Source organism: Triticum aestivum, chromosome 7B, assembly GCF_018294505.1.
Source record: "Triticum aestivum cultivar Chinese Spring chromosome 7B, IWGSC CS RefSeq v2.1, whole genome shotgun sequence".
Classification (NCBI taxonomy): Eukaryota; Viridiplantae; Streptophyta; class Magnoliopsida; order Poales; family Poaceae; genus Triticum; species Triticum aestivum.
This window is the reverse complement of record NC_057813.1, coordinates 756,053,451-756,105,316: the sequence shown is the minus strand read 5'-3', so window position 1 is coordinate 756,105,316 and position 51,866 is coordinate 756,053,451. Positions and strand designations below refer to the sequence as shown.

Genomic DNA, 51,866 nt, shown 5'->3' with positions numbered 1-51,866 from the left:
GACACAAAATAATGCATGTCTTTGCTTTTTCAACAACATTGGATACATAGGACATAACCAAATCTTTGCTAGAATAACAAGACCAAAGAAAACAAGAACTACAATTATGCATTTTAGAAGATTTCCAACTTCCATAACTTCTCTCACTAGTTGAAGCAATATCTTCTCCATGCACTCATTGTTGATCTGCGGATTCTTAATCTTGCATTCTTCATTCTTCTTGTTTGGTTCTAAACAAGTAGACGTTGCTTCCCCTGTAGTTGCACATGCATGCACTTCATTGCCTTCGATTGTACTAAGGTGTGCATGAACGTTTATTAAGTTTCTTTCTATCAATAAATCAATGTATTCGCCTTCCCAAAACAAAAATGAGCATCCATCTTCCTACACGAATGATGATGTTCGAAATGAGCTAACGTAATTGAACCAAAAAATGAGCTATCAAAATGAGCCGAATGAAAACAACACGTACCCCATCGTTTTCGCATTTGAAGAACACCCATCCGTGCTGCTTCGGCGTGCCTGAAGTCAGCCGTAGCACTGTCTGCGCGTAGTCGTCGCACTGTATGAGCGGCATCGGACACAGAGCCTCTGCGCGAGGGCTGAGCCCGCGGCCGGCCAGCCGAATCCATGCCCGCAAACCGTCGGCACGGGGAGAGGAAGAACCCGCACCTGCATGCGGTGATGCGCCTTTGCCGGGGTTGCGCGAGATGCTTCCCGACCATTCCATCGCTTGGTGCAGCCACCGGCGGCCGGGAAAGCCAAATCCATCCGCCCGCGATGAAGGGCCACCGATCCGCAACTTCCCGACCTGCCGACGCAGGAGGAGGGGGGCGGAGGGCAACCTCGTGCGTATGGTGGCCTTTCGGCATGCTCTCGCCGGCTACTTCCGCCGGAATCTTGGGCGGTGGCGGGGCGAGGGGGAGAGGGGACGTGGTTGGTGGGGAAAAGCGCGGGCTGAAATGTCCTCCCCACCAACCCGCTCCCTCTATATGCAGGGCATCGACGGGCAGGGGGGACCGCGTATTCGCGGGTTGGGGTAAAGTTTTTGCCGCGCCCCTCAAAATTTTTTGCAGGCCGGCCGCGTTTGCGGAGTCTGTTCGGGCGGGATTTTCTGCGCTGACCGGCATTTTGGCAGTTATTTTGCAGGTCGGGGCCTTTTGCAAGGTCTGCTAGAGTTGCTCTAAGGTGGATAAAGAACGGTTAAAATATTGCTCGACTAGATGCTCGAAGAGATGAGAGAAGCAATGACTTGAAGGTCAGTCGCGTCAGCCGGCTCATTTTCTAATTTTATCCGTCGCCCAAACGGCCGTTGGATGCACGACTGGGTAGCCGCCGGATCTACTGCCCGTGTCCCGCATGTACTAGTTATTTTCCGCAACAACCGTTCTGTTGCAGAAACAATAGCACTCTTGCCCCCCGGCCCCTGACAGATCTGCACCCCGCGCGGTTTCGCAACAAGAACAATTCCTGTAACAATGCTCTTGTTGCAAGATCTGGCCTTCTCTGATTCCCTGCAACAAGACCTTTGTTGTGAAACCTCATCTTCTATAATTTTCTGCAACTCTCCTTCTTTAGTTTTCTGCAACAAGACCCTTAGAAAAATTGCAACAACATCTCCCGTCGCGTCTAATTTTCTGCAACAACATTTTTCACGCGTCTAATTTTCTGCAGCATCTTCCACGTGTCTAATTTCTGCAGCAAGATCCTTCAAAAATTACAACAACATCTTCCGTTGCGTCCAATTTTCTGCAACAAGACCCTTGTTGCAAAAATTAAAATAACATCTCCGCCACATCTAATTTTCCGCAACAGGACCCATGTTGACCACCTCTCGTCCCGTCCGATAGACACAGAATTAGCCATCAGATCTCCCCAATCATGCGCGCCCCGAATTGCAACGTCGGTTGTTGCGCTTCTTCCTCCGATAGTGTGAAGCGAGCGGTCCGTTTCGTTTCTCTAATTTTCTGTAACAATACTCTTGTTGCCAAACCTTCTCTTCTCTAAATTCCTGCAACAAGGCCTTTGTTGCGAAACCTCCTCTTCTCTAATTTCCTGCAACAAGTCTGTTGTTGCAAAACTTCTTCTTCTCTAATTTTCTGCAACAAGACCCTCTTGTTGCGAAACCTATTCTTCTCTAATTTCCTGTAAGAAGAGCTTTGTTATGAAACCTCCTCTTCCCTAATTTCTTGCAACAAGTCAGCTGTTGCAAAACCTCTTTTCTAATTTTCTGCAACCAGACCCTTGTTGCAAAAATTGCAAACAGACCTCCCGCCGTATCTAAATTACTGTAACAAGATCCTTGTTGCAAAAATTGTAACAACAAAAATTGCAATAATATCTCCCTGCGCGTCGCGCATTGGTACGGTCGTCGTTCACTGCCGTCGTTTCGCAACAACACCGTTGTTGCAGAAACTTGTTCCAAAGGTAGTACATGGCATGGCAGTGAACACAACACCGTATCTATTATTTTTTACGTACAAAAGAGGTACTAGTAGCCAGTACTAGACTACTAGTACATGGCATGGCAGTGTGTCTCCATTCTAAAAAATTATAAACAAGTCAGTAGCATACGACAGTGGGCGTATGTGTAGCCCGAGGAAGAAAGAGCAGACAAAACGAGCTGCGTGTTGGCTGGTTTCGCGACGGCGGGTGCGCTCAGGAAAAAAGGGACGTTGCAGTGGGTTCCTGCCTGGACACGTGGTTGCCTGCGCGTTATCAGCCGGCGGAAAGCGAGCGTTTTCCTTAGCTCTTACGCGGGCGGATGATTTAGTTTTAGTACTTGGAAACACCGAGGCCAAGACTTTGCTACCGCGGTCCCGCCTCTTACTGATCTGGCCAGCCAATAGGTACTTGTGTTTTACTACAATTATTTTTCTCTTCTTTGTTTCTTTCCTCCCGTCAATGGCAGGTGGGACCCATGTGAGGGAAGAGAGAGAAAGATGTCACACAGCGTATTTGACCAGTCAACACAGATAAAATAGGAAGCTATACAACGGTAGTGACTGGAGGGACCCGTGTGTCTGACCATTGCCCACTTGTCAAATATTACCATGTTTTAGAGAATTCACGCCAGCCATAATGCTTTCCCGGGTAAAGGAGGAACCCTTCAATTTAATATTCAACAAACCGCCATCGGGGTAGTATTTAGCCCTTAGAATAGTACTCCCTCCGTCTCAAAATAAGCGTCTCAACTTTAGTACAAAGTTGAGACTATTAGTTTGAGACAGAAAGAGTAGCACATAAAGAATCGTGGTTGTCAAGAAGGCGTCAAGCTTGTATGTCCAGCGTTGCCAAACTGAAACAATGAATATCACGAAAATCCATCCCTTCTTGATCCTTAGGGATACATATTTTCCATCAAGCCATGGGGTGCATCCTTCTCTGGTTCTCCTCGTCCCTCCACCAAAAAAGTGTCATCGCGTTAATAATTTTTTTTACAAATGTTTCTAAAAATTTTAAAGACCGTCATTGCATAGGAAGGTATGGCATGGATAACAAACTTGAGTAGGGTCTCCTTCCCTCCGGCCGATAGTAATTTTTCCTTCCAACCACTGATTTTTATAATAATACCATCAATCAAGTATGGGAAGCACTGACCAATTGCCCAGAAGTTACACAATATGAATCTAGAGCTGATTTTAGGACTTCTGCACTATGCAAAATAGCTTCATAAGAATCAGTGAATCATCCGCAAAGAGAAGATTTGTGATAGGTGTGTCATTCCTTCAAAATTTCACTCCTGAGATATTTTCGTTTTCCTCTGCATGTCTCATAATAGCAGTGAGGCCCTCAATGCACCACAAGAATAGGTAAGGTGATAACGGCCCCCTCTACCTTTACCCCCTTTTAGGATTAAAACTCTCACTTTCCTGCATGGGCCAAAATCTATTTATATAATATGGCATGGAGCTCTTCTTGTCCTGGTGCTTTAAGTCCCCGATATCGAACCAACACCTTACAAACATCTTCCGTAGTGTAAGGGGTATGAGGGTTCATTCATTTTGGTAGACACCCTCCTCCTAACAAGGCATAAAACTTCCTGGTTCGGATACGGAACGCCAATGTGAATAGCTTAGGAAATACTCTGCGATATGATCCTTCAGTTCCTTATGTTGCCTCTGAATCCCTGAGTCATCAAGAAGTTTCTTACTATTATTTATTTTTTCCCTAGCTATGGCCGCGTGATGAAAAAATAAAGTATTCTAATCGCCGTGCATCAACCAATTTGCTCACCCTCTTTCTAGCCAAAAAGATTCCGAATAAGTAGAATAATTTTCTTTCGCCGGGAAGGGCACTCGGGATTTAGCGGCCCACACCTAAGTCTCTATAAATATTTTATAAAATTTATTAATTCTTCGCGGCAGTCCCTTCAAGGTTTCACGATGCCAAGAATGCAGATCAAAATGCATCACTTGTGTTTGATCAGCAAGCGGTGGACCAATACCTGCCATCTTCGCTTTTTCATAGGACGCCTTGCCAATTTCAACAACGGTTTCCTCCTTGAGCCACCTGGCTTCAAATTGTTTCACACGACTTTCTGGACGACTGAAAATATTTGCATCAAAATAGTCCAAATCCAGAACCAATAGACGGTGGTCACAATGAATGTGTTATTCGTTAATAACAGCTGCCAGAGGAAATTTGTGTGCCCATCTTAGTAAACACTAGTGCACATCTTAAAGTTTTTGAAATGACTTCAGAAACCTTGCTAACCAACACATGTGAACACACATAGTAATGCATACAGATATACAAGAAGCATTCAGATGCTTAACTTAATTTCTAAGAAAATATTGGTAAAATACATGGTATTCCTCATGCTTGTAGGTCTTGAAATAAAGAGAACAGAGAAAAAATAAGGAAGGAAAGATAAAAAAAGGAAGTAGTAAAAGGGGCATCATGTAGTTGATTATAAGCTACCTCGTAACCATTTTATGTGAGATAATCTTTTGTAGACTAATACTACATTTCATTACATTGATGTGTTTATTGCTTATACGTGAGATATGACTCCCTGCCTTGCATGCTACTGCATTTCAGCAATATCAGCTAGAGCATTCATGCATACCGCTTTGGAGCATGGTTAATAATACAACCATCAACCGGCTATAATGAGTTGCCATGTCATCTAAAACCAACATAATAGTCGGCTTGTACTATAGTAAGTTTTAAATATGTGCTACTTTATTAATGGTTGGTCCACCTTACAATCTCACAATGTGTTTTTGGGCTCGTGCTATAGCCGGCTCTTATTCTCCAACTCGCTTTCTTTCTCTCTCCTTGGACTAAGCAAAGATACAATATTAAACTTCTTATAGCTGCTTATGTCACCTTATTGTACTTGCTTTATTGGGATGTGCATCACTTTTGCTCCTTGTGCTTCACGGAAAGCTTTGAGAGCTTTGATATTTCGTAACTTGAGATGCTTCATTTATTTATACCATTTGAAAGCAAATGTATTGCTTACAACAAAAATTTATATACTTGCATCGACGTGCTCATTGGGGAAAAAAGTCATCGCTGACATTGGGAGTTGGATCACCATCACAGCGGGCCTGCAGGCTTGACAAAGAGTTGATAAATATTGGTCCACGGGATAAACTACAAGATGCTTTGGAGATAAGAGAAACAATGATCTGAAGGTTCGTCGTGGAAAATACTACTGGTGCCCTTCAAATCATGCATTAGCTGTCACGCGCTTGGATGATTTGATTATATATTTAAACGTCCTGCCACGTGTTACGGATCAGACTGGCCAATAGGTAGGTGTTGCTTAAAAATGTGTAGTTAGCTGTTTCGACGGATTTGCCATTTCAAATTGCATCCCTCTCCTGGAAATGAGTTAAAACTCAACTGCACTAGCACTAGCTCGTTCGCTAGCTACCATACTACTACAAGTTTTTTTTTTTTTGCGAGAACCATACTACAAGTTTATATAGTTAATTTAAAATAATGATTGGCAGAGACTTGCTCGTCTTGCAGATGTGGCTTAAGGCATCTTCAACGCTATCCACTGAAATGGACACACTATCAGTCCATGGACTGTGTCCGGAGACACGTCCGTGAACATGCCCTATACAGGAGTTTGTTTCCAGTTTGCCAGAATTCGAACGTTCGGACTTGTCCGTGGGTATTTGAGGGATAACCTTGGATGGCAAAAGGTGTCCGGACTCCCAGAAAAAAAACGTATATGGGTGATTTGAAGGTCCGTGTTGAAGATATCCTAAGTCTTTTGCTTAAGGATATCCAACTTGCAGTATCATATATATCATCAATTGACCTCTAGCAGTTTCCTTTAAGAGTGCCATATCCCGGTGCTTCCTGGACGCACAACTACTCACAACTACACAAGAAGAGATTAATCAACACTCAAGCTAGCGAGAAGGAGTGTGAGAGAGGGAATGGCGGACCTTGCGGTTGGTCTGGCCAAGACGGTGGTGGAGGCAGCACTGACCAAAGCCAAGGCGGCAATCGAGGAGGCGGCGAAGCTCCGGGGGAGCGCGCGGCGGAACATGGTGTTCATCACACTGGAGTTCGAGATGATCCACTCTTTCCTTGACGATGCCACTGAAGAGCGCGTTAAGAGCAATTTGGTGAAGACCTGGGTGAGGCAGGTCCGCGAGCTGGCCTACGACCTGGAGGACTGCATGGAGTTTGTGGTTCACCTCGACAACAAATCCACCTGGTACATCCGGTTGCTCCCATCCTGGATTGCGCCGCTTCCACCTCTTGATGAGGCGGCTGCGGAGATAGAGGAGCTGAGGACCAGGACCGAGGAGTTGAGCAAGTGTTACTTGCGCTACAGCCACATCACGGACTCTGACCCCAAGCTGTTCAAGCTGCAACAACATGCAACCTCCGGTGATGCTGCCGGCACAGTAGCAGTCAGTATGCTCATGAAGGCAAGGGAGGCATCGGAAAGGCAGCCGTCTCTACGGGATCTTTCCCGTTTGATCACCAAGAACTTCAAGTTATTTCAGTGTGGGAGACGGTGGACGGCGACCTTGGTACCACATCCATCATCCGGAAGGTATACAATGACCCGTCGTTCGTCACATACTTCGCCTGCCGCGCATGGGTGAAGATCGTTCATCCTTTCAATCCCCGCCACTTCATCCGGAGCTTGATGGCTCAGTTCTACGCAAACTCCTGCAAAGAATCAACCATTGTAGGGACGCATGTCCTAACAAAGATGGAGGTCAACCATAAACACCTCGTCAAGGAGTTCGAACGCCTAATCACGGAGAACAGGTACCTCATCGTCTTAGAAGGCTTTTCAAACATGCTAGAGTGGGACGATATCAGGACGTTTCTTCCTGACATGAAGAATGGAAGCTGGATCGTCGTCTCCACGCAGCGCTTCGAGATAGCAAGCCTGTGCGTCGGAAATTCTTACCAGCTAACGGAACTGAAGAAGTTCACCGCTGAGCACTCTGTTTGTGCCCTCTTCAAGGAGGTAACATATATCGTCGATCACTGTACTAAAAATATCTCTATCTCTTAAATTCGTTTTACTCTGCAACTTTATCTATCTATCTATCTATTATATATGGTACTCCATCTTTCCCTCAAAAAAATTTATAGCACTCCATCCCTTTTGAATTATAAGATGTTGTAACTTTTTCTAAATCCGATGTATATAAACATGTTTTACTGTGTTTGTTTATTTATTTCAGTTTGTATGTACTACTCCATCCCCAAATAGATGGCATATAAATTTAGTCAAAAACTCAATGATTTCTATGTTTGACCAAGTATATATACAAAAGTATCAAGATAAATAATATCAAATCAATATCAATATATCTACCAGTAGATATATTTTTATAATCTATTTATGCAATATTGCAGTTGGTGATACTTCCTTCTAAATATTTGGTCAAACTCGGAAAGAATTGACTTTTTGACTGGATTTATACGCCATAGGAGTAGTACATATTGAAGTATCCAAGTATCTACTCTCAAAAAAAAAATCCAAATATCTTATAGTGAACAGAGGAATACTAAATAAAATTACAATACAGAGAAAGAAAAGAACAAAATGGTAGTAATTCTCACAAAAAGGCAAAATATCCTGCTTCTGATCTGGTAGACTACCGTACCATTAACTAAACATATGATACCATCTATAATATACTATCATGTCATATTATATATACGGAGTATACTACTTTATCATTTTGAGTATCTTTTTTTATATTATATCCAAGATACTTTAAAGCAAGCTACATAAAAAACTGCAAGCGGGTCCATAGTTTTTAATATGTTTCTGAAATATGTTCATATTTGTATGTAAAAAGCAGTATGCTAAAAATACGTTACATACTACCTATAAAGTACTCTTCTTTTCACATGAAAGGTAAGAGTATAAGATAGATCTGAATTGTTGATTGCATGAGTAGTGGGTTTGATTAACTCTTACCTTTTTACCTCCCATGTGAAAAGACGAGGTAAGAGGGAGCATGTTAAAATTATCCGCCTATAAAGTACACCCTTCATTCCCAAATATAATACTCCCTCTATTCCAAAATGCAGTGCTTCCTCTATTATCATGCTTCAACTTTGACCATAAATTTAACCAACGAGATCGACTGCGGCGGGAGCAAAAATTATATCAGTGAATTCGTATTCAAAAGAAGTTTTCAATTATATATTTTTTTCTCCCGCTGCAGTCGGTCTCGTTGGTTAAATTTATGATCAAAGTTATACCTCGGGAAGCGCGGGCGCACTATATTTTAGAATGGAGGGAGTATGTTCTATTTTTCCTGAACCGGGTGTATATATACATGTTTTAGTCTGCTAGTTCACTCATTTCAGCCCGTATATATTTCGTATTGAAACGTCCAAAACATCTTATATTTATGTACGAAGGGAGTAATATATATCAAAATATTATTGCATACTTTACATTACATGTACATGACGTATGGTGGATGGTGAAATAGGCTTTTGCCCCGCTTAAGATATAAAGAAACAAACACAGTACACGCTCAAGCTGTACAAGGTAGTGAGGAGACCATCAACCAAAAGAAAAACCGGACAAGCAAAATCGAACAACAAAAAAGAGCCATTTAAAAAATAAAAAACATTTTTTCTAGTACTAACTCTTTTTTCTTGAAAAGGAGGTTAAACCCCCGGCCTCTGCATCAATCGATGCATGCAGCCATCTTTATTAATTATTCCACAAAGGTCTGACAAGAACATACATCAATCCACCCGAAGCCATCACCCACACCTACAAATTCGATAATGTGGAGTGCTCTCACTCCTCATATCTAAAACCGGTGTCATCGCCAATCCATCCACATAACGTATCGGGACCTACAGCTGGTGCAGCAGATCTAAAGGGCACACCACATGCACACGTTTTAAAAGTCGTCGTCCTCATCGGACCACTGACCCATCTTAAAGAGATCTTCATCATACTTGCCAGTCCGGACATCCGTTGACGCCACCACGGCACCCAACGGCGCCACCACCCTGCGCTCATCCGTCGAAACGCGAAGACTCTAGAAGATCTGTCGTGCATAGCACTTGCCAACCAGGCATGACTCAGCGTAGCACCGATCAACCAGACATGACTTGACAGCTCCACCGAAGCTCCGTGCAAGAAGAAGCCGCTCCACCTCCTGCCTCTGACTTCCAGCGCTGCTCCAGAAACGATGTTCCCAAGAAAGAAACGGCACCGCGGTACCGCCATGATCCAATCTGGAAGACCTGATCCTAGAGTTTCCCGCGAAGCAGTGCCCATCACCAGCAACCGTCAAGGGCCCACACAGTGTCCACCACCACTCAGCCCTCAAAGTGACGCCTTCTGGGCGTCAAGGACGCCTCCGCCGCCCACTGAAGTTAGGGTTTTGACCCGAGAGGTAGGTAGGAGGGAAGTGGAGGAGCAGGCGTAGACCGACATCTACAAGAAGAAAAGCGACGCCCTTGAGCATCGTCGTCAGTGCTGTCGGCCGGGGCCGACCAAGGGGTTTCCCCCAATCTGAATCTCCTCCGCCAGCTTCACCCACGGGCAGGGTCTCAGCAACCACGTCGGCACCGCCAGGAACCCGCAGGAGAGAAGCCTACCGATCAGGGTCGGAGGACAGCGGCCAGATCTGGCGCCGCCTGCCGCCAGAGCAGTCACGCTAGGCCCTGGTCCATCGAAGATCCGCCGGCTATCCGACCAGAACACCGGCACCACGCCAGGCCCCCGCTGCTCGCCGCAGCACGGAGCGGCCTCGTCGGAAGGGCCCCCGCACCAAATCCAATCGCTCTCCAGCGCTAGGCGGAGCAGCAAGAGCCCCGCCGCCGCAGTCCCCGACTGCTCCACGGGCTTGCCTAGCGCCAGCCTCATGCGGCGGTGAGGGAGGGACGGAGAGGAGGTGGGTACGCCGGCGGTGGGAGGGGGTCGCCTGAGGTGAGCTTAGCTAGTATCCGGACAATGGAATAATTAAAAACCGGACAAAAGAACAATCTTCTAGTATTAGCTAGATAGTACTTGTGCTTACGTGTTTTGACTGTCTCTCTCTCTCTATTTATAAACAGTTTTCTCAAGACGATGGAGATAGAATCGACAACCCAGTGGTGTCTGAAGTGGGCCAATTATGGTGGCTGGGGCTACAATGAAGCAATGTATGGCTACACCCTTGGAACCTCCAACTATGGAGCCTACTTAAAAGGAACAATCTATGAGCCAACACCACCGAAGCAACCACTTGTTGGAAGGAAGTCGGAAATTAATGGTCTCCGTGAAATGGCAGATGAAGTATTTCGTGACGGGCAAAGAGTTTGTGTCCGTGTGGGGCATTGTTGGTGTTGGAAAATCGGCTCTAGTTCGAAACTTGTACGACGACTACAAGGCGTCAAAAACATTTACCAAATATAGTTGGGTGGACGTATCACATCCCTTTGATTTAAGTGACTTCTGTAGGAGCATACTTTTGGATTGTCACCCAGAGATGGACCCCATTGAAGAGTGCCGCAAGCTTCTTGACAATAATGAGTGCCTACTTGTCATCGATGATATCCAGTGTATGCAAGAATGGGACATGATAGAGACAACCTTGTTATCCATTGATTCTCCGGTTCACAGTGTCATCGTCGTTATTACAACAGAAGCAAGCATCGCATATCATGCATCTAGCATGTTGTATGAGTTTCATGTGAGAGCTCTGGAAGCTGATGCCGCCATTGATCTCTTCCAAACAGAGGTGTGTACTCGAAAACCTGTAGTACTTAATTTTCCAGGCTGCATGCGTCCATTAATATATCTTTGCCATTTAAATTATTAATGACGGTGTAAATCTGTTGCATGCGTAGACATGTGTTGTCATTTCAGTTGTTTTTTTCTTTTTTGAAAACATTGTCATTTCAGTTGTTATTTGTTATGTACTCCTGCCATCCGGATATAGTTATATGTTATTCGGTTAAGAGAGTCTGGCCAACAATTAGGTTATTAAGAGCATCTCCAACAGGCGCCTAAAAAGAGCTCCGCGCACTAAAAATTCGTTTTTTTTGGCGCCGAACAGCTCCAGTAGAAGCTGTAGCGGTAAAAACTTTTGGACGCGCGCTGAAAAACGGTATCGCGCGCAGCATATTTTGGGCTCCGAATTGCGCGTGCTTCACAATTTGCATTGTGTGCTTTTTGGGCGCGCGTTTTTGGGTGTTTGCTAAAGCAATGTTGGTCCCGGCGCATTAAAAGTGCTACAGTGGAGCACTATAACTTTTATTGAGCGTGAAATTTTTGTGCGGCCGTTGGAGATGCTCTAACATGCTATTTCTCTATTTGAAAATAAATTTGGTGTATTATTAGTTTGGTTGTCTTTTAGTAACAATTATTCCATCCATTGTAATTTATATAAGACACAAAATTATAATTGTATGCAAGTAATTTTCAGTAGTAACCTGAACGCCTGCAGGAATCCAAAACATAAGAATTCCATAACTGCCATTTGGATACCACATCGAAAAAACACACAAGAATTTTAGACACAAGAAGAAGTAAACATGATGTAGGACCTCATGTTTGCTTTCCTCCAAACTTCCTATGGATAACCCTGTCTCATAGGAATTTCATAGGAACCTTGATGAGTCCTTTTGTTGCAAACGACACTGTAGGAATTTTCTCTAATGGAATTCAGTCCTGCAATATTCCTACAATATTCCTCGTCATTTCCAGACCTTGGAGACTAATAAATTACACTAAACTTCACGGCGGCAAGCTAAGGAAACAAAATGCACTTATCTGTGCAAAAATCATTTTGGGTCCTAGGGGTGCATGCTCCCAAGATCCAGACCATTGATGTGATTTCTGTCGTGATATCTGCCAAAAGAAAAAGATAGAAAGATCCACATACATGTAAACCCCTTTTTTGCCGGAATAAAACTTTTATTACTCAATCAATGTATATTTAGAAGCATCAGCTGCAATTTCCAGGACCTCCAGTGGCCCTGCTTGAAGCCAGGTCATGGTTCCGTCACCAAACCTAGCATAGTTCGCCAAAGAAGCACTGGCTCTATTCTGAGAGAGAAGGCCATCTGTAATACAAGAATTACATCTGCGAGCAGCAGCTTAACTTTACGCACTAAGTAGGCGTATATAGGTCCATCCTCTTCCTTGCTCTGAATCATCTTCGCTGCACTAGTCGAACTAAGCTCGATCAGTATAGAAAGATTATTTCTTTGAATAGCACTAGAGAGGCCCTCCTTACATATGCATAATTCTGCTTGTAGAGCATCTCTGGAAGATTAAAGCTTCCTGCATGAAGAAAAAATAATGGCACCTGCTTCATTCCTGAGGATCATGCCTGCACCCGCTCCCCCGCCCACGCCATACACGATCCAGCACAGTTTAACTTAACCCGTCCCATCGCTTGCAGCAACCACCTAGGAGCAGCATCCACTGATGGACTGTTGTTGTTTCTGGCCGCTGGGGAAAACGTGATTACCGCCTTCCCTTTGCTTGAATCAGTCTCCGCGTTCAGATTTATGCCAATTATCGAGCCTAAGTAGCTCTATAGGAACCGGCCCAAGACTCCAAGTGGCGGAGCAGGTTTTTTATGCACCGCTTCGTTCTGAACAAACCATATCCTCAACAAAGTCATCAGAAGCATGCATCTTGCAATACAATCTAGTGGCTCCAGTGCCTGGAGTAGCGATTTCTTTCCCTGTCTTCTTAACCAACTGCATATATCAGGCAAGTTCCATACAGTGGTCATCTTTGCACAGAGCTGCCTGCCGCCGGGACATACCCAGAAAGGATGATAGTTGTCCTCGACTTCCCTTGCACAAATAGGGCGCTCACCAAAATTCTCCAGTCCTATTCTATTCTTCTCCTGCCATGTACGCAGAGAGTTTGTTGCCAATACCCAAGCAAAGTTTCTCACTGTCGGGGGAATATCACATGTCCAAATATAATTCCAACATGAATGACCTCCCGATGGATGTGTGCTTGATGAAGGTGCGACATCCCTGTGGGCTTCCTCAAATGCCAATTCATGCGCACTTTTTACTGAAAATTGCCCCAGTTCTCCTGGACCCCATGCCAACACATCCTCTTATCCTCGTGTCGCACGGATCTTCATGATTTTAGACACATCGGCCATTGCAAAGTGCTTCCTCAATAGTGCATAGTTCCACGAACCATCTTCGCTCAGCAGACTTGATACAAATCTAATACGACGCGTTCCCTGCATGGAGAAGGGTTTATACGAGTGAGGTCTCTATATCCAGTTATCCCTCCATATATGTGTGCTCTTCCCAGTACCAACTCTCCATAGCAGCCCCTTCTTCAGTAATTCAAGTCCATGGCTTCTTGCTTGCAAGGACGAGGATGCATTACCCGTGAACACAGTATCCTCTAACTTCCCATTGGGGGTAGTACCTTAATTTACACACTTGCGGGCTAACATAGCTTGATTAAACAAAAAAAAAATCATGAAATCCTGCTCCCCCTTGTTCTTCGGTTAAGATCATCCCAACTCCTCCAGTGTACTTCTTGTTTCCATGAGCAGCACCCCAATAAAAGTTCCTTACCGTCTAAGATCATCGCAGACCAAAAACGGAAGCTTAAAAACTCCCATGATGTATGTCGGTAGCGCTTGGGCTACCGACTTAATTAACAATTCTCTCCCTGGCTGTGCCAATAATCCATCTCCCCCCTGGATGAATCTCTTGGTCATACACATCTGTAGGTTCTGAAAACATCCCATAGAGATCCGTCCCTCTGGGGTTGGGAGACCCAAATATTTCTCCTCAAAATGTAAGTTGGTGACACCTAACTCATTGCTTACCTGCTCCTTAACTGCCACCTGAGAAGAATCACCAGAAAATATTGGGCATTTATCATAGTTCGGACTTTGACCTATTGATGCACCATACCTCTCCAGTGCTTGTTTAATTCTTTCAGCTTGTATCTGGGAAGCCTAAAAAAATAAGAGAATAACATCTGCAAACAACAACTGTGATATACCTGGGGCCCTTCTACAAACCTTGACTAGAGTAATACCCCCATTAGCCACACCGTGTTTCATAATAGCTGAAAGACCATCTGCCATGAATAAGGACAAGAACGGTGAAAGAGGTTCACCTTGCCGAAGCCCACGCGTCGGTGCTTATTAATCCAAGGGGTTTCCATTAAGTTTGACAGAATACCTCACCGATGTGATGCATGACATAATCCAATCCACCCATCATTGAGAGAACCCCAGCTTTTGCATCACCTACTTCAAGAAGGCCCAATCCACCATATCATATGCTTTTCATAGGTCTAACTTATAGGCACAAAAGTTCTTTGTGGGATCTTTTTCCTGCTTGATATAGTGGATACACTCAAAGGAAACTAAGGTGTTGTCCGTAATACATGCAAACCCCATACATGTACTTGGAGTCCGCATGTGCGTGTTAGGAACATCGGCCACCTCACTAGCTACCCATCATCTCAATTTTGCAAGAAAAACTTTCATAAGGTTGTTGGCCGATTATATTTAAAAAAAATACCTTCAAGACACGTCCGCTAACAGGGAAAAACTATATGGGAATGGAAAGGAAAACATGAGCGAATGCAGATTGATGCAGATAAGCTAGTGATTTTTTCTCTCTATACTTTCTAAAGAAATATTTTCAGTTTTTCTATTGTTCCTTTATCAACTGTGTGGTCGAGGTTTTTTCACGGTTGTCCCTTAATCAATCATGTGGCCAAGGCTTTTGCACGATTGTCCCTTAATCAATAGTGCGGTGTGTGTGTAGTTTCGCTGGTTTTCTCTTCTATAATGCAATGCAGGAACTCCCTGCCCCTCTCAAGGTGTTCTAAAAAACATTTTTTGTTACTATTAATAAATAATAATAAACACATGTGTGTGTATTACAGAGGGAATGTATCCGATGCACCCGCACTTGTGGTGCTACCGGTGCACCGGATGCCATATGATATTTTAAAAAATCTGAAAAAAATCTAGCATGTTAACACAACATCAATGTATGATGTCACAAATTTTCATATAAAAAGATGAAATATTTTTTGAGAGACAAAAATGACAAGTTTGAAATCAGTGTGATAATGGGCCAAACCTAAAGCCCAAGTTATGTTATGTACTATTCAGTGTTGAATTTGTCATTTTTGTTTTTGGAGCTATGTTTTGAGTTTTGACTTGATAGTCTGTGGCACTCTACATCGATGTTGTGCAAGCGTGCTAATTTTTTTTCAGAATTTTTTTAACATTTTAAAAGCACAATTGGAAGTTCGGTGCACCGGTAGCACCACAAGCTAGCTCCGCTGCACTAGATATTTCCCCGTATTACAGAATATTTATGTTACCATTTCACCAAATAAAATCTATTGCCGTGAGTGTTTTCCGCTATTTTTGTAGGGTAACTAAAGCCAAAGTGAATTATATTCGTTCCCTTTATTTCACTACATTTTTTCTTAGCTCCCCTCTTTATTTGCCTAGCATGCTGGCATTTATAATTAGTGCATGTAAATAATAACTCAATTTACAATTTTCATGAACTGTGCATGCATGTACTGACGGAGGGAGTATGATCCAATGGAGTATGCTGGAACCTAACATCGGAATGCATTGCCGCTCACGCTTGCCATGCTAATTGACTAACGACAATTCATTTTAAAAGGTACACCAGAAGAATCCGTCATCAGCTGTAGCGAATTACATGGATTCCCACCATGTGCAGATACAAGAGCTTGTTTTGAAGTGTGGAGGCCTTCCCAAAGTAATTGTTGCTATAGCAGACGTATTGGCCAGACAACCGTTCGAACTGATGCAGTATAATGTATACTCGTTGTATTGGACCTTTATGAACAGCCTGGAGACAAAGCCAGAGTATGATAATTTACAGGGACTATTTGGTTGGCTACATTCCTACTTCCGTACTTGTCCAGATTCACTCAAGCCATGTATCTTCTACCTGGCAATTTTTCCTCGGCGGAGGCGACTAGTAAGGCGGTGGATTGCAGAGGGTTACACGAGGGACAGCAGTCAAGAGTCTGCAGAACATAATGGGGAGGTGCTCTTCTCCGATCTTCATGAAAGGAGCATAATCCATCAGCCACCACAAAAAATAGCCACTGCCACACTGGATGGCCCAAGAATGGCCATCTGCCAAGTCAATGGTTTCATACATGAGTACATCGTCGCACGGCGAATGGACGAGAACCTGTTTGAACTGGAAGGAAATAGTGCCCTGACCACTCAGCGCACAGGGCGTCACCTTGTCATATTTGGAAATTGGAACAGAGATAGAATTGTGTTCAAGAGCATTGACTTCTCACGGCTACGGTCACTGACAGTATTTGGGAAATGGGAACCATTCTTTATCTCAAAAGGTATGAAGATTCTCCGCGTGCTTGATCTAGAGGATGCACGGGGTATGAAGGATGCTGATCTCGAGAAGATGGTGAACCTATTGCCTCGCCTCAAATTTCTCTCGCTACGAGGATGCCGTGAGATCTGCCATCTACCCAGTTCATTGGGTGATCTGAGGCAGCTCCAGACTCTGGACGTCAGGGGCACCTCTATAGTCACCCTTCCGGAAAACATCACCTTGTTACAGAAGCTGCAGTATATTCGTGCTGGAAGTGGAAGTGGCACCAAGGAAAAAACATCCAGTATGTTGAACTTGACAGCATCAGCTCCACCAATTTCATCCTGTTGGTTACCCGAGTTGTGCAAGCGTCGTCAATTAGTTGGTGTTGTGGTACCTGGAGGGATCGGGAAGCTGACCGCATTGCATACACTCGGTGTTGTCAATGTCGCTGCTTCAGGGGGGAAAGCTATACTCGAAGAGCTAAAGAAGCTGACCCAGTTGCGGAAGCTGGGTGTATCTGGCATCAACAAGAAGAACAGCAATGAGTTCTTCTCTGCAATCAAGGAGCATGTCCATCTGGAATCATTATCAGTGCAGCTCAACAAGGACACCAGTCAAGTTTGCTTGGATGGCACCCCCCTGCCGTTGGAGAACCTGCAAAGCCTTAAATTGTATGGACTTGTTAATGTCCAGTTGCAAGGTAGGAGAGACGGGCTAAGAAAGCTGCATTTAGAGATGGCTACAATAATGGAAGATGACATAAAGTTCCTTGGCAAGCTACCACTGCTATGTGTTCTTCGTGTGAAGCAGATTCAAGATGGCGAGCTCCATTTTCACGTCGTTGTGGATGGACAAGAGGAAGACTCATTGGGGAGCGTCAAGGTCCTCCAGATTGCTTGCGGTTGCAGCTCCAGCAGCTTACATGTTACTTTTGGATCTAAATCAATGAAGGAGCTTGAGCTGCTCAAGGTTGACTGCCACGGTGGGTCGCCACCATATCAGTTCTCTGGCCTGGAGAATCTAGTACAACTAAAGCAAATCTTGCTAGTTAAATGTTCCAACGCTGAAGCACTGAAGGGGCAACTTGAGAGCCAGCTTGCCGAGCATCCCAACAAGCCTGTTGTGAAGCTGGAGGAACCACCACAATCGTCCTGAAGAGTCATCGTCTCTTTACTTCCCCAAGTAATTTTTCTTTCTACCGATCATTTGTATATTTTTTATTTTTTTGGTAATTCCTGGTTGGTTTCTGTAAAGCTTTATGTACATGGCTTCTGTTGGTCATATTATTATTGGTTATGTACGTACCTTTTTCATGTATCACAAAATTTACTACACTAATACCCAGCACTGGATTTCTGCTTTAATTACCTTCATTCTCAAGGCATGTACATATATGTGGTTAATTGTCGTCCGGTTTGCAAGACTAATACAGTACGGTGTAATATATATATATACATATACATACATATATATATATATATATATATATATATATATATATATATAAATGAGTTGGTTGCAGTTATCTCACTCTAAACATCTTTAAAATAGGTCCATATTTCTTTTTCTTTTCCAAATGATGTTCAGATTAAATCTGAATTTACCGTGCCTGTTCTGGTAGATAATTTAACAACCAGTTATTTAAAATTGCCTTAGTTTAAAAAACAGTTTGGTGCATCAATCCAAAGATCTAGATTATGTGAATTTTTTCCTGGAAGAATGGGCAGCTATTTTGCTCATTCTTCTGATTGTTTGTATAAATCAAGCAGGGAAGCTAGTCTAGTTCCACAGCAAAATTGAAGGGAGACTATTTGATTACTACTAATACTCTAGTTATTTCGGTAACCAGCTAACCTCAATTTTTCAGTCGGTTGCTCTCTGCCCAGCAAGATGCTGCCTGCTCCCTGGTATACCGCAACGCTATTTGATTCACTTCAATATATTTGCCACACATGCCCAGTCAAAGCTCAAAACATCAAAATCTGCAAGCATCTGAAACAGATTGAGACACAGCAAAATTCATCACCTGTGCAATGGGCAATGGTAAAGTAAGCACGGCAAGTTCCATGGCTATATATGGTCCACATTCATGAAAGGGATCATAGCCAATTTGATCACTAAGACATAAGACATTAATCATCACTATAACTCAAAATTCTGGATACTGAACTGAAAAGCATTATCCATGGATCAGGTGAGCACACGACTACAATTTCCGTACATTAGTCCTCAGCCCACACCGTGCATTACAAACACATCAATGTTTGACCTCGTCTAGCTGCTTCCTCTGTTCTACACAAACATTTGGACCTGCACCAGTACCATGTCACTCTTGAGCTGCATCGCCTCCCTCCTCCAGCGCCTCATTCTCCTTTTGCTGCTCCACTGCCCAGGAACAGAGTGGTTCAGCATGAGCAGTTAGCGAATGCACAACAGGAAATTGAGCTCAAAACTAACTGAAACAAACATCTACCAGTTACTACTCACATGCAATCTCCGCCAGAGCTTTCTGGGTGCGCTTCTCCAGCTTGTCGATCCTCTTCTGCACGTCCCGTTTCAGGTCCCAGTTTGGGTTCTTTGGAGCGATGTTCCCAAACGGGTTCTGCAGATAAATATGGTGAGTTTTGCCCTGTGAAAGATGCAAGGATGTCACAGAATTGTGAAGGTATGATATGGGGAATCCAGAAATGTTACCTCCAGCTGCTTTGGCTCGGCAGCATCAGCAGCGATCGGATCTTCAAACTTGGGAAGAGACAGCGGGGCCACCTTGCCACCTCTGAGCCGCTCATCATGAGGAAGGTAGTTTCTGAACTTCAGTGGTACCTCCCTGCATCAGAAACATTACATACTTGTTTACAATGATACACCCACCATTAATAAAGAGTAAGTATGCTACATGTCATCAATTAATCCCATAAACATTTCACATCACGGACGAAAGGTTTGCATATACTTGAAAAAAACCAGAACATCTGGCACTAACAATTTATGATTTTATAATCGACAACCCATTGACTGCTTAACAGAAGTCAGGAATGCTATCTCAACAATCTGACAAGTAAACTGATTGTACAAAGCATACAATGTGAGATTATACATGGCAAGGGATTGCTGTGTAAATCAAATTCAGCTTTTATTTATATAAGAATAACAAAGGCATTGTTGTGTAACTAAAATTCAGCTTTTACAAGAATGGCAAGCATATAACTGTGTAACAACAGGAACAAATTCAGATTTTCAGTCAGGTGCAGATGGAGATTTCACTAAAAATAACATAAAGGGACTCGGCCAATTATTATACACAGAACATATATGTAAAATACGGAAGGCACTCAAGAAAGCTAGTACGTAAAAGTTGTATGTTCAATTACTTACCCACTGTCTTCAATCTCATCAGATTCCTTAGTGGGGCTAACGTTCTCCTTGGAAGCATCCTCGGGTGCATCCACAGGACCTGGCAATTCTGGTTGGTCCACCTGTTCTTCTGTCATCCCATGTTCACCATTCCTAGTGCAGCCAACGAACATGAAATTCACCATAAGTTCACTAATACAGACAATACAAATTTACTTTTTTCTAAATTGATACATTGCTCTCATGGTTCAGTCCTCTAGCTAATACTAGTATGTCCTGAGGAGCAGCACAATAACATTCTAGTTCAATTCAAACCCAGATAGTGTTAGGAGTACAACATCAACATCAGGTTAAATTGCAAGAGCCAACAGTGAGGTATATTGTCATGTCGATTAGTTTGCACTAACTATCCTGCATTTATATACGGCTTAACATCTAATGCGTGCATATATATTCAACGAACAAAGACCTTACACTCTGGCAACACAGAACTGAAACCTCACAGTACATTTAGAATTTGGATAGCTCGGGTTATTATTTTCAGAGAAATGTCCGAGCATTCGGGCCCTTGTAGTATCTATGCCTACAGTGAGTGGACAAAGATGGCACAAACCCATCAAATCCTGATGCTAATTAGCATAAACATGGTGGATTATGGTATGAACTAGTACAGTAATAATAATGATGAAAGCTGTCTCAATTTTAATAGCTAAAGATCGACAAATCAAACCAACGCAACCAAAATCCAGAAAGGATAGTCTGAGCAAATATTAAACAGGATACAGAGTTCCCCGCAAAGCTTATGAGAGGGGCTCCTCCAGACACATCGTGTAAGGTAGGTCATAAACTCTGGTCCATCTTCGTTCAGCTTTCGGGTTCTCTGCTAGTAAGTAATCCCAGACCCTGTAGCGCAGGTGAGTGAGGGGACGGTCTCATCTCGGATCATAGAGAGCGTCTCGTCTGGGATCCTAGAGACTGACTCAATACGCGCTAAACAAAAGCTCCAAGCGGTGCGCCAGGACCATTACAGGATTCTGTAGCGCCCAATCCTGCGAAATTCTCCAAATTGGGCGCTTATAGTGTACATTCCCGGGTATGCCACGATGTGCTTCTCCCTACCCAGCGCATACCAACCAACCAACACATACAAACAAATAAGCACCAACCTAGCTTCAGTCCACCCCCACTGGAGCAAAATAAGCTAGCAGGCCGAGAGGCGGAACCGGTCGCAGCTACTTACGGCACACGAGCGGGGGAGGGAGAAGGGAGGGGAGGGCAGGGGGAGAACGTACTGCTGGTCCGCGTCGGCGGGGGCGGGGGCGGGGGCGGGGTCGGGGGAGGCGCCGTCGGGCGCGGAGAGGAGCTCCTTGGCGGCGCGGAGGGCCTTGAGGCGCTCGCGGCGGGCGGCGGCGTCCTCCTCGGCGCCCATCCCGACCTGGCTCCGGCTCCGGCGCCGGGGAAGCGGGCGGGCTAGGGTTTCCTCTCGACTCCGCCGCAACGCGTGGTTCGATTCGCTTCGCTTCGGGAGGGAGGAGGAAGAAGCGTGCGCGTTGGTTGGGCCTCAGCGCCGACCCGGACATTCAATGAAGGAAAGTATCGTTTTCCCCCTCAAATCCTGTCTGATGGACCGATTTCCCCCCAAAATCTAAAACCGGATCAATCAGCCCCTAAACTCTCCAAAACCGGATCAATTCTCCCCCATGGTGGTTTTGCACCAGATTTAGGTGGTTTTGACTAGTCTCCTTGCTGACTGGACATTGCTGACTTGGCAGATTTCAGGTGTTTTCATCGATTGGGGGAGCCGGTCGACCAATCAGCCCCCAATTCAGGTGATTTCGGTCCAACCTCCCTGTGCCGCGACGGCGTCAAGCACGCCTAACCTTGCGCCGACGGCGTCAAGCACGCCGGCGGCGTCCGCCGACGCCGCCATGGCGTCCCCCCTGCAGCCGGCCTCCACGCCGCCCGATGGTGAGTCAACCGCCCCCCTTTCTTTCCCGTCGAAGTCATCTACTGCATGATCTTAGTTTAGGAGAAATCAGAGCTGCGCTTAGAAGTCATCTACTGCACCCAATTTTGCTGCCATGGCAGGCAGATGGTGGAGGTGTAGGGTAGATCATAGGAAGATTGTTTTTATGGGTAGGTCCTGAGCTACGTAATGAGGTAAAGATTGTTTTTTTGGGCAGGTCTTGTCGATGAGGCAGCAGATGAAGAAGAAATAAGTTTTGTGTCACTACATTATTTTGGCAAATTTGAAACAGTGGATGGATTGCTTGTATACAACGGAGGTCTGATGATTACTTTTCCGTTCAATAGGAAAAGCCTAAAGTTTGAGCTTTTGTTGTCTTATGCTGAGGACATGTATCATGTAGAAAGAGGACATTGTAGGGGGGATTATAGTTACAAGATGCACTGGCTTGTTCCAGGGAAAAAACTGGGTGAGGATTTGCAATTTATTTTTGATGATTCAAGTGTGGAGAAGATGGGGAATGCAACACCTATTGGGTCATGTGCAGAGATCTATGTGGAGGAAGTGCAGTTGTGTGAAGAAGCAGTAAAGCAGTTGCAAAACAGAGTAGATGATGTGCCTGTGGTAGATGATGTGCCTGTGGTAGTTTCAGAAACATATTCCAAGCGTAAAGGTAGCAGATTTGCATTGGTAAATGTGGATGCTGTGGAGACAAACATGGTCGATGAGATGTTTTTATCAAATGTAGCAGCTTCAGCAGAACACAGAGCAGAGCCAGAAGTTGTTGTAGGTGTGAAAAAGGACAGCTGCTGAGGAAGAAAATTTGAGGATAATAAGTGAGGCTAATGACTTTCTTACTACATTTGAGAGTCCAGTGAAGATTAAGAAAAGTAGAGCAAGTAGAGTTGCAGTTAAAAGAAGAAAAGTACCTCTTGCAGCTCCAGTTTCAGCAACTACATCTTCAGATGCAGCTCAAGGTGCATGTGCTCCTCCTCCAACTCCAGGTGCAGCCCAAGGTGCATCTTATTCATGTCCAGGTGCATCTTCTTCAGCTCCAGTAGGAAATAAAGCAAAATCTGCAAAGACCAAAGCAGTAGCAGGTACACCACAGAGAGGAATAATGACACAATTTACTCAAGGACAGAACCCAGTAGCTACTTCTGAATTTGAGTATACATCTACAGATCATGTTGAAAATGGAACAAGTGCTAATGAAGTATTACATGAAAATGTAAAAGAAGGAGAAGAAGGTGATGATGAAAGTGATATTGACTACCAGCCTTTGTCAGAGCACAGTTCTGCTGAAGAATCAGAGGCAGAGAAATTAAGGAAATTAGCAAGGGAAATTAGGAGGCAGAAGAGAGCAAAGAAATTAGGGGATGCTGTGGGGCCTATCATCAAAGATAATAATGTGATTGAAGGTTTGTCTGGTGATGAGAAGCTGGATGGCATAGAAGATGATGTTGTGTCATCAGATGATGACTGCTCTTTTGATGAGGAAAGTGATGGTGAGGGGGCCACACAGCTAGTGAGAAGGAAAAGTGAATGGAGAAAATATGACAGCAAATCAGAAATTCCTACATTTGAGATAGGAATGGTTTTTAGAGGAAGACATCAGATGAAGAAAGCTCTAATAAAATATGGCATTAAGAAACATGTGCATATTGCTTTCACAAAGGATGAAAATCATAAAGTAGGTGCAAAGTGTACTTGGCCTGGCTGCAACTGGATGATCTATGCTTCTAAAACTACAAGAAATAAGTGGCTACAGGTGTCTACCTTTGTAGATGAGCACCATTGCATTCCAAGAAGAGATAACAAACTGGTCACATCAACTGTTATTGCTACAAAATATGGCAGGCTTATAAGAGCAAATCCAAATTGGAAGTTAGAAGATTTGAGGAAAACTGTACTTGAGGACTTATTTGCTGATGTGACAGTTGCACAGTGCAAGAAGGCAAAGAGAAGGGTCATGCAGAAACTATTGCATTCCACTGAAGGAGAGTACTCAAAATTATTTAATTATCAGTTAGAGCTGCTGAGAACTAATCCTGGAAGCACAGTTGCAGTGAAGTTGGACCATAATGAAAAGGATGGGTCATATGTATTTCAAAGGTTTTACATGTGTTTTGATGCCTTGAAGAAAGGTTTTTTGGCAGGTTGTAGAAAAGTTATTGGCCTTGATGGTTGTTTTTTCAAAGGTGCTTGCTATGGACAGATGTTGTGTGCTATAGGAAGAGATGCAAATAACCAGATGTATCCTATTGCTTGGGCTGTTGTGGAGAAAGAAAATTATGAGTCATGGTTCTGGTTTCTTGCCAAGATAAACCAGGACTTGAAAATAAGCAATCAAGGAGATGGATATGTATTTATGTCAGATGAACAAAAGGGACTTATATGGGCAATGGAGGACATTTTTCCTAAAGTTGAGCATAGAATGTGTGCAAGACACATATATGCTAATTGGAAGAAAAAACACCCAGACCATGATCTTCAGAAAAGGTTTTGGAGATGTGCAAAATCACCAAACAAAGTGATTTTCAACTACAACAGGGCCAGGCTAGCACAATTTACTGTTGAGGGTGCAAAAGATATGATGAACACTGATCCAGTACATTGGAGTAGGGCCTACATGAAGCTGGGGTCTAATTGTGATTCAGTTGATAACAACATGTGTGAATCTTTCAACAACTACATCCTGTTAGCTAGGTACCTTGCTATTGTCTCAATGCTTGAGTGGATCAGGTGCAAAATTATGGTGAGGGTACAAGAAAATAGAGGGAAGTCAGTTAACTGGAAAGGAACTATATGTCCCAACATTTTCAAAAAAATGAAGCAGAACATAAGGAGATCAGGTTTCTGCCATGTGCTGTGGAATGGGAAAGATGGATTTGAAGTGCAAGAGCATGAGAAATTCAAATTTACTGTTAACTTGCAGCTCTGGACTTGCTCGTGTAGATATTGGCAGCTGTCAGGTTTACCCTGCTGCCATGCCATTAGTGCTATCTATAAAACAGGACAGAAAATTGATGATTATATTGCTCCTTGCTACTCCATAGAAGTGTACAACAAGATATATGATCATTGCTTACAACCTTTGGAGGGAGAGGAGAGTTAGCCTATTTCAACAAATCCAAAGCCATAACCACCTGGTCACATTAGCTTGCCTGGAAGGCCTAAAATAGAAAGAAGGAGAGAGGAAGGAGAAAAACCTAAGGGTACTAAGATGAGCAAAGTAGGTGGCAAGATCACTTGTAGTTCTTGCAAAAGGCAAGGACATAATAGATCAAGCTGTAAGAACAATGATGGAGCTAAACATCATGGAAATGCTCATTTGGTCAGAGAAGCTGCAAAACAAAAGAAGCAAGACAAAGAGGCTTTTGATGCTCTTCAGACACAGAAAGCTGTGCTTGAAAAGCAGGTTAAGATGACACTTGTTAGTACTAATGAAAAATTGGTTGCTTTTTGTTTCTACTAATGAAAACTTGGTTGCTTTTTTGTTTATACTAATAAAAAACTTGTTTGCAGGCTCCTGATATAAAAGGCAAGGCAATGGCTGTGCAACCTAGGCCAAAGAAGTTGGAAGTTAGAAGAAAACCAGGAACCCTAAGGATCAATGAACCTACATCTCAACAAAGCTCACAGCCAAGCTCTCAACAGAGCTCACAACCAAGCTCTCAACCTAGAGTTCCACAACATTGTGTGTTCAACCTTGCTGCATACAAGGAGGCACTAAATGCTAAGAAAGGGCCATCCATTTGATTACAAAATTTGTGATACTGTGCTAAATTTGTGCCACACTTGTCCTAAATTTCTGCTCTGTTAATTTGAGGCACAATTTCTGCTACTATAATTTTTTGGATTAAAACAAAGAGGACAACAGAGTTGAAAACATTTATGCTTGAACATCTTCAGTACATTTGATCACTGCATTTGTTCAGTACTTAACTAGAAACTCTGACAGTGCATACATAACTGCATTTGTCCAGTACCTAACATACAAACTTAACATAGAAACTTAACTGCATTTCTCAGTGCATAATGAACTAGACACTGAACTAGAAACTTAACTTCTCTATCTTCACTTCTGCATGTCCTTCATCTTCTTGATGCGGTCGGAGTGGCGAATGCCGACGCGGATGTAAGTCTCCGCCTTGATTGGCATGCTCCTGTCGCCGAGCTGCGGGATCACCGGCGCCACCACGTACACGTCGTCGTCGGCAGGCGCCACCTCCCCCTCGCTGTCGTCCTCCACATCCACCACCACCTGCTCCTTCTCGCTGTCCTCCACATCCTGCTCCTGCTCGCTGTCCTCCAACACATCTTCACTGCACTCTCCGTCGCTGTCAGAGTGCACAATAACCTGCTTCACTGCAGCTGGTACAGCGACCACGACGCCGACGAGACCTTCAACTGGAGGTGGAGGGGGGCGACGACGGGAGCGGTACTCGTACCACCTGGCACGCTGACGCGGATCTGGTGACTTCTCCGCCTCATTCATAGCCCAAAGGAAAACAGAGATAGCTGGAATGGGACGGCCGTCGGGGAACATTGTCTTCTTCTCATCATCAGTTGCCACAACGATGAGGCCCCTAGCGTGGTCCACGCACATCTGCAAGCTCGAAAATCTGTTGCAGATCTCCTCCACATCGGCCCTTTTCTCTGAATCCCCCTTGCAGAACCTGCTCACAGTTTCCTCCCACCGATCTTGAGCACGGCGAACATCTCTTGCAGTCTTCTTCTTGGGCGCCATCGCCGGCATCGAGAAGCGATGGGAGTGGGTGGGCGAGAGGCGAAGGGAGTGGATGAGAATGGGGAACGGCGAGTGGATGAGAGTGGGTGGGCTAGTGCTGTCTGGGCGAGCGTGGCCTTAAATGGGTGGCTGTCAAAGCGGTTAACTTCAGACAACGCTTCAGAAAAATTCAGACAATCAAAAGTTCAGTTATCTTCAGACACAAGTTCAGACTTTTGAAATTTTAAACTCAAGTACATTTGTTCACTCGAGCTTACATAGGTGGTTCACTAAGATACTACATCACATCTTCAAAGCCATGATAACAGCAGACACAATGCAGAAAAAGATGGCAAATTTGTACATCTTTTTGCTTCTCTGAAATTCCTTGGCAAGAACATCCATTTGTTGAGCATGCTGCGCTTTCAAATCCAGCACATAAACATCAGCATCACCAATGCTGCACTTGGCATCCATGAGAGCATGCTCCAGTTGTGATTTCTCGGTCTTGAGCTTCCTAACCTCTGTCTTCAGCCGATTCACAACATCTCGCAGGTCACCTAGTAGCGTACTGACAAACTTATCCAGGGGATCATCATGCCACTTGAAGTAGCCACAGTCATATCCCTATTCAAAAAATTGTGCAATTTTGTCAAAAGAATCACGCAAAGACTTGCTGCTCAACGAAACAACAAACAGAAACGGCGGGCACAGATCCTTGACTTTGCAGTGGCTGCAGTTTTGCTTACCAAAGACTGGCTGCAGTTGTAGTATCGACGACCGGGGTTGGCAATGCTCCACGAAATCCACCTCGGAGCCTTGACTTTGCAGTGGCACACCTTCTCAGGCGAGTACGCCATCGGTGGCTCCCGATATGGCACCGGCGACTGCCCTGAGAAGGCCATGGACCGCGGTGACCGATGACTGCTTGACGAGCTAGCAGACGCCATGGACTGCGGCGAGCGAGGGGACGGCGAGGGGACGGCGAGGGGGCGGCGAGGGAACGGCGATGGGGCGGCGAGGGGACGGCGATGGGGCGGCGAGGGGGCGACAGAGTGCTTCGCGGCGAGGGAGCGGCTTGCAATTATAAATTGGGGAAAGTTGCATCTGCCAAGTCAGCAATGTCCAGTCAGCAAGGAGACTAGTCAAAACCACCTAAATCTGGTGCAAAACCACCATGGGGGAGAATTGATCCGGTTTTGGAGAGTTTAGGGGCTGATTGATCCGGTTTTAGACTTTGGGGGGAAATTGATCCATCAGAGAGGATTTCGGGGGGAAAACGATACTTTCCTCTTCATTCATTCCTGCTGTGCGGGCGGGCTGGGCCGTCTTCTGCACCCGTCCGTCCCGGGCTCCCGGCCCAGCGGCATTGGATGACCCCCGGCTGGTAGCGCAGCACCCGCGGTGGAGCCTCGTCCCAGTGATGTCGGGCATCGATTCCAAGGTCAACGCCTGTATATAGCCGTACCAGCGTCGGCCCGAGTTGGATGATATCCTCCACGATATGGACCAGCAGATGCACCATAACGTCGAAGAATGCGGGCGGGAAGTAGATCTCAAGCTCGCATAGTATCACCACGATCTCTTCCTATAGCCTTCTGAGTTGCCTCACGCCAACCGACTTCCGAGAGATGACGTCGAAAAAGTTGCATAGGTCAAATAGCGTTTCACGGACGTGCGTGTCCATGATCCCACGGATTACAACTGGAAGTATCTGCGTCATCAGCACGTGACAGTCGTGAGACTTCATTCTGCTGAACTTCTGCTTCGTTGAGTCTAGGTATCTGCTTATCTTCACCGCGTAACCGTAAGGAAGTTTTACTCCTACGAGGCAGGTGAAAAACTGCTCGATCTCCTTCTAACTTAGAGTGAAGCACGCGGGAGGGCAGTCATATTCGATCTTCTTGGCCTTTTTGCCTTTGTGACGACTTTCCGTGTCCTTCGCCTCATCATCATCATCATCATCATTAGGGCGTTTTGCGTGAAGCTCCTCCCTGATGCCCATTGATTGCAAGTCTGCCTTTGCTTTCGACCCATCTTTGTCCTCTCTGACATGTTGAGCAGGGTACCAAGCAGACTCTCGCACACGTTCTTCGTGATATGCATGACATCAAGGCTGTGAGGCACACGGACGATCTTCCAGTACGGCAAGTCCTATAAAACAGACCTTGTTTTTTATACCTTCAGCAGCCGCTCTGGCACCTTTCGCTTCTTTCCCGGCGGTGGGCACTCTTTCCTATTTTTCAATAGCTCGTCTATTTCCTCGCCGCTCCTCGTATGTGGGGTTCTTCGGGGTTCGGTTTCACCATCGAACAGATCCTTGCATTTTCTCCATGCGTCATCGTCGTGAAGCCACCTTCAATCTCCCATGAACACGGTTTTCGAAGACCCGGGATCTCTATCTAGCTGGCGATACGTTGTGTCATCCATGCACCTGACGCATGCACAAAATCCATGGACCACCTGCCCCGTGACATATCCGTAACTGAGATAGTCGTGCACCGTCGTGAGCAGTGCGGCTCTCATAGGAAAATATTCTTTCGCTGCGGCATCCCACGTATTGGCTGCCGTTTTTCACAGATTGATGTCGTTCCCTGGTTGTTTCGGCCCTTCAATTAGCATACTCATGTGAATGTACTTCCTTTTCATGCACATCCAGGGGGGAAGGTTGTACATCCATAAAAACACAGGCCAGGTGCTATGTGTGCTTCTCTAGCTACCAAACGGATTGACTCCATCAGTGCTCACGCCCAGCATGATGTTCCTTGGATCGTCCCCAAATTCTGGGTGTTCAAAGTTCAACGCTTGCCACTGACTCGCATCCTTAGGGTGACTCCGGATTATTTCCGCCATCTTCTCGCTTCTTCCCCTCCCTATCTGTGTGCCAACGCAGGAGCTTTGCTAGCTTAGGGTCCGCGAAATAACACTGCAGACGAGGAGTGATTGGAAAGTACCACACCACTTTTCGGGAAGCTTTCTTCCTCTTCTTGTATCGAGTGACGCCGCACACCGGACATATGGTAGACTCCACGTGCTCGTCCCGATAAATGATGCAATCGTTCATGCACACATGGTATTTCACATGCGGTAAATCCAAAGGACACACGAAGACGTTCCCCTTGGGAAGACGTTCGTGCCAAAATGACATGTTCTCGTCGAAGCATGCGTCGGTCATTTTGTGTTTTACCTTCATCTCCAGAGCCATGAGTGTTACTTTCAGGCGGGTATCCCCGGGCCTGCATCCTTCATACAATGGAGTAACTGCGTCTATCTTCAGTTGATCCAGCTTGGCTTTCTCTCGGGCGGCAGCTCTTGCGTTACCCGTCTGCTAGAGAAGCAGCTCTTGAATATGAGGGTCCTGCACCCAGCCCATCGATGGTCCATCGTTGTCTGCTCCGACATCTTCATCTTCATGATCATGCCCTTCGTCTTGATCTTCCTCATCATCATGTCCGGCATCTTCTACATGATGACTGTGTCCTGCATCTACTTCGTGATCATGTCTTGGAGATTCTTCGTCTTCTCGCCCGTCCTCGCCGCTATTGTCTTGCTGCCCTTCCTTATTTCTTGCCCGGCCCCCATGGACGACTTCATAATCATCTTCATCACCTTGCCACCGATAGCCATCCATGAAACCATGCACGAGCAGGTGGTCCCGCACCTGTCTGGAATCCGGGTTCATAAGGCTCTTCAGCTTGCATCTTCGACATGGACATCTTATCTCCGTCTCGTTCTTTTAAAGCATCTCGGCCTTCGCGGAGCTCAAAAACCTATTCACGATGCCTTTGGTCATCGTGCAGACCATGGTCGCCTGCGGGGTAGAGCAAAACGATATTTTAGAACTAAGAAAAAATTTGGCATGACTTTGCCTAAAAATAGGACCAAAAAAATGTATAGTGCCAAATTCTCGTCAAAACGGAAATGAATCAACATTCCGGCAAAATATTAGCAACTATCGCATTTCAAATACTGGTACCTGCAAACACAAACATATGCAACACCACAAACATACGTAGATCTAGGTCATAAAAACTGTGTACATTGGAGGGAGAAAAAAGTAGATCTAGAACATAAAGAAAGCTTTCCCCTTACTTACCTATCAAAAAAAGGAAATTTAACCACTTAATTTGGGTGAATCTATGGTGCAAATGAGGTGAGGAGGAGGCAATCAAGACCAAGCTTGATAGAGGTGGAGAGAATGAAGTGGGGAAAGTGAGTGTGGTAGGTGGCTGTCAAAAATATCTAGCTGCTCTCAGGCTACCAATGGCGCACCTCCTCGCACCTCCTAGCAATGCGCAGGAGGTGCGCCATTGGTAACCAGGGTTACTAATGGCGCACCTGGTGTGTGGTGCACCTCCTAGGAATGCGCCACGATGTTTCTTTGGATTTTTTGCCATGATTTGTTCAAATTCGAGCCGTGCAATTTGAAAACCCCCATATACTCTACCATATACCCAATCCAATCCAAGCCACCCAAACACCGAAATCGTGCGGCGGAGGAAAGCCCACCACCACCACCGTCGTCATCATCGCCATCGGCGAGGAATAAATAAACGATGCTCCTCCGCATCGGCCTCGCCGTCGGCTCCACGCTCCCCCGCCTCCCCTCGATCCCGCCGCCGCTCCGGCCCCAATCCTCCTGCCGCCTCCTCTCCCGCCGCCGCGCCCTCCTCCTCCTCCCCCTCTCCTCCCTGCGCCCCTCCGCCTCGCCCGTCTCCTCCGCCGCCGCGATGGCCGCGCCGCCGGTGGCCAGGAAGGTGCCGCGGAAGCTGGCGGAGCACGGCGACGTGCGCGTCGACGACTACTACTGGCTCCGCGACGACGCGCGCGCCGACCCGGCCGTCCTCGCCCACCTCCGCGCCGAGAACGACTACACCGCCGCCCTCATGTCCGGTCAGTCAGATCAGCTGCTCGCCCGCTCGCTCGCCCTCCTCCCCTAGGATAGATAGATGCCACGCTTGCTTGCCACTCGCTGGTTTTGCTTCGATCTGTGTGCGCAGCCTTACTCCTGTGATGATATCGTTGCTTCGTGCTGCTAGGGGATCTGAGTGAGCAGATCGCTTTAGTAGATATTTAGTGTGCCTTGCTTCACCTAGATTGATTACCTAGTAGATCAAGCAGCACTGCTAGTGTCGGATCAGCGGAATTTACCTGATTATAACTCCATTCAGCTTGATTATTAATTTATTATTGCTAGTGGAATTCCTCCTCTTAGGCCGTGGCGGCGCTTGTAATGTTATAGGGCTACGATGCCTGCTAGTGGGGATCGATGGCGAACGAATGCGCGTGCACAATGTGAACTGTATTTTGGACCAGACAACATCTGCTGCAGTACTTTTTTTTGTTGACTTACCATGCTGTGCTGCATTTTTGTTTATCTCTGCTATTTTACCTCCTCCAGACACCAAACAGCTTGAGGACGAAATATTCGCTGAGATCCGGGGGAGAATCAAGGAGGACGACATAGATGCGCCTCTCCGCAAGGGGCAGTATTACTACTACAAAAGAACATTGACCGGCAAGGAGTATGCGCAGCGCTGCAGGCGTCTTGTGCCGACCGATGGCCCTGTTACAGTCCACGATGAGATGCCCACGGGCCCTGATGCGCCTGCTGAGCATATTATTCTGGACGAGAATTTAAAGGCTGAGGGCCATGACTACTACAGCATCGGGGCTTTCAAGGTATGGTTGTGGACCCCACATCCTCTTCTCCATATGTGTATGTTTGTTTGTTAATTTTAATGTCCCATTTTAATGTCCCACTTGGATGCTTCGCATTTCAGGTCAGTCCCAGCGGCAAACTAGTTGCTTATGCAGAGGACACCAAGGGTGATGAAATCTACACTGTTTTTGTCATTGACGCAGAGAGTGGACAGTATGTTGGGCAACCACTGAAAGCAATTACTTCTGACATTGAGTGGGCCGGTGATGACAACCTTGTTTACATAACAATGGACAACATTCTTCGACCAGATAAAGTATGTTACTCTTACTCCTACATAAAACTTATCCCCGCCTATGCTAACAATGTGCATACACATACTAGACAAAAGAATCAACAATGATGATGTGATGTAGTGTGATTGCTATATTGATCATTGGTTGCAATGTTGTGCATGCTGCTGTTCCCTACATACCAATTCTTTTATGTTATTTTCCTGGAAAGGGGAGTAGTTACTTGAATTCCTCATGTGCACTTCAAGAAAAAGATATTCAGTTATTCCTTGGCCCATATATGTTTTATAATTGGATATTACAGTACCAAGTTTGGGTATCATCATAAATGTGTGTGTCTGTGTGCATTTGGGTTTACCAGTGTTTGTAATAGTTTATTGAGTCCTTACTTTTTATGGGCTTTTGCAGGTATGGTTACACAAGTTAGGATCTGATCAATCTGAGGATACATGCCTGTATCATGAAAAGGATGACACATTTTCACTTGGTCTTCATGCTTCAGAAAGCAAACAGTATTTATTTGTTGGATCTGGAAGCAAAAATACAAGCTTTATATTTTACCTGGACATACCCAATCAGAGCAAGGAGCTCGCAGTTTTGACACCTCGTGTAGATGGCATCGATACAACAGCAAGTCACCGTGGAAACCATTTCTATATTACAAGGAGAAGCGAAGAATTCTACAACTCCGAATTGGTTGCTTGCCCATTGAATAATGTAGCTGAGACCACTGTCTTGTTACCGCATAGAGAAAGGTAAGAAACTTCATTGTACTAATTTATGTTTGGAAGGTCGGTCAGTCTTGTGGTTGATGGATCGTATGCTGGTAGACAGTACACAATTGTTTTTTGGAACACCATCCTCAGTGTAATATTATTTGTATTATTGTATTTATTTGTGATACACCTACTTGAAGGATATAGAAACGGTAATAGGAAAAGCATGATATTTCTGAGCTTGGACATTATTCCAAAATAAGACATGGTTTCCATGACTCATCTTAGTTCTACAAACCTTCACGTAAACATTCTGTAGCTCCAGGCTCGAGCATGAAACTTTGCTGTAGAGTTAGTTCTGGCTTACAGATCCGGAGAAGATTGTACTTTGTTTTTCAGATCTTGCTTGTACATAATTGGCACCATGATTGGATAGCTAATGAACCTGTTCTCACTGGTATCTTGAAACTTATGGGCACAAGCCTGTTAAACTCTTTACATGTTGTAGTAATCTTGGACATATGGATCATTGATATGATGGCAATACTAAGTTCTAGATTTACCTACATCTGCTTCCTAGGTTTTGTTTGTTACTGTTACAAAGCAGCTCAGAAGCTTGATGCCATGAAAATGACACTCCAGGGTTTTCTCTAATATACTCGAAATATCTGCGGTCAAGGATGGTGCTAGATTATACTAGGATAGTCATGTATTATCCACATCAATTTTACAGCTGCACACACCTATCAGTTAAATTTGTTCGTTGCAAATTTAATTAACTGTGACTTGCTCTTCTTATCAATGGATGTACTATGTGTTAGGGCTGATTGACAACATGAAGTAGCACTATTGTTTAAAAACTTGAAACTCCTTGCAGTGTGAAAATTCAGGACGTCCAACTCTTTGAGAATCACATTGCTGTATATGAGCGTGAGAATGGTCTACCAAAAGCAACTGTCTATCGCTTACCAGCCACTGGAGAGGCAGTTGGGCAACTTCAGGGAGGACGGGCAATTGATTTTGTTGATCCAGCATATGCAGTGGAACCTGAGCCATCACAGTTCAATTCAAATGTTGTTCGCTTTTATTATAGCTCAATGAGGACGCCACCCTCTATCTTTGACTATGACATGGATACAGGGGTGTCGGTATTGAAGAAAATTGACGCTGTAAGTTATCTATCACCTGCACCATTTAGCTTTGATGTACCTATGTTTAACACTACCAGCGCTATGGGAACAAACCACACCTGGTTTAGCCCCCCCCCCCGCCCCTTCTTACCTGGCAACCAAGTACAATTAATATCGGAATTTCCACAGCAGGAAATCATTTGATTACTTCTTGTTTTCTTGCTCTCCTTAATTTGCTAGGTAATTCTGACAATATGGTTCAGTATTCAAACAGAAGAACTTTGCACTTGCTTTGTTTTATTCAAGCCTCTGTCTGATTCCACACGTGTCATTTTCCTGTACATAAACAACAATGACATCCATTTTCAGAAGGAAGGTGAAATAATCATAAGAGACACCAAATAATCAGTGATTTGATTTTTTTTAGTTCATGATGTCCTCTTGTGCAGTAAATGCTCTAGCTCCATCTACATTTTGGTGCCTGCTTTATTTTAACAAATGCGTTAATTTATTTGCCAGTTTCAGTAGAAAGAACTCTTATGAAGCCATATTGATTTGAGCTTTTGATTTTCTCAGGTTTTAGGTGGATTTGATGTGTCAAACTATGTAACAGAGAGAAAATGGGCGGCTGCTTCTGATGGAACTCAGATCCCCATGTCTGTTCTTTACAGAAAAGATATGGTGAAGCTTGATGGCTCAGACCCCATGCTGCTATATGGATATGGCTCGTATGAGGTATGGACTCTATACTGTAAATAGCAAGTTTCTACAATCTTGTAGAGTGTCATATAGATCATGCAAACATATTTGGTTTGTCTTGAAAATTAAGGGGGCACATGCAAGGAAATTGAAATGCAAATTTGCGTATTGAAAAATAAGGTGACACATCCTTGAAAAGAGTGCCTAAATAGGGACAAAATTGTCTCTCTGATAGTACTGGTTTCGGTCATTGTATGTTTGGTAAAGTCTGCCGAACAACTGTAAAAACATGTTTCCTTTTAACTCATATAAAAACTGCCATATAGCTGAGACTATCAACACATTTCAGCTTTTAGCAATTAGTGTGTTGTGCTGCTGCTAACCATGCTTACTGCTTACACATTCCTTGTGGCAACAGATATGCATAGATCCGACTTTCAGGGGATCTAGGTTCTCTTTGGTGGACAGGGGTTTCATATATGTGATAGCTCATATCCGTGGAGGTGGTGAAATGGGCCGCAAGTGGTATGAAGATGGAAAGCTATTGAAGAAGAAAAACACTTTCACTGATTTCATTGCATGTGCTGAGCACTTGATAGAAAACAAGTACTGTACGAAAGAAAAGCTTTGCATCAACGGAAGAAGTGCAGGTGGCCTGTTGATGGGTGCTGTCCTAAATATGAGGCCCGACTTATTCAAAGCAGCTGTTGCTGGGGTGCCTTTCGTGGATGTTCTCACAACTATGCTTGACCCAACTATCCCGTTGACTACTGCTGAATGGGAGGTATTAATCTCCTGTGTTGCATTTATTTTGTTTCCATGTTTCACTGTTGTATCATCACATTGTACAGTAGCTTCAGTTAGACTTAAATTAGCCTGGCCTTTGATCTGAACAAGGCTTGCTTGGTGGGCATGTCTAAGACTAGGAAATGATTGTCGTACTATAACATATATGTCATCAAATTCCTTATTACATAGTTTGAATGCATATAGTTTTTATGCCTTTTATATCCTTATGATAAAAAATAAATAGGAAGCGAATAATTTGCGCTGTATGTAATCTGTGCATGCTCATTGGCCATGCACGTGCTATGGTCTTGTTATGTACTCCCTCTGTAACTTAACATAACTCGTTTTTTGACACAACGACAATGTCAAGAAAAGTCTTGTATTAAGTTACGGAGGGAGTATTTATTCTAGGTATCAACTTTCGTTGCATTGCGCACCTGCAGTTCTGTTTCTGCTCTCACCAACACATCCTTTTGTGCCCTTGGTTCAGGAGTGGGGTGATCCAAGGAAAGAAGAATACTACTATTACATGAAATCTTATTCTCCTGTTGATAACGTAAGTGCTCATCTTTATTTTGTGATATATGTGTTTTCTTGCCCCGCATCGCATGCTATCGAGGCTGGCTGCACAAATGTATTGACCTGAGATGCCTGTCCATCTGCCGCAGGTAAAAGCACAAGACTATCCCCACATTCTCGTCACTGCTGGCTTGAACGGTATGGCCCTTGGATTCTGAGTTTCTGTTGGCTACCGTTAGCCGTTACACCAGATTATACTCACAGCTAACTACTTCGTGACAAACAGATCCCCGCGTGATGTACTCGGAGCCTGCTAAGTTCGTGGCGAAGCTGAGGGAGCTCAAGACTGAAAACAACCTCCTGCTGTTCAAGTGCGAGCTCGGCGCCGGGCACTTCTCCAAGTCGGGGAGGTAAATAAATAGCAAAGGAGACATTACTTCTTTGCGCTTGATTTCTTCTTTTTTGACGTGGCATGCTGTTATTACTGCCAAAAGGGAAGTTGTTTTTTCCGGCCTAACTGTTGTTTGTTTTAACTTGCAGGTTTGAGAAGTTGCGAGAAGACGCCTTCACCTATGCATTCATTCTCAAGGCGCTGGGCATGACTCCTCCAACAACGGCTTCTTCGCTGTGACGTGCGCACATATTCGTCGTTGCCTTCAGTAATTGCATGGATTTAATTTTTTAGACACTTCTTCTGATTTGCCCAAGAAGGTGGGTAAGAAAGGAAGCCATTTGAATTAGGTGTAAGGAAGCCATTTGAATTAGGTGTGGCCTGTGAGGGAGTGGACTAGCAACTGAATCTGTGACACTGTTATTTGGCAAGAATGGGATGACTGATCCTCTGTTTCGGTATCGTGGTTTGGTCTGATGATGATAAGGAAGTGCAATCTCTTTTTGACTTGTGTGTTAGACGTGTGCTGAAGCACAAGATAGGAAGTGTAATCCTTGTTTTGCTATCATGGTTTGGTTTGATGTTTGGAAATCGAACTCCTGATTCATTAATCTGGCATCTAGTGCACCTAGGTTACTCATTAATTGCCTTTTGTCTAAACTTTCTTTCTGCCTAATTGACGGGCCTGATTTGCCTTACACATTGAAGTCTTGAACTGAAGGCACAACAATTAACTTCATATTCAGTAAACTGCATTTGGTATACACATTGTCAGACAAGGTAAGTTCTCAAAGCTACAAAATGTTGCATGCTGTGAGTTCCAGGAATGAATAACTAAAAATGAGATGAGCAATGCACAGCCATAACATCCCAAAATTAAAACTGACTTGGTGCAAAGAAGAAGGATTGCACATGATGATGCAGGTTGATTTCTTTCACTAGAGAGCTTGGTTATATATTCTTACTACCTTTACAAGTACATAATTGTCAGCTAAAACTGTTATACTTTGGAGAAATTCGTCCCAAAGCCACAGCATGGGTATGTACACCAGTTTATCTGGCAAGCTATGAGCTCCCAGGAATAAATGCAATAATTGAAGTGAGCAACAGACACCCAGAACAGCCAACAATTAAGGTGGACTTGGTGCAAATAAGGAGGCTACGCAGGGTGACATTTATAGTTCCTTTCATCAGTGAGCTTGGTTAAATCCATTCAGCGAAAAACAAAACTTTGACCAACATAAGGGGCATCTATATATCTGCTAGTTGAGTTCTTCGCCTCTTGTTACTCCAGGCGAAGAAAAGTCGGAAAGGTAAAAGCAAAATTTACAAGAGCAGCAGCTCCAAGCCTCCGTATCATATCTATCTTGCTCGACGACATTTTGTGGTGCTTGCACTAGGTCGCTAGCTTTAGGAAAATCGTCACAATCGGTTTATGATCGCCGCCATCTCCTCTCGCTAGTTTTTCTTCTTTTCTTGTTACTTTGGACAGCCTCTCCATGACGCCTGCATCATACACAAACACACCATAACTGCATCGTAAGGAACCTCGAAAATAGAAGCAAAGTTCCGAAAACATATAGCAAGTTCCAGCACAAGATGTAAGATTTTACCATGTAGAGTCAATCAGTATGAGCTAAATTTAACTAAACTTCTTCGGCAAAACTGATCGGATTCTCAAATGACGTACCCATCATGCGTCTGCTTTCGTTTCCTCTTGACTCCGCTTGGCTTTATTGGCTGATCTTTGCTGCGCCGCCTGAACACCTCGGAATCACTGCTACTACTACCGACACTAACATCCGTAACAGCATCCCTTGATAGCGCAAGTCTATCAAGACCGGTTGCATCAAGTGAGGTTTCTTCTCTTAGTCGGTGTTTGAAATCTTCCAGCAAAACGACACCTGGAAAGCAGAGCACAAGCATGAGCATGTTGTTGCTCGGCAAAGTGAAGGAAGACATTGAGCGAGCAAACGGCTAGTACTCAGAAAGGGTGAGAGCTGCTACATCTTTCATCATACACTCGCAGATGAAATAAGAACCAAAAGCGTATTTTTATGAGCAGTTGTCAATTTGGTGCATAAACATTTGATTAAGCTGGATTGTCTGAAGACCATTATATACTGCAATTCTGAATCAATGTCCTATGCAATGAAATCGTAGCTGTGCTCAAAATCTTCCCCTTTGGCTCACAAATTCAGAGCATTGTGAATAACAGAACCGGCTGAATGTCCTATGATGACATGGGAACTACAGTAACTAACTAAATTTGCGCGCTCTACAAACTAAATTAGCACAAATTTTTCTCTAATTGTTGTTGTTGTTGCGGGCAGGGAGGTGCGGCGGAGCAATGGAAGCAGGCAGTACCAAGGGCACGCAGGGTGCGCAGATCGAAGGCGTCGGCGAGGTGGGGGCGGCCGGCCGTCTCCGCCCGCTTCACGGCCAGCATCTTCAGGCTGATGAGCAAATCCTGCACCACCACCGCGGCACCATTAGAACCTGTCGTAACTCAAAAGGGCGAGAAATTGAGAGCGAGGAGAAGGGCTGCGTCACCGACGAGCTCGGGCTCGGAGAGGGCCGCGAGCCACCGCGACTCCTCCTCGGTGCTGGCGCCGCCCTCTGCGGCCGCCGGAGGAGGGGGTGGAGGTGGGGTGTCGCCGGCGGCGGGAGGCGCCATGAGGAGGAAGAGGGGAAGAAGACGATGCGGGAGCGAGGTTTGCTTGTGTGTCTTCTTCCTTGGGTTTCGTGGGCTAACAGGCCCAGCGTGATTCAGTCGCTCGCGGGACTACGAAGCCCAATGTAGACGCTAGGTTACGTGTCGCGCTCACAACTATCAACGCCACTTGACGTGCTTTCGGCCCTTCCTTATGTGTCGCGCTTTGAGCGTATCCTCCGAATTCTTTTTTATTTTATTTTCCACACATGTTGTCTGTTTTTTAAATGGGTTTTTCCATGTTTTTTCGGCGTTTTGGTTTTCACCGGTCTTTCCTAACTTCGGAAAAAAAAATCCCAACGGTCTTACTTAACTTTTGGAAAAAAAATTCACGAAAAAACTCATTTTTATACGAGAGTCACGGTTTTGCTTCCACGAGAGGCATTATTTTTACTTCCGCAAGAGTCACGGGCGTGACTGTGACTCTTGGAAACAAAAAAATAATGTGTTTTCTGTTTTTTCCTCCCGTGAGAGAAATGGTTTTGCTTTCGAGAGAGGCACGGCCGTGCCTCTTGGAAACGGAAAAATGTGTTGTTTTTTTCATTCCGCGAGAGGCACGGTTTTGGTTCCGCGAGAGGCATGGTTGTGCCTTCACGAGAGGCACGGCCGTGCCTCTCGGAAACGAAAAAAAATGTGTTTTTGTTTTTTTCTTACGCGAGAGGAACGGTTTTAGTTCCGCAAGAGGCATGGTTGTGCTTTCGCCAGAGCCACGGCCGTGCCTCCTCGGAAATGGAAAATAAAGACGTGTTTTTTTTTTCTTCCGCGAGAGGCACGGTTATGATTCCGCTAGAGGCACGTTTGTGGTTCCGCGAGAGGCACGGGCATGCCTCTTTCGGAGAGGGAAAAACCCCGTGCTCCCGGTTTGTTTTTTGTCCCATTTTTTTGATGAAAAAAAGTTTGTCAAAACCTATCAGCATGGTATCTAGTTTTGAAGGTCTCGACGCGAGGAATCCAACGGTAAAAACGGTTCGAGATTTAAACGTACGATTTAAGAGATAAAACGTATTAAATAAACGAATCTATGAAAAAGGAAAAACTCCCAGGTTGCGACAAGTGGCGCACATGCAGCCCGCCACCTGTCCCAACCTGGAAAAGTGGGTGTGCTTTTTGCAAAGAGTACTCCTTAACTAATGATTTCACTAAAGACACCAACAGATGGGGCAATCCCTACTTGACGCTCGCGAGCGTCAAAAAGACGAGGCTTCGCCGAAGCGTGAGCTCCCTCTCCACAAAGGTCGCGACTCGCGAGGCTGTTTCATCTCTTTTCTGTTTCTCTTTTTAACATTTTTTGTTTTTGTTTCTATTTCTTTTCTTTTGTGTTCTTCTTTTTCCTTTTATTTCACTTTATTCCTTTTTTGTCTGTTATAAAATGTGTTGCGTGTTTATAAAAACATGTTCATCGTATATTTGAGGAATGTTCACCCTATATTACGGAAATGTTCAATGTATTTTTAAAATGTTCATTGTGTATTTGCAAATACTTCAGCACATATCACAAAATGTATTTAAATATTTGTTCGGCGTATATCACCAAATTTTCAGTGCGCATTTAAATATTTCTCAACCTATATCGCAAAAATGTGCGGCGTTATTTGAAAAATTGTTCAGCGTATATTAGAAAAATTGTTCAATATATATTTAAAAATTGTTCATCATATATAAATTTCCATAAACGTTTGGAATTTTAAAAGTGTGTCCATGTTTTTCAAAAATTTGTCCACTGTATGTAAAAAAGTTTTCATCAAGTATCAAAAAATTGTTCAGTGCGCATTTGAAAAAAAGTTTCCCATATATTAAAAATGTTCAGTCGGTATTTGAAAAAATTTCAACGTTTACTGAGAAAAGTTCAGCTTATTTTAAAATTCATTTCTTTGAAAAATTGTTCACATTTGAAAAAAAATGTTGTTCAACATTTCAAAATTAGTTACTTATTGAGCTAGTTCTTATAGCTTTGCTAATTAGTCACCAAACACCGTCAGCTTGAGTGGTTATCCATGCGCCCACGAAATCGGATGCGGATTTTCGTGCTGATTTTTTTGATATACTATGCGTTTTTTTTCGACATCGTATGCAAAAGATATGGCCGTCTTACTTTTTCATAACACTTTTTTGCAAAACATGTTCAAATTTAAGTTTTTTAATTTCCTAACTAATAGATGTAGTGACATAACTACATCTCGAAGGATTTTAATTTTCGAAGTTTTTATCATTTTCTTTTGCTTTTTACAAAACTCAAAAGGCGATCCGGGAGGGGGGGGGGGGTAGAGTTTGAAAATGGGACCTTTAGTCCCGGTTTGAGATACGAGCCGGGACTAAAGGGCATTGCACCCTTTAGTCTCCGTTCGTGTCTCAAACAGGGACTAAAGGTCTAATCTTTAGTCCCGATTTGAGATACGAACCGGGAGTAAAGGGCACCACACCCTTTAGTCCCGGTTCGTGTCTCAAACCGGGACTAAAGGGCTCATTTGAACCGGGACTAATGCCTTTAGCCACACGAACCGGGTCCAATGCTCACATTAGTCCCGGTACATGACTGAACCGGGACTAATGGGCTTATCTGGCCCGAACGAAAGCCCTGTTTTCTACTAGTGGAAAGGGGCAGCCTCACTGACGAGCTCGGGCTCGGAGAGGGTTGTGAGCCACCGCGACTCCTCGCGCTAGCCCTGCTCTCTGCGGTCGGAGGAGGAGGTGGGGTTTTGCAGGCGGTGGGTGGCGCCCTAAGGAGAAAGATGTGAAGACATGTGGGAGCGATGTTTGCTTGTGTGTCTTCTTCGCTGGGTCTTTGTGGGCTTTGGTGGGCTAACATGCCCAACTTGATTGAGTCTTTCACCTGACTATGAAGCCTGGTTAGGAGAGACCAATAGACCAATAATAGACGGGACGCGGCTGTTCTGATCCCGAGCTTATGTGAGCTCATGTGAACAGTAAAATCAAAACAATAGAAGAAATTCAAAAACTCTGAATTTCTTGTCAAACATTGACAACTGTTTTGATTGGTTTTCTTAATTTCTATTTTACTGCTCATCCAAGTTTACATGAACTCGGGATCAAAACAACACTTTCATAATAGATGGTGCTATACCAGTGTTGAAACTAAGAGTGCAGCAACAACTATACTCTGCGATGATGGAAGGAATGTTTCTTGATGCGTCAATTCTGGTCATTGACAGAGTGCTGGATCCGTCCTGTGTTGAGGCTATTGCGTGTCAAGAGGGCTTGTGTTGTTACAAGATATCCAGCAAGGCCAAGCGATCATTGCTTCGGATTGCGTAAGAGCGATAAGACGGACAAAAGAAGGAAGTAAAGGAGAGGGTGTAACCATCATATAGCAGGCCAATGGGCCTGTGCTTCGCGGGCCAGCACAGGAGCTTGGCTTGTATTGGTCGTGGCCTGGCACACGGCCAAACTGGCCATGCCTGGCCCGCGGCACACATAGGGCCTTGCTCGAGCGACGCTCGGGTGTCGTCCCGGCACGGTCCAGTTTTCTTTTCAAAATCTAAGGCCCATCTCTTTTCTTTAGAATTTGAGCCCTAGATGGCCCAAACAGCCCCAAGGGCGGAAAAGCACACGAACCGGTCCCTTTAGCTCATATGTCGTGCCGAGGGCGCGAGGCAAAGCACAGGCGCCGGCCCGCTTATGTACGGGCCTCAACATGCCTTGTCGTGCCATGCCTGTTTGGCCAGGTCTGCTCGTAATTAGTGTTTAAAAAAAGTGCTTTTCATCATCCAAGGACTCACTCGCGTGCGCATTGAATATGAGGAGAAAAGGGGCGTGTGGAATGGTCATGTGGATACGGTGGGGATATACAACTGGCTAACTGCAGTGCATTGTGGATAGGAGTTCTGGCAGCCAATTATCGGAGAGCCTAGAAAGTATGAGGAGCAAAGGGATGTGTAGAATGGTCCTGTGGATACGGTGAGGATATACAACCGGCTAACTGCAGTGCATTGTGGATAGGAGTTCTGGCAACCAATTATCGGAGAGCCTAGAAAGTATGAGGAGCAAAGGGGCGTGTGGAATGGTCCTGTGCGCCTGAAGTTATCTGAAAATTAGCGCCGATGTTGCATACAATGATGACCAGGGAAAGAGAATCATGGTTGCTATCGTGCGCGACAGCGGATGGAAGTTTATGGCATCATCATCCAAGGTAGCTACAGATAGATTCATGGAAGAAGCTTACATCCTCCGAGAGGGACCAAGTCTAGTGCAACTTTATGGGTTCAACAAGTTCATCCTTGGGTCTAACAACTTGCTATCCAAGTATACACTGCTCGCTAGAGGTCACTCGTGAACATCCTCAACGGCTATTTTGTATGCCAGCATATTACTTTCGTATGGAGTTGCAAAGATCACATTTGAAGATTGTCCAAGGGAAGCTAATTGTGTAGTGCATACACTGGCTACGCAGAGTTTTACAAATCGTATTGATTGCATGTGGGATGCTAGTACCTTAGTTTATTTTTTGATGGCACCTTAGCTTTTTATTACCATCGTTGATAAAAGAACAATGTAACTGTTTTCCAAAATTTAAAACGCGCTCCAGGCCTTAATTGAAATTGTGGTCCACAGCTAAACAAAAACGAATTTGGAAGAGGAGTTTTAAATCAGGCTTATTCTGGTGGAGACGTTGTTTATAATTGTATTAAATAAAGCGGCATTATATGCACATGTTTGCGAGTAAATTACAAAGTTATGGAATGGTTATGTAATTTTTCTCAAATATGCAATTATCGATTTACAGTCCATAAAGAATAAGTTTTCCAGTCCTTCAAGCAAAACTAAGAATTGTTCACAAATATATGATTCTGAACTAAAGCAACATTCAAGACAAACTAAATCAGACTTACTGAATTACAGTTTCTCCATTCGACTTACGGAATTATTCCCTTTTCATGTTGTTCCGAGACTCAAGCCTTTCTTTAATTTGCTTGATGGGAGCAAATGATAGGCTGGGGCGAAGCCACACACATGCCTCATGAGGACGACAATCAGGACGCAACCATTTCACGGCCTTGGCTTCGCCATCAACAAAGCTGTACCTAAACACGCCGCCCCAAAAGACGAAGTAGGCACACCCGCCGCCTTCGTCCAGCTTCACCGCGAGGCTAGCGGGAGATCCAAGGAACAAGGTGTGGTCTCCTATGTTCCGGCCATCTATCTCCACCCATTGCATCTTGCCACTGGCTGGTTCTTTCCGCATCATGTGCAATGTCACCCGCAGCATGGGCGCCGGATTGCTGCAACCGTAACCACTCAAAGACCGTTTCACCATGACAGATGCCAACAACAACTCACCGTGTGACTCCAAGATGTAGCTGCATTCATGAAGATAACTTAAATCCTTGTTTAGACCCCACCTTGAATCGAGATCGTCGCCGTTAACATCACTGATGTTGCCTTTGTAGTTCGTCGTCATCATGAAGCACCACAGAGAATCACCGGCCAACACTAGGACCTTGCTATCATGATACATGGCATGGGGTTGCGCAAACAATTTCAGGCTCTTTGTCATGACCGTCCATGTCGCGTTGCCGGGACACAGGATAGCCGCCGTAAAGGAGTGTGAGGGGAAGCTCTTAATAAAGTTGTAGAGAAAAACAGTACCATCGCCGTAGACGACGCCGCGCAAATTCTCCACAGACATTCCTTCATTGTCCGGTAAGGGAGGTAAGGGCTTGACGGCTCCGGTAAGAATGTCGACGAGTCTCGGCCGGGGACTCACAACAAAGAGCCAGGTAGCCGTGCCATCCGCGCTAGCCACCCAGTTTCTGTTGTTGGTACGTGGCGCCCCTGGTGGCTCCACGACGACGATGTCGTGCGGGTCATGGTCGTGCGGCGTCTGGAGGGGGTGATGGAAGTCGACGATGGAGTGTAGCATCTGGTCGTCGCACGACGTGAGAACCCACGGCAGGCAGGTGGGGCCGGAGAGCAGCGCGGCCGCGTCGCGCCAGGGCCTGCAGACGGCGTGGAAGCGGACGAAGTCGGTGGCGTGCTGTAGGCGGCCGGAGACCTCGAGGAGCAGCTCCAGCGGTAGACCGGTCCAGGGGCTGGGCTTGGACGCGGACGCAGGCGCCGGCGTGGACGTTGGTGCGGCGGACCGAGACGCCGCGCGCGAGGGGATGCACCCCATTGATCGGATCGGATCGGATCTAGGAGGATGGGAGGGATCGAGGGCAATCTATCTCTTTTCCCAGGTGAAGGAGAAGGCCAGCCCATCCGTCAAGTTTTAGTGGCACTACATGCAGAGGCCCGTCTCCATCAAACTTCCAAAGATATAATTATGAAATTCCCAACAACAAGAGAGGCTTTTGCTTGTCAGGGAGGCTTTGGCCCTAGCGGACGACGACCTTTATATACAGCGATTACGTATTGCATCAGATTGCAAAGTGGTCGTTGATGATATTCAACAGCGAAATCTGACACGTTATGGGGCAGTAATCCGGGAGATCATCATCCATTCGGCTTCCTTTATTACATGCACATCTACAGATAAAACTGGTTACAAAAGAGTACATAAACAGGGACATTACCCAAAGAAAATTTGGGCATATAAAATTACTAGCCTAGAAAATGCTACAATTATGGTTTCCAGTCTCAAAGATGAACTTAGGATTGTACTACGCGATCTCTCCATTTCTGAACCAAAGACAACGACCATGCACCCTCCAGTTGCACTCTGGTCAAGAAGAATGCGTGTCTTGTTGGTATTTTTTGCATGGAGCAAAATTTTCTCATTTGGGGAAGTAGATCTCAGATGTTCAACATGTCGTGGGCTCAACACCCTATGAAGTGATGTCCCTTTCACATTTGTTGCTTAGTTTATTAACCATTTAGGCAATCACAGATCTTCTTGATATCTTAGCTCGTTTGGGCTCAAAACATTTCTAGTTTGCAAATAATTTTTTAAACCACAAAAATGATATCTAAAGATAATATGATACCAAGGTTAACTACTTTATATTCGGATGTTTAGTTTAGCCTTCAACAAAATGGCTATCTCCACTATGTCAATAAACTTTAAGTGATGTGAATACCAATGAAGTTGCATAAAATTAGGTCTTATCTAAATTACACTTTGACCAAACAGATCATGTGCCCTCTGAACTCTGCTTCCGGTGAACCATAAATATTCCCCAACAAACTGGATGACAGAACCGCAATGGTGAAATCAGAACACCTAATGAACATGAACATAATTATTTGATAGGTAAATGACAAAATATTCCGAGAAGTATATTATATAAGTAACATGAATTTACATTCTGAACATTTTGGCTCAGAGCATTCTGTTTCTTTTTTATCTTATTTTTGTTTTTGTTTCTATTTCTTTTATTTTCTGTTTTTCTTTTTTCCTTTTATTTCCTTTTTGTGAATTGTACAAAGTTCATTGCATGTTTATACACAAAATGTTCATCGTATATTTAAGGAATGTTCACCCTGTATTACGAAAATGTTGAATATATTTTTCTAACGTTCACTGTTTATTTTAAAATTGCTCAATGCATATCACAAAAATGTTAAAAGTGTATTTAGATATTTTTTCAGCGTATATTACCAAAATGTTCAATGTGCACTTAAAAAGATTCATAGTATATAAAAAATTAATGTGTATTTTTAAAATTGTTCATCATATAAAAATTTCAATAAAAGTATGGAATTTCAAAAGTGTATCTTTGTTTTTCAAAATTTTGTTGATTTTATGTAAAAAGTTGTTCATCCTATGTCGGAAAATTGTTCCATGTGCATTTGGAAAAAGTTCGCCATATATTAAAAAAGTTCAGTGGCTATTTGAAAAAAAATCATTGGATACCAAAAGAGTTCAGTGTGTATTTTTAAATTCACCTTTTTCCAAATTGTTCACATTTCATAAAAAAGTTTGAAAAGTCGAATTTACTTAAGTTTTTTGCTAGTTCTTGTACTCTGCGCTGCAAATTGGTTACCAAACACCGTCAGCTCGAGTGGTTATCCATGCGCCCACGAAACCGGGAGGTCCCGTGTGCGATCGTCTCCCTCACGCGCCCTCATTTTTGGGGGTTTTCACATTGTGAACAGTAATGGTCAGCCCAGGCGGGCTACTTCTGCATGAAAGCTTGACTATTGGATGCACACGGGGTCCAATAGGAGCTCTCGAATAGACGGTGCTATAACCAGTGCTGAAACTTAGAGTGCAGCAACAACTACACTCCGTGATGATGATAGCAAGTTTATTATTCATGCCCTAGAGCTAATAAATGTTTATTATTCATGCTAGAATTGTATTGACGGGAATCTTAAATACATGTGTGGATACATAAACTACACAGTGTCTCTAGTGAGCCTCTACTAGACTAGCTCGTAGATCAAATATGGTTACGCTTTCCTAACCATAGACATGAGTTATCATTTGATAACGGGATCACATCATTAGGAGAATGATGTGATGGACAGACCCAATCATAAACTTAGCATCAGATTGTACCACTTAGTTTATTGCTACAACTTTCTTTACGTCAAGTATCTGTTCCCTAGACCATGAGATCATGCCACTCCTGGATACCGGAGGAATAGTTTGTGTGCTATCAAATGTCACTTCGTAACTAGGTGATCATAAAGGTACTCTACAGGTATCTCTGAAGGTATTTGTTGGGTTGCATGGATCGAGACTGGGATTTGTAACTCCGTGAGATATCTCCGGGCCCTCTCGGTAATACAACATCATAAGAAGCTTGCAAGCATTTGAATAATGTGTTTAGTCATGGGATCTTGTATTACAGAATGAGTAAAGAGACTTACTGGTAACGAGATTGAACTAGGTATGGAGATACCAATGATCGAATCTTGGGCAAGCAACATATTGCCAGACAAAGGGAATTTCTTACGGGATTAACCGAATCCTTGACATCGTCATTCAACCGATAAAGATCTTCATGGAATATGTAGGAACCAATATGGGCATCCAGTCACCGCTATTGGTTATTGGCCGGAGAGGAGTCTCGGCCATGTCTACATGATTCTCGAACCAGTATAGTCGCACACTTAATGTTCGATGGTGCTAGGGTAGTATAAGCATATTTGTATTGGTGAACGAATGTTGTTCGGAGTCCTGGATGAGACCCTAAACGTCATGAGGAGTTCCGGAATGGTCTTGAGGTAAAGATTTATATATGAGAAATCATATTTTGGTCATCGAGAAAGTTTCGGGTTTTTCGTGTAGTGTGTCGGGAGCCCCGAAAGTGTTCTGAGGGTCCACCGGGGGTTCCACCTGCCCTGGAGGACCACATGGGATGTAAGGGGTGTGCCCTGACCTGGGTGGGCCAGGCGCGCCAGCCCCACCAAGGCCCGTGCGCCTAGGGTGGGGAAACCCTAGGGTGGGAGGCACAAGGGGGGAGGGGGCAGCACCCATCCACCTTCGGTCGTTGCTTCTCCGAACTCCTCCCACATTCCCTGGTTCCACCTAGCGAAGCGCTGCCGGTACTCCACCACCTCCGTCACCATCACTTCGTCGTGCTGGTTGTGATCCCATCTACTTCTCCTTCTTCACTTGCTGGATCAAGGAGGAGGAGACTTCACCGAGCTGCACGTGTGCTAAACTCAGAGGTGCGGTCCGTTCAGTGCTAGATCGGTTGGATTGTAAAGAGTACGACTAAATCAACCGGGTTATATACGCTTCCGCTTTTGATCTACAAGGGTATGTAGACACACTCCCCACTAGTTGCCATGCATCTCCTAGATTATATTGGGTGTTTCGTATGAATATTTTCAATTTTCATGCAACATTACCCATCAGGATCTGTCGTGTGTTGAGGTCGTTGTGTGTCCGGAGGGCTTGTGTTTGTTACAAAATATCTAGTGAGGCCCAGCGATCATTTGCTTAGGATTGTGTAGGAGCATAAGAGGGATATAAGAAGGAAGTAAAGGAGAGTGCAACCACCATAAAGGAACTGCAGGTGATTCTTTCAGGCACGGGAGGAGAGAATGTAATATAGATGCTCATAATATATCTTAAAGTTATTTAGCACTCTTGCTAGGATGACATGTATATAGAGCGCCCGTTATATGTAAGCAAGATGCTTTCCTCAAAAGAAAAAAAGGAGAGACCAATAGAGACCTGTGTTATGGACATCGTATAAGCATTGTTTCTTTTTTTGGTGCTATTTAATGGCGAAAAACTAGAAAGCTTTAATCTCTCAAGAGGAATCCCTCATGGAGATCATCCTTCATCCTATCTTTTCTTGTTGGCAACAGAGGGCCTTTCGTGCCTCTTGAAATCAAATGACCAGTCATCACAGGTCAGTGGCATAAAATTGGCTCCATCATCTCCACCGATGAATCAGATACACTTTGTTGATGATAGCCCGCTGTTCTTTAAAGCAAGTCATGAAGGTGCGGAAGAAGTATCGTTTTTTAATATTTATTGCGAAGCATCAGGACAGAAAATAAATAAGGAGAAATCTTCAGTTTTCTTAAGAAAACATGTCCCCACATTGTTAAGGAGGAGGTCAATGGGATTCTCAATGTTTTTAATGAGTCACTCAACGAGAAGTATTTAGGAATGCCTAGTGATGTCGGCAGGTCAAAGAATGGCTCACTTAAATTTCTGAAAGACAGGATACGGAAAAAGATCCAAGGTTGGCTTGAAAAGTTGTTATCGGTTGGCGGCATAGAAGTGCTTATAAAGTCAGTAATGCAATCCATCATAGTTTATTCTATGGGCTGCCCAAGGACTTTGTTAGCATATGAATACTCTCACGAGAATTTTTTGGTGGGGTACTGACGGAGGAAGAGGAATGTTGCTTGAGTCTCGTGGGATGTGATGACGAGGCCCAAATACATGGGCGGTTTGGGCTTCAGGGATTTGGAGCTATTTAACTTAGCCCTCCTTTCTCGCTAGGCGCATGATACTACCAGAACCAGATTCTCTAATTGCGAAAACATTAGAAGCGGTATACTTCCCTAACATGCCCTTTTTGGAAGCTAATGTTGGGTCAGACCCTTCAAAAATTTGGCAATCTGTCTTAGAGGGGAGAGATGTTCTCGCCCAAGGCCTAATAAGGAGAATTGAAGATGGAGCAACGACTAAAATCTCGGGTCATAATTGGGTCCCTCGTGAAAGTACTATGAAGCCAATTACAAATCCTTAGAATTCACAGTTTGTCATGGTCAATGAGTTAATTGATGAGACTAGTGTGGCATGGTGTGAAGCTCTTATAAGGGAGACATTCCTGCCGATGGATACGTCTGCGATCCTCGCCATACCTTTATGCACACGAGCTATAGATGATTTTTGGTTCCGGTCTCAAGACAAAAAATGGTGACAACCAATTAGCGGGGAGCCAAGAAAGTACAAGGAACAACAAAAGTATGTGGGATGATCCTATCCATCGGAAGGAGTTATGAAGATTAACATCGATTCAGCATACAATTACGACTAAGGAAAAGGAAGAATGGCTGCAGTTTTGTGTGACGGTCATGGGAAGTTTGCGGCAAGAATCAGTAAAGTAGGTCATATCATGTCCGTAACCATACCTTTCGTTCATATATACATTAAATGGCAACACAAAAATGTGGAAACACATCAAACTTGGAATAACAAATTATAATGTCATACACGTAGCATTGCAAGGGAGCTGAATGTCCTGAATGTCGTTTGCATCAAAACTGTCACTAAGATGGCAGGCAGTGGTGGAGAGTCGTCGGAAACAAGAATACATGAACAAATATACAATAAGTATGACCAGAACTAGGATATGATCATGTACAAAAGTACATAATTACTCACTCTGTAATATGATAAAAACCGAATTGGGAGCATGAATGGCCTATGCACTTCATCTTGGGTTAAGAGTAAAAAAAAACCAAAAGTCTCGGGCATGGAAAAATAAAGTACCAATTATAGATGGCCCCAAATGCATGTTATAGACGCACATATCAACCGCATAAGATTGATCATAAATTGTTGTTAGAGGGCACCTATTTTATTCCTCCACGTGCGGAACTATAACATCAAAAACAAAATGAAATTAGAAAGGATCATCATATACAAGCCCTTCTACCAGAAACTAAGAATTACTTACAAATAGATGGTCCCAAACTAGAACAATTTCTTTTATT

General features: G+C 44.3%; 3 protein-coding genes and 1 pseudogene across 4 annotated transcripts; 2 read left to right on the top strand and 2 right to left on the bottom strand.

Annotated features, from left to right (window-relative positions):
• Window positions 1-6,397: 6,397 nt before the first annotated feature.
• On the top strand, window positions 6,398-18,004 carry LOC123161674 (disease resistance protein Pik-2-like; annotated as a pseudogene).
• Window positions 18,005-18,898: 894 nt separating this feature from the next.
• On the bottom strand, window positions 18,899-21,728 carry LOC123161672 (coiled-coil domain-containing protein 12). The gene is made up of 5 exons (XM_044579487.1): window positions 21,459-21,728; window positions 20,188-20,319; window positions 19,507-19,639; window positions 19,300-19,414; window positions 18,899-19,197 (listed from the first exon to the last, which is right to left on the bottom strand). The coding sequence occupies exons 1-5, from the start codon at window positions 21,593-21,595 to the stop codon at window positions 19,139-19,141; spliced, it is 576 nt and encodes a 191-aa protein (XP_044435422.1). The 5' UTR covers window positions 21,596-21,728; the 3' UTR covers window positions 18,899-19,138.
• Window positions 21,729-31,375: 9,647 nt separating this feature from the next.
• Window positions 31,376-37,524, top strand: LOC123156904 (protease 2). The gene is made up of 11 exons (XM_044575096.1): window positions 31,376-31,757; window positions 32,266-32,546; window positions 32,648-32,842; window positions 33,228-33,574; window positions 34,413-34,704; window positions 35,242-35,400; window positions 35,783-36,148; window positions 36,644-36,709; window positions 36,822-36,870; window positions 36,959-37,082; window positions 37,213-37,524. The coding sequence occupies exons 1-11, from the start codon at window positions 31,421-31,423 to the stop codon at window positions 37,301-37,303; spliced, it is 2,307 nt and encodes a 768-aa protein (XP_044431031.1). The 5' UTR covers window positions 31,376-31,420; the 3' UTR covers window positions 37,304-37,524.
• A 708-nt stretch (window positions 37,525-38,232) lies between these two features.
• On the bottom strand, window positions 38,233-39,824 carry LOC123156906 (uncharacterized). Of its 2 annotated transcripts, none has more exons than XR_006478517.1 (4): window positions 39,621-39,824; window positions 39,431-39,533; window positions 38,677-38,967; window positions 38,233-38,569 (listed from the first exon to the last, which is right to left on the bottom strand). XR_006478517.1 is itself a non-coding variant. In XM_044575097.1 (4 exons), exons 1-4 carry the CDS (start codon window positions 39,738-39,740, stop codon window positions 38,497-38,499), a joined length of 510 nt encoding a protein of 169 aa, XP_044431032.1. In that variant the 5' UTR covers window positions 39,741-39,824; the 3' UTR covers window positions 38,233-38,496. The 2 variants fall into 2 exon arrangements, 1 of the variants encoding a protein (XP_044431032.1); XM_044575097.1 differs by having other exon boundaries at window positions 38,754-38,967.
• Window positions 39,825-51,866: the final 12,042 nt, after the last annotated feature.

Excerpts from the sequence above, each read along its gene's own strand:
- LOC123161672 (XM_044579487.1), bottom strand. The coding sequence starts at position 21,595 with ATGGGCGCCGAGGAGGACGCCGCCGCCCGCCGCGAGCGCCTCAAGGCC. Across the intron at positions 19,640-20,187 it reads GATGAGATTGAAGACAGTGG|GGAGGTACCACTGAAGTTCA; the intron begins GTAAGTAATTGA and ends TTTCTGATGCAG. Across the intron at positions 19,198-19,299 it reads AGCTCTGGCGGAGATTGCAT|TGGAGCAGCAAAAGGAGAAT; the intron begins GTGAGTAGTAAC and ends GTTCCTGGGCAG.
- LOC123156904 (XM_044575096.1), top strand. The coding sequence starts at position 31,421 with ATGCTCCTCCGCATCGGCCTCGCCGTCGGCTCCACGCTCCCCCGCCTC. Across the intron at positions 34,705-35,241 it reads TATTGAAGAAAATTGACGCT|GTTTTAGGTGGATTTGATGT; the intron begins GTAAGTTATCTA and ends TGATTTTCTCAG. Across the intron at positions 36,710-36,821 it reads CTTATTCTCCTGTTGATAAC|GTAAAAGCACAAGACTATCC; the intron begins GTAAGTGCTCAT and ends CATCTGCCGCAG.
- LOC123156906 (XM_044575097.1), bottom strand. The coding sequence starts at position 39,740 with ATGGCGCCTCCCGCCGCCGGCGACACCCCACCTCCACCCCCTCCTCCG. Across the intron at positions 38,968-39,430 it reads GCGCACCCTGCGTGCCCTTG|GTGTCGTTTTGCTGGAAGAT; the intron begins GTACTGCCTGCT and ends TCTGCTTTCCAG. Across the intron at positions 38,570-38,753 it reads CGAAAGCAGACGCATGATGG|GCGTCATGGAGAGGCTGTCC; the intron begins GTACGTCATTTG and ends TGTATGATGCAG.